Here is a 60,948-nt window from a genome sequence, read left to right on the forward strand (position 1 = left end):
ATTTACATGATTCGTACAAGGTCACCAAGAGGAGTAGTTGAATAGACAAAGCTGCTATGAGTGGGCACAGTAAGTGCACCACTATGGGAATGATAAGAATCTTATTCTATATACAGGATGTGTAATATATTTATATATTCATTCAAAATCCATGCAGCCTACAGTACACATTTCTGTTCTCTTTATTCAATTTCAGCAAATCTACTGCAAACACAGTAAACTCACACCATGTGTTTAAACACCATTACACAGAACTACTGTGTACCGTAAACAGGATGCCTAATCCCCCGCTGACCTCTCACCTCTGACCTTTGACCTTTGACCTTTCTCCCCTGTCACAGCTGTGGACGACCCTTCAGTAGACTCAGCCATGGGGAGGGATCGACAGACAGGATACACAGGACAGGTATGCATCAGTGGTTATTATGAGTCTCATCAAAGATCGTATAGTTACTAAGATGAATCATAAAGGGGTTTTTCAATGGAACGAAATAGCAGCACTTCCTGCCTCCTAAAGGGGCGTGTTCAGTGACGAAATAATCGGTTTAGAAAGGTGTAGAATTATTTCTCCCATATAAATACCTCCGTTTGCCTCCTAAATGGGAGTGTCAGTTGCGTCACAATGAAACCAGAATTTACCCTCATATGAATCGTCTCGCTTTATAAACCGTCTCTGGTCTCATTCAGAACGTCCATAGAGAGCACATTTAAGTATCACATAGAAAACATGCACAAGCTATAGGAACATACGCAAGAGGTCACCCAATATTATTTGACTGGCTTTTATGTGATTTACATTGTGTGTTCCATAGCAAAGAAGGATGTAAACATAAGGAGGGCAGGACAACACGCATATCAGTGCATAACCATGTGTGTGTGTGTCTGTCTGTCTGTGTGTGTGTGTGTGTGTGTGTGTGTGTGTGTCTGTGTCTGTGTCTGTGTCTGTGTCTGTGTCTGTGTCTGTGTCTGTGTGTGTTATGAACATGTACACACATCCCCTATGGGGATGAATAAAGTACTTATCTATCTATCTATCTATGTGTGTGTTCAGATGATCCAGTGGTGGCGTTGTCTGACTATGAGAGCATGGCGGAGGCCAACCACAGTGACAGCAGTGACCAGGGCCACAGTGAGGAGCCGCCCGACGGGGCCCAGAGAGCCACGGACACCCCCGACAGCTGCAGGAGCCACCGCTCCCAGAGCCTCATCCTGCACCCTCTCATCCCCGCAGAGGTACACACATGTGTACACACACACATATGCATGCACACACTTACTTACACACACACACACACACACGCATGGATGCATGTACAGTATAAACACACATGTGCACTCACATACGCACACACATGCTCACACACATACTCACGCATAAACACACACATGCTATAATTCAAATAGATTAGACTCAACTATCGTCAATGCACAAGTAAAATATGATTACAACTGTGTTTGTGTGTGTGTGTGTGTGTGTGTGTGTGTGTGCGTGTGTGCGTGTGTGCGTGTGTGCGTGTGTGCGTGCGTGCGTGCGTGCGTGCGTGCGTGCGTGCGTGCGTGCGTGCGTGCGTGCGTGTGTGTGTGTGTGTGTGTCCGTGTGTGTGTGTGTCACAGGACAAGCCCATCTTGGCTCCGGAGCCTCTGGTGATGGAGGGCCTGGAGTCGCTGATGAGTCAGATCAACAACTGGAACTTCCCCATCTTCAGCACGGTGGAGAAGACCCAGGGCAGGAGCGGCCGCATCCTCAGTCAGGTGAGACGGAGGCGGGGACACCCCCTTCTACCCCACTAACCCCGCTAACCCCTCCTTACGCCTGTAAGTCAGCAGACAGCCATCAGGGGCTACCCAAGACCAGGGGAGTGAGCTCCTGAGTGAGACTCAAACCCAACCACGAGGGCCTCTCAGTGCCTGGAGAGCTACTGTACAGTACATCCATGCCCTGTCTGTCTGCCAAACTGTCTTTCTGTCTGTCTGTTGATCTGTCTGTGTCTGCCCAACTGTATGTCTGTCTGCCCAACTTGTCTGTCGGTCCATCTGTCTGCCCAGCTGTCTGTCTGACCTGCTGTGTTTGTCTTCCTGCCCCCAGATCTCCTATAGGCTGTTTGAGGACACGGGGCTCTTTGAGATCTTCAAGATTCCGGTGCCAGAGTTCATGAATTACTTCCATGCCCTGGAGAGTGGCTACAGAGACATCCCCTGTGAGTGATCCAGAGGGGCGGCTAATGTGTGTCTGTGAACGCATTAGAGGGGATTGAAGGAAAGACATTTAGTGCAGTTCAGATTGTAGCCACTAGAGAGTGCCACGCTACTGATCCAGGCAGAAGTTGTTATTTATATATTTTTTTCTTCCCCTGGATATCCTGAAGGGCAACTGCTGTTTGACCAGCTGTTGTCAATTCTACTTTTTGTTTAGTTTTTTTTAACCATTGCTCAGTTTATTATTAGTCTCCGTTTTAGCCTAAACATGAAACTCACATTAATGCTGCTGTGTTAATAACTCCGTGTTAATTTCCGTTCTAACAAACAATGCATGTGGAGCAAATGGAACTACTTTGTGGAAAATACTTAGCAGTCTTTCTAGGAATCGCATTTCATGTAATTCTTTTCTACTCGGAGCTGACAGCCAGGCATCTAGCAAGCAGATTTTCAAAGACTGCAAAAGACTGAATTCATGAAATTAGACTGTGTCCACAGGATTGCTCCCTCAAATGAAATCAATCCCACTCCTCCCGGGAAAGTGCTGTTTTTGGAAGTGTAGAGGGGTCATCAGACTCTGCCAGGGTTCTGAGGGTTCAGGGCAGACTCTGAATGTTCCATACTCCCGATAGCATCCCGAAAACTGCTTTGGACGGGGGCGATTTGTAATTGTTTGCATTTGATCTATTACAATTTCAGCTCTTTTTTGCAGTAAAATACAATATTTCATCAAAAAAGGTTGTCCCAATGGGAACAAGGCAGTTTGATAAACTATAGGGTGTTAGCACTTCTCTGGAAGGTTTGATGTATCTGCAGTGTTTGTGCAATTCTTACAAATTTGCTGAACTAGTTGTTCACTCTCTAACATGCTCATTTTAATGGTTTGGGATATTTTTTGCTGACCTGGTTTTGGGAGTAAAGGGGTTTGTGGGAAAAAAAAAACCTAAAACAGTGTCATGTCGCCCTCTGGTGGCCACATGAGTAACCACAGCATCCCCACTCTCATCTCTGATAGACCACAACCGGATCCATGCCACAGACGTGCTGCATGCTGTGTGGTACCTCACCACGCAGCCCGTGCCTGGCCTGCCCAGCCTCCTCCCTGACCACAGCTCTGCCAGCGACTCTGGTACGTGTACGCCAGCCTGCCCCCTGGGAGTGATTAGGGATATTACACTCCAGTTTGAACATAAGACATGTTTTCAAAAAGTAAAAAGAAAATTATATTTATATTTATATGTTTCCCTCTCCGTATCTTAAACCCCACATCTTTTAGTCAACATCATGCCATCATATATGACTTTGCTTGTTGTGCATATACCAAACATATTCTTGTGCATCCCTAACCTTGCCTGACTTAAAGAATGCACATGCAGTTGGTCTGAGGTTCTGGAAAGTTGTCAGCTTTCTTCACCCCCCCCCCCCCCCCCCACACACACCTCCCTCTTAGGGCCACACATTCTACACATACTGAAGCACCTCAGACTGGTTTTAGCAACTCAATTTAGATGTCCAGCTGTCTTTACTTAAGGGAGATTAGCCTGTCTGCGCTGGAATCTGCTGCATATATCATTAGCGGCATTACAGCGCCACATAGCTCAGCCGTGCTGTAGACACTGTCCTCATCTGGTGACTGACCTCCCGATGCCGATGGTAACCGATGATCTGGTGTCTTGTTTCCTAAGACTCGGACAGCGGCATCACCCACAGCCACATGGGCTACTTGCTGTCGAAGACCTACCCGGCCTCGGAGGAGGGCTACGGGTGCCTCTCGGGCCTCATCCCCGCGCTGGAGCTGATGGCGCTGTACGTGGCGGCGGCCATGCATGACTACGACCACCCCGGCAGGACCAACGCCTTCCTGGTGGCCACCAGTGCCCCCCAGGTGAGAGGGCAGCTCAGCTCAGGAGGAGGTCACACTCCAGGGAAGGGAGAGGAGAGCCATCAGAGACGGACATTCCTGCTTCCAGAGAGTAAAAGTTCTGCCATATATCACTAATTATCTGGGCCGCGTTTCCCAGATTTGGTGTTCACTCCTAAAGTAAAGCTTAAAGTAAAGCTTAAAGTAAAGCTTAAAGCCCAATTCACACCAAAGATTCCCGACACGACGAGACTGAGTTGCAGCGGTGTGAATTAGAAGTTGCACGTAGTTGCAAGCAGTCGCAAGCCGTCGCAGAGCATTAAACACGTTGAGTCGCAGTCGCAAGGTTTTAGAACGTCGCGGCTCGTCTCATCGGGAATCTTTGGTCTGAACCCAAGTTCTTAGCACTTGAGAGCTTCTTAACGAATCTGGGAAATTCGGTCCTGATCTACCTGGCAGCTAATTAGGATGAGCAACTTGGCAGGAGTCACGACTTTTACTTTCTGAACCCGCGATGTCCGCCCCTGAGAGCCATGGACTAGCATACGCCAGATATTTATGAATAAAATACACACACACACACACACACACACACACACATGTGCAGAGGTGGAAAAGTCCAGCTGCAGAAAGTAAAAGTCCTACCAAATTCTGGAACTCCCGAGAACTCCCTCCCCCAACCTCTTTTTGGCTGTCCTTCTCTTCCTTTCTTCAAAGCACATGTCAAGACCTTTTTGCTCAATGATCACTTCTCCCCCACACCCAACATATAGCCCTGTACACTTAGCTTCTCCTTGTTGTGTTGTTGTATTTTCTTGTTTTTTCTTTGTTTGTACTGTATTGTCCCTCCTATGTAAAGCGACCTTGGGTTTGAGAAAGGCGCTATATAAATGTAACTTATTATTACCACGTATCTATGGCAACCATTCACTTAAACCAGCTGATGCTAATTAGCAACTCTTCAGATAGAGCAGCTAATTGGTGAGATCACCGATGTTAAGTGCACAGGTAGATCCAATACATGGATGGACTTGTACTTTCTGAAGCTGGATTTTCCCACCTCTGCAAGTGTGGCAGTGTCCAGAGTCATTCAGCACCAGAGATGTGTAGAGGTCATGACCTCAGCCAGGATGCTCATGGTGAATCAAGTGTTCAGAGCCACCAGAGACTCTCATGAGTGTGTGTTGCAGAGACTTGCAGTGTGTGTACTATTGCGGTCTTCTCCACTGTTTATTCATTTTGTGCATCTCCCCCTCCACCGGTCAGGCTGTACTGTACAATGACCGCTCTGTTTTGGAGAACCATCACGCTGCAGCCGCCTGGAACCTCTTCCTGTCCCAATCTGAGTACAACTTCCTGGGGAACCTCAACCATGTGGATTTCAAGCGCTTTCGCTTCCTGGTCATCGAGGCCATCCTCGCCACTGATCTGAAGAAGCACTTTGACTTCCTGGCTGAGTTCAATGCCAAGGTACAGTAAGCCACAACCAACCACATCCCAGACCAACAAACTACTCTGAAAAGACAATAGCCAGCACAAATGCTCAGTAGCATAAATACAGGAGCCCAGAGTTAAATGATCGGCAAAGACAAAGCTAATTTAGTGTTGAGGCAAAGTTTGCTAATTGAACACCTTGGACAAGACAGCTTAACCTCATTGATGAGTATCTACAGTTCATCAACAATGCAATTACTGTTAAAATGGAATGTTACTGTAACACCAAATCGTTCAAATTTAACTGTTCAAAGAAAACATGTTTACCATGAACGTTCGCCACTGTTCCCCAAATTTGAACGCACCTCTGGTTTATGGCTGTTCTTCCACAGTGAATTGCATCATATTCATATTCACATCATAGTGAATACCTTGAACTCCCGCCTTAGAAAGCTTTCAAAGTGATTCTGGGTCACAGTCTGTGGGTTCAGTAGAGAGACGTTAATCTGTGGTAGGCGCCTGGTCTTCCTTTCTGCCAACATGAGGTTCCCCTCAGCTTTTACAACTTTAGGGCAATAATGTGCTCTAATTGCCCTGTTCTAGCATTAGACTAAAGAGTGTTTATTCAAGGATTAGCTTGAGCAGCTTCACATTCTCCGTCTCTTTTCCCACTACCCTCTCTCTGTCTGTCTCTCTTCCCCCCTCCCCTCTCTCTCCCCCCCCTCTCTCTCTCTCTATCTATCTTTTCTCTCTCTCTCTCTCTCTTTCTATCTCTCTCTCTCTGCTGGAGCACTGTACCCTGTTTGCCTTTTCTTTCCTGGAACCATGTAAGCTTTCATTGAAATGTGAGAAGGACACATGATTGGTGATTAATGAGAGAAAATTAGGCTTTCTAGGGTCCTAGCGTTTCTTTCATATTCACTAAACAATTAGCATTTTCTCGGAAAGCTCCTCTGTCCTGAATCATTCCACTGTTCATTCATTATGTTGCATTCAGGTCAATGTTTTGTGGCGATTGTATCATGAGAGTTTCAGGTTTTGCTGTTGATTTGGCCACCGATTGTGAGCGTGTGACGTGTGTTTCATTAATACCTTGGACAATGGCGTTGCGTTTTAGGCAATCACAAATTCACGTGACGCAAGTGGGAATGTGGGTCACGCTTAATCTGGAAAAGCTGCTGGATAGAAACATTGGAACCAAGATTAGCTTCTCTGTCACATTCTCCCCCCATGAATGTGTTGACAAGCAGTATTTATCAGATGACTTGCAAATATTTCGAGGTCCTGCAAACCAAATACTGTATCTGCAACTCTTCTAAGATGCAATAGATGGGCTGCTATTTAAAGAAAAGCTTTTATTGTGTAGCACAATAGCAGCATGGAACACACACACACACACACACACACACACACACACACACACACACACATTATGTCACTGCCTCTAGTTCTTGATTAAACATTCATTGCTAATTAAAACTGAAATAGACAACAAACACTATGTCAATGTCAATGTCAATTTATTTGTATGGCACATTCAAAAAACAACAACAGTTGACCAGAGTGCTGTAAAAGTGGTATGGCAGGAGTGTTAGAGAGGAGAGTGAAGAAATGCTTCCTAACGGCAACATGCCCACATCATCTTAGTTCACACCTCTGGAATGAGCATCTGTGGGATGTGCTTAGATGAAAAAGGCGATGAACTCGACAAGTAACAAACACATTTCTAATTGATTGTGATTCAACAGGTGGGCCATGATGTAGGCACAGGTATCAATTGGTCCAATGAGAATGACAGACTCCTGGTTTGCCAAATGTGCATCAAGTTAGCTGACATCAATGGGCCTCTCAAGTGTAAGGACCTTCATCTGCAGTGGACGCAAGGAATCGTCAACGAGTTCTACGAACAGGTAAAACACTGTTAAAGGAATAATCTGTAGTCATGACCTCTTGCACTATCGTTATAAGCCATTTCATTGGACGCCCATGCAAAAACATTCTAGCTCAAAACCCCCGCAGTTAACATTTTGACTTTTGCTCCCAAGCAAAAGTTTGAACTCATTATCATCCATAAATAGACGGTAGGTTGCTTTCACTCCTGATTATTCCTTTAAGCCCACTCTGTCTGTGTCTGTTTCGTTCCTCCTATGAGCCAGCGTATATTGTGCTAAGTGAGTTGCCATCACAGCAGCCTCTGCACAGTGAGAGCATAAAGGCTCCCTATGGTGCTCGGTATAGTACCACTTTGACAGATCGTTTTTGACACCTCTAACTGCCACATTGTGTGTGTGTGTGTGTGTATCTATGCGGTGCAGGATTCTCAAGGTATAACAGTTAAGTCATTTTTATCCCCCTTGATTTTGAAGCACTGAGAAAAATAAAAGAGAACAGAAGGCTGAACCAATCATTGCAAGACAGCTATTTCTCTCTCTCTCTCTCTCTCTCTCTCTCTCTCTCTCTATCTATCTCTCTCTCCTTTTCTCCTTTTCTGCTGGAGCAGAGGAGAGTATTTCCCCTCACCTCTTCAGACACTCGTTTGGCAGGCTTTGACATTTGTTGTTTCCTCCTCCTTGTCGCTGTGAAGCAGCAGCAGCAGCAGCAGCAGCAGCAGCAGCAGTTTGATTGTCATGGCTGTGCACCCTGCACGCAATTACACAGAGCGAGATAACAGCTTGAATGTCACCGCGATAGAACAGGCCCCAAATGAACATTCTGTATGTTTCATCACTGAAATCATCTCCTACAGATAAGGGGTGCCCATTATCCTCCTTTTGTCAACATACACATTATACAGTACGCTCACTCCTGGACATTATGCACATTATATACTCACTCCTGGTCTCAATATGCACATTTATACGGTATTCTCACTGCTGGTCTTTGTGAAAAGCTGGAGTTATTTTTCATTTCAGACGATAGGGACATATGGGTGCAAATGTCATACATTTTTAATGCATCAAAAATAATGTGATATATGATAGTGTTGAATGGATGTTTGTGGAAAATAAGAGGCATGTGCTAAATAGCTAAATAATAGCTTACTACTGGCTCAGATTCACAATGGTAGCATCCACTTTGTCTTAAGCCAATACATGTGTAATGTTAAGAGCTGTTTAAGATGGATTGATTCGATGATATATCATTGAGTAAGCTAGGGGTAGTTTTGTCAAACAGTATTTCATTTCAGTTACAAAATTAAATGTATGCATATGTACTGCAGTGATAGCTGTATTAAATATGCAGCTTACTGATTAATCCACATGAACTTCAAATGAATGGATGCAGAGTGTTTGAGAAAAGAAAGAGACCTGCTGTACAGGCCAAGGAATGCTGGAACAAGGTCAACAGCACTCTTCAACCCCCTTCACACTTTGTGCTGTGGTCAATTCCTGCCGGGTTGTTGTACCAGTAAGCACATCATGGCTTTCACTGTGAGACCGTCAGAGTTGAAGTTGTACTGCTCTTTTGAATCGGAATGCCACACCATTGCCACAGCAGTAGGCCAAGCTGACTTCACTACACATGTGTCTGAAGCAGAGTTACAAGTTCCCTCTCCTCTACCGCCTCACGGAGACAGCTATTGGTGTTGGAATGTTCCAGAGCTCAATCGCAGTGTTTGAGTCGCTAGCCAGGTCTCTGAGACCCAGCAGAAGCACAGCTCCATAGCGCTGAGGACGAGAGTGAATGCGATGCTTGAAGGGACGCCAGGCAACCAATTCGACGAATCAGTGACCGCCACACACTGATTGCACCGCTCGCCTGATTGCCCGACGACCTTGAAATCACCACCGGCTCCTCCAAGCCTCACGCATCTCCGACATTCTCAGAGAACATGCACTGCTGTGGTTGCTCAACGTATAACACGTATACTGTATGAATAATGCATGCCGTGACAGAGAACAGAGGATCAGGTCTAATTTGATCTGATCTGAGGGTGAGGAGGGGGGAGGGGGGAGAGGAAGCGTGCTAGAAAAGCACTACCACTGTGGAGGGCTGCTTTAGTAGAAATCCCGCTGTGTTTTGGGACGGTAGTTGATTCTGTGGCAGTCACAACTATATTGACAAGGTGGAGCGCACCTTGTTTTGTTACAGTATGTCCGTGGCAGTCACAGCTCTACTGACAGGATGGAGCGCAACTTGAAGAGTCTGTGCTTTGGGATGCTATCAAAGAACCTTCATTACTGACAAGATAGAGCAACATAATGCATCTCTATGGAAGCAAAATTCAAACAGTTCCTGTCTGCTTAATGAGGCGTGTCGCAAAGACGTCATAGTGGAATATCGATCCCTGTCAGATTGGCAAGCAGTTCAGTTCAAATGTAACGTCACTTTCTAGGTCTGCTTAAAGGTGGATTTCGCCCCCCTCCCCTTTGCGAAAATAGAACGCGGAAATGGTGGAACGGTTGCGCTTCTCGCTCCGCTTTAACCCTCTCTGATGCTATGTCTGCGGTAGTCACTCACAGCTCGACTGACAGGAAGTAGCGCACCTTGAGGAGTCTGTCCTTGACACACGTCATTGTGAGGCTCTAGAGGGAGAAAATGCCATAGTCTTGTAGTCTGAGAGAGACGTGTGATAAGAAGAAAACACACACACACACACACACACACATGCCCTTCATAGTCATCTGCTGCAATCATGTTCTGAACCCCCCACTCCTTTGCTTAATATTCAATTCAGGCAGTGAACAAGAAAAAGGAGAAAAAAAATCTCATCTAGCATCAGCCACGGCACTTCAGAAGCTTCTTTTCAATCATTTTCTTTGTGTGTGCCCCCACCATGCACCATATGATGGTGCGCCAGTGACAACTCCAGCTGTTGCCATAGTGACCAAGGGGACCTTGCTGAAGTTGTGGTCCGTGTACGTCCAGGCCCTGACGTCACTAGCGCCGCACACTGCCCTGGTTCCTATACTGCCCGCCGGGATTTTAAAATAGCCTTCGCCGTGGCATCCGATCCACTATACTGTGTGTCCTGATGCTCACCTTACACACTTCTGTGTGATCTACACCAAAACTGATACATGTTTTCACCCCAAAAGCGACCACACATCTTCAGGGATTAAAGTTCTCAGGCACTGTGCTGGAGTAAGATAAGTCTACTGTATGTAACCACATCGAGATATCAGAATCAGAAGAATCGGTTTTATTGGCCAAGTTTACTTACATATACAAGGAGTTTGACTTCAGTAGATGTTAAAACTCTCTGTCCATTTAACAAGTAGACAGGTACAGTACTAGTGCAATAGACATAGTAACATTCAAACAATAGTAATATAGACACAGACTGTACTGTACAGTATAGACAACAATTACATGTACTGTAGACACATAGACATATTACACTCAAATTCACAATATCCAAAATACAATATACAAATAGACATTTCAAGTCTATGTACTGTACAGTAATTTCCCGCATATAAGCCGCAGGACAGTGTTTTATGCAAGTTAAAAAAAAAAAAAAACATATTAACACCATATTAACTGCCCCCGTGCATTAACCTCATAGCTGAGGAAATCTTGCAAAATCAATGTATAAGCCGCGGCTAATAGTCAGGAAATTACGGTAACCACAGACATGTTGCTTCACTGTTAGCATTGTGTTCCTCCCCCATAGGGTGATGAAGAGTCCAGCCTGGGTCTCCCCATCAGCCCCTTCATGGACCGCTCCGCCCCCCAGCTGGCCAAGCTGCAGGAGTCCTTCATCACGCACATCGTGGGGCCGCTCTGCAGCTCGTACGACTCCGCCGCCCTCATACCAGGCCGCTGGGTGGCGCCCCCAGGAGGCGGGGGGAAGGAGTGCGGGGACGGCGGGCCAGAGGCCGAGGTTCCGGCCGAGGAGGAGGAGGAGGAGGACACGGCGGAGGAGGAGGAGGAAGAGGAAGACGCTTCGACCACCAGCTCCGAGGCCTCACGTAAGAGCACTGTCCACTTCTGAAGCGATATTTGCATATGAGACTGCAAGCTGTATTTATTCATATCAAGCCATATTCTCTAAATGCAACTAATGAGCACCTCCACACACATAAACACACACACACATACACAGCTTTCTTTAGCCCTGAAAATAATTCAAAGTGATCTATGTTTTTGGTTTCTTAGTCCATTTTAGTTGCTCCTCCTGTACCTGGTAGAGATGCGCGGATGGCGGTAACAGCCGCGGACTCCGCGGTTAAACCGCGGATCGGGCGGATGACCTTACGAAAAATAATATTTTAATTAGATTCGGGCGGGTGGCGGTTGAACCGATCAAATGAAAAAAATATATATAAGCTACATTGTTAAATACTGTTACTTACATCCGATAAAAACATGCACACTTTTCTCATCAGGCAGTAATTTGGTCTAGTCGTGTCTATGCAGTGCATGCTGCTTTGTTTACTATCAGAGATGGCAACGCCGCCAGTGAATGTGCGTGACAAACTCAGAGGTAACAACAAGTTTAAATTAAGTTGCCTATGGTAGCCTATTTTTTCGTCTGCAGTGTGCAATAAGAAAGAAGAAGTTTATAACTTGTATGTAAGGAAGGCCTGCTGATATGGATTGCACTGTCTGCCTGGAAAAGACGTGCACTCGTGCAATCAAAATTAACGGGAGTCTTCAGAACAGGCTCGTCCTAGTCGTCACCCTGACAAGCTGCATAGAGTTAATTGGCCTGTAATGCGAATGGCTTGTTGTTATTCTATTCGGTCTTTCTTTCTTTTTGTATAAAGAATAAAGTGTAATTGCCATTAATAAGACTAAATAGCTGCAGCTTTCTAGAACAAGAGCTTTCTCGAGTCGCATCAGCGTCTTGGATCACCCATAGACCTTTAAACAAATAGCGGATGGCGGGCGGGTGCGGTTCTGAAAAAAACATAAAAAACGTAGGTGCGGATGGATGGCGGACGGATGATGAGTTGTATGATGCGGTTTCGGATAGAATAATAGTCCATCCGCGCATCTCTAGTACCTGGTGTGATTTCACGGATTTGGATTGTAATGCTGTTTACAGTCTGCACTTGTAGACTTTAGCTCAAACTAGTGCACACTCGCAGTCTGCACTTGTAGACTTTAGGTCAAATTAGTGTGCACTCGCAGTCTGTACTTGTAGACTTCAGGTCAAATTAGTGCATGCCACCGTGCAGTCCCTCTCTATGTGAAGTAAATTCTTGACCTCGCGTGGCCTGTACGTGTACGAGACGTCATTCCTAAAGTTTCTTTGTTTGTGACCTTGAAGTGGCCTGTCTGAGAGGCCGCTCCTGACCTTGTGGTGTCCCTGGTGTCTTTGTGTTGTTAGAGAGCCCGGGCCCTAAGAAGAAGAAGAAGAAGAAGAAGCAGTGCCGAAAAGTGTTCTGTCAGATCACCCACCACCTGCTGGAGAACCACGAGATGTGGAAGAAGGTGATCGCTGAGGAGGAGCAGAAGAAGGAGGAGGAGGAGCACGCCAACGATGTGCCGCTCCTCAACAACCCCGCTGAGCCAATCACCGAGGAGGAGGAGGAGCTCGGGAGCAAGGAGGAGCCCGCCGAGGGGGAAGAGGGCCTCACCAGCCCGGAGGAGGAGGAGGAGGAGGAGGAGGAGGAGGCCGCCGACTCGCTACAGCCAGAGGAGGAGACTGCCGTCGTGGAGGAAGAGGAGGAGGAGGTGCGGTCCGAGGCACCGGAGGAGTGAACGGCTCGGGCGAGGCTGCCTCTGTTGGACATGTCTGTTCAACTTCCACAGATACGATGTGATAGAGACTCCAGCACATCACTAAACGAAAGAAGACAAAACACTGTAGAGAGGGGAGACGCATGTGCCTGAATGAGAAAAAAAGAATCGAGGGAGAGAGAGAAAGAGAGAGAGAGAGAGAGAGTCTCTCGTCAAAGGCTTTTGGGGGAGCTGTCTTTTGCCAGGGAGACAGACACACTCTCTTCCTCTACTTTTTTTCTCTCCGCCTTTTATCACCAAGGTCAGGCTTCTCGAGACTCTGAGAATCCGAGTCTGAGTTGGACGTCATCAGACCTCGTCTCCCTCTCCCTCCGCCAGTGCTCTCTCTCCTGACCAGAAACTGCTGACTAGTCCCCCCCCCCCCCTTCCCTCTCCCCCCTCCCCCGAACTCCCCAAATCAACACTTCACAGACTTATGCAATTTTTGTAAAAGGGTAAATTATTTTGAAAAGCTGCAGCCGAGTGGCCTCCAGGCTGTGGGAGAGAGTGGTGAGGACGGCCAGAGCAGGTCGGAGTGGGTCGGAGTGGGGCAGAGGGAGCCTTCCGTTTGGTTCTATGATGGGAGCATGTCCAGTGTGCCCTGAAACCAAATGGGATGACGTAAAGGGAAAACAAAAATGAAAACGCTTGCGCATTTAGACAGCTACTATATGGACACAGAATTCATTTGATGTTATTTCATGAGTGTGGCTTTTCAGGTTCCTCAGTGCGCCGTCTAGATCCATGACCCTCCTGCGCAGCACTGTGAAGAACGTAGACGAGCACATACTGATCTTTCACTTTCACTGTCCATCTACCACAAGTCGTTCCCCACATTTTACCGTTAACATTTAACATTTAGTATCAAATCTGTGTGAAATCTATTTTACATATAGATCCCAAAAACGATTCTTGTGCGTTTACCTATCTATTATTTTTTTATCAGACCTTTTATTTTAAGGAGCAACGTTTCTAAGCAGTAGCTTGTCATCCTGTTAGTATCTCCTGCAACATTCCTTCTGAAATATTGCATCGTAAGCTCCTGCGTCTACAGTTTGTCCACTTGTCAGGGCTGGGAAAGTAGAGAATGCTGAACCCATAATCGGCATGGGACAGTGCACCAGACAGTCGTGGGATACAACCAGTCGTGTGGTGATACGGCCAACAGCCAAACCAGTGCATTTGTTAAGACCCCCGCCCCACCACCCCACCCCACCACCTCACCATTTCAAATCGCTGCTTTTGAGTCCATGTTCAGTGACGATTACAGCATTCTGGGCCCCTGTAATAGGCTATAAATAAGCGGGTGGTGCGGAGCGGAGCGAGCCTTCCAAAAGCCTTAGCACACTCTCTGTGGCTGTGCGGCTGCTGCTGCTGCTGCTGCTGCTGCAGTCAAACAGCCATCTCTTTGATCAAGCACCCTTATGATGTGAATATTTTAGCGCCGTGGCTCCAGTAATGCATGTCACTCATGCTGAGGCTTACGCAAGAGGAGCAGGCTGGCCTCATTCTGCAACATCCACAGAGATCACTGATGAAGTCAGAGAGGGAGAGGTGGGAGAGAGTTTACACAGAGGGGAGAAGGAAGAGAGAGGGAAGGAGAGAGAGAGAGAAAGAAAGAGGGAGAGAGAGGGAGGGCGAAGGAAGGGGAGAGCGGAAGAGAAGGAGAGGGAAAGACCTCTGCATTCTTTTTTTGTGCTGCTCTTTTTCCATGCAGACGTGTTTTTTCATGAGCAAATGACACTTCTTTACCCTCTAACGAAAGATGAAAAGGCTCAGTGTTTGTCAGAGAAACAGGTGCCAAAAATATTTCTCAGTAGATTATTCTGGCTCTAAACTTAAGCTCCTCAAATGGGATAAAAATGAGTCGTGTAGTTTCAGGTGGAATGAAAACGTTAGGAAGACGACTTTGATTCTGTCATCTTCTGACAGCCTACTCGGAGGAGATCAGATCCCACTGAAACTCTCAGAAACAGAGTGTGGATATGCACCAGAGACACATGTCATATTTAAAACATGAATGAACCGCACGTGATGACAGACCCCTATATCTGGGCCTGCAGGAGAGGGAGGCCTTGATGGGCAGCTGGAGGGACCGTGGCGACGGGGGCGTTTGTCCTCTGAGAGCCCTGTGTTGGTTCCCTGTGTAGCCCCGCGCTGACGGAGCGGCTTGGCAGGGGAGAAAGCGTGGCCCCTCGGGAGATTTCCATTTCCATGCAAAAGGCTTATTTTCTTATGACTCACCAGAGCTCTCTTCTTGCCCTCTTTGGGATGCGTTCTTGGTGCAGTATTCCGAGGTACAGGCTTGCGCGTTCATCCTTACAGACACACACACACTCACACACTCTCACACACACAACCATCCACATTGATGCACACTCATACACAGACACATACACACGTGTACATCGATGCGTGCACACACTCGCATAAACACACACACACACACACACACACACACACACACACACACACACACACACACACACACACACACACACACACATGCCCACATTAAAATTAGTTGATTATGAGGATAGCTTACAAGATTTTATTATATTATATTATATTATATTTTAACTATTTAAGTTTATTATTATTATTATTTTGTTCAACGATTCCCGGAACACAGAAAGACCAGGGCACATGAAACTTGGTGGGCATGTAGCCCGAGTCGGCTGATCCAGAACAGCATCTTCTGGTGCCCAGGGGGCCACAGCCGAGTAGGCTGATCCAGAACAGCATCTTTTGGTGCCCAGGGGGCCACAGCCGAGTAGGCTGATCCAGAACAGCATCTTTTGGTGCCCAGGGGGCCTCTCCTCCTCTCGCTGGCTGCCATGAAAACCAGGAGAGTAAAAGCTCCTCTCGTGGAATAAGTCCCCAAATTCACAATTTGTTTGTGACGTGTTGGACTCAGCCCAGCTCATAGCTACTCATTTGTGGTGTAGCGCCACCCACTGACATATAGAATATATGCCAAAATCAGGCTTTTTAATCAACAATATCTTAGGATGAGAAGGTGGGAAAGGCACAACATTGGTCACATACGACAACCTCTGGACGCAAGCAAAGTTTGTCGCTTATGACAACTCCTGGATGCAAGAAAAGTTTTGCGAAATTCTGCACATACTGCAGGAGGCAATGCTATTGAAGCATTTCTCTATTTCTCAAGAAATGCTTAAGCTACAGTTTGGAAATATGGTATGCTTACACTTGACCACATTTCCTCCCATCTTCTCAAGTTCCATTTGGCTCGCTCAACAAAATGTCTCAGCCAAAAACTGTTGTGCCAATATTTTAAGTGAAGGTTCGGTATTTGACATTCATCCTTACAGACACAATTGCAATTGACATACTGTATTATCTTAAGACATGCATGGGCCAATATTTTGTGATGTGAAGGTTCAAAGTTTATGAAATTAGATTAGACATGCTGAATCACTGCCAAATTGTTTGCATGCACGCCACATTTTGTGCGGTTGCGTCCATAGGCGCCGCTGCAACTTACATATCTGACATATCTGCTTGGACATAGGGACCTATGGTCACTGCTTCTATATGTGGGCATGTACATTTACACACACATACACACAGGAAAACATATGCACACACATGCACGCAAAAAAATCATACACACATGTTTATGTGTTTGTACAAAGAAACACATAGCAAACACACACACAGACAAACACACAAGCAAAATGGCAGTGCACGTTTGTGTACACAAACACAGACAAACACACAGACAAACACACACACACACACACACACACACACACACACACACTACCTGTACAACATAGTGATGTGTAATATGACCATCTCAGAGATGGCGGAAGTATACTTGTGCAATGCGGATACAAATGAATATTTGGGAGCTGCCAAAGTAAACTTTGTTGTTGCAGACTTGTCTTAGTGAAGCATTACGCAAGTTTGTATACACACTCACAGACACATACACACAGGTACACACATGCACACAAGTATGTGTACACACACACACACACACACACACACACACATATTGGCACACCATTGTCAATATCTAGATATACTGCAAATCAGTGTGCTAATATTGCCATTGTGCCAATTTCTCATTGCTAGAAGTATACAACGCAAATACAGGCATACTGTACGTGTATGTGTCATGTATGTACATGTCTTAGTGATGTAGCGCGCACAAGTTGATGACCTTGTAGAGAATGACAAAACATAATGTTTTCGCCCGCACACACACACACTCACACACACACTCACACTCACTCACTCACACACACATACAGACACACACACACACTCTCACTCACTCACTCTTAATATATATTTGTCCTTGGATCCATTGTAAAAGGACCAAGCAAGGAACATTCCGTCCCCTCATGCAGCGCCCAGCCTCCCTCCCTCCCTCCTCCCTCCTCCTCCTCGTCCTCCTCCTCCTCCTCGGTGTGTGTTATTAACACACTAACGCACAATGTTCTGGAGGGGAAAAGACACAGCTCTGGTTTTAACATGCCACTGTCCAACACAGTGGGTCATCCCGGGGTGGGGTGGGGTGGGGGGGTTGGGGGAGTTTACTGGGTCTCGGGACCCACGCTTTCGCATAATTTATGGCACACAGAAATCGGTCAACGCGTTGACTCTTTGACTGGTCTCAGTCAGTCAGTGCGTGGTCAGTGGAGGTCTGCACTGACAGCAGGTAGAGAGACGAGACAGAACACGCGTGCTCAGCTGTTCAGGACGCTCAGAGAGATCTGGGAGCCCTCGCGAGGCACGGAATGGGAAGTTTCACTGATGGGCTTTGAATGGGAAAAGTCTGACAACAGACAGCGCTTGTCTGATCGAATCCTCCTCATCCTTGTTAGCGGAGGACTTTGAAACTTTTTTGATGAGAGAACTTTGCGTACTTTTTCAAGGACAAGATGCACAGATTTATACATTCCGCCCATGAAATCTTTAGAAGGCGTGCGTGCGGAAACCATCAAGGCTTACACTGTGTTCCCATTGGCTCTCCCTGACCCTGGCGTTGGCTGTGTTTGCCCAGAGATGACAGGAAGCACCGGGCTCTTCTCCGCTGCACCCTCCGCGCTGACAGGGCATTGGCTGACGGTGGTACTAAGGGGTTTGAATCATTTAGTGCCTCACCATCTTCATTCAGAAACATGAATGATTCAGCCTCGGTCGCACAACATTACATAAGATCTGTTACATCCACACGTCTTGGAGCTTCACATGCAAACCGAAAGCTGTTGTGACAAGTGGGCCTGCATCACTGTGTCCCATGACGAATGCTGTCGTTTCACGTTTGAGCCCGCGTCAAGAGAAAAGAAGGTGACATCCCATTTAATACGAGTCAGTCCGAAAACGTACTCTTCACCTTACTCACGATGAACTATTCATATGTTTTGATTCAGAGATGGTCTTGTCTGTGGACAATAGGATGCATGCATATATATTTTATCCAGTATAACTGTACTTTTGAACAATTATAGGATACACAGTGGGAGCTGCTCTCATTGTGGGATGGTGAAATGTTCTGTCCACGGCCAGTTCACAGATGACGGCTCTGAATTTCAGCTGTCATGATGCAAGGAGTTCTCCTGCCCCAGCAACAGGACACGGCAGCATTCACTCACTCATTCACTCCCTGACTTGGAATGTGTAATATCCAGACAAACTACACTTTTCTGTCAGAGACACCCTTGCTGTTTAGCGTGTGTGTGTGTGTGTGTGTGTGTGCGTGCGTGTGTGCGTGCGTGTGTGTGTGTGTAGGGATGTATAAGTATAAGTGAAAGCAACGGGGCTATCTAAGTGAGTTTTCTGCTACGGAAGTCCCTGCACATTACCGTATGAGATCTGTCAGCCTTCTCCAGTGCTTCCCAAATTAAGCCTCAGGCATTCCCCACAGGTCTGTGTCCTTTCCTACACACTGTAACTGTATGTACATATACGCTAGTAGGATATGTAAAACATCTGATCGTTTCACACGCGTACAAGACGGAGAGTTAATAATGTATAGTGACGGAGTGGAAGGTGGCGGTGATCGTGTCCACTTGACTTGCGTCCTCTCCCGCGTCCACAGAATGCTGTCCCTCTACCTCTCTCAGGGTGGTCCACTAAAGCATCTATTCCACATCATCTCCTCCCACATCCACCTGCCTGCATTTATTTGTCGTGGTGTGTAGAGAGACAAGGCGCCATGTTTGGAAAGCAATCACCTGATATTTTAGTATTTTAGTTTAGTAAACTACACTTGCATCTCCCGCGCCGATTTAAATTAATTTTAAATTTGGGATATTATGAAGATTTCTCTTTTTTTATTTTTTATTTTTTCCGGAGGAGCCACCCATGGATTGTTTTTGTTGTTATTTTTTTGCCCAGCTAAATTCATCTTCTTATCTTGTCTGTGTGTTGTGCCACCGGTCTCCTCCACTGGGTTAGACAGCTGTGCTGTCTTGTACCTCGCCATGGTCATTGGAATGTTCACTAAATCGCTGAGAGAAACCAAACAAGCTTTACAATACTGACAGAAAATGAGACTTGTATTTTGTAATTGATACATTATGTAGCTGGCACTTCACTAAATGATTCTGTTCCTCCCACCAGTATATTGCACTTATGACATGTAGCAATACTTCTAAAAGGGGGGATATGCACATCAAAACATTTTGGTAGGTGAAAATGATTCCTTTCTTTGCTGGTTAATGCTTCATTTTGTACAATATATATTTACTGTACAGTCGGGGGGAAAATGAAAATAACAACAAAAAAGTCTTTTAGATATACATTATTTATTTTTACTGTTTTGTAATTTAGACACTATACTGTAGTTCCTATATTGCCAGAATTACTGGAAGTGCCTCTTGGTCAAATGTATTATACAGTAAATATGTATGGAAATCATTAGAACTGTTCACAAGCTAAATTGTGTGGATGTTGTAATGTGAATACATGGGATTACACAATATACTTTCTGTGGTACGTGGTCTCGTTGAGTTTTTCTTTCACACACTCCTACATGAGAAGCACCCCCCTTTCTTCTTCCCCTATACTGTAGGTCACCTGGGACTACACTCAACCATAGATCCTTAAGGCGGAGCAAGATACTTCGTCGAAGTTCATGTCTATGGGCGCAAAACGGGGATCACTTCCTCTGCATAAAGGGGTGTGTCATGCCCATAGACTTCAATGGAACAGCTCTGCATAAAGGGGGATTTTGCCCCCCCCCCCTCCCTTTTGCGATTCGGGTTCCAGGAAGTGGCTTCTCATGAAGTATCTTGCTCCGCCCTTAATGATCTTTGACTCAACTAACACTTCAATTCTGCACTCAGGTAGAAGTATTAATTACACTGACCGCTAGATTTATCATAACTTTTGAACACATAGGTACATTTGTTCAAATAAAGTTTCGTCAAATCACCCAAAATTCACTGTATTTCATGCATGTAGACAAATATGGCAAAACTTTTTTCTTTTTCTTTTTTTTTATTTGAAATAAATGGGATTTTGATCATTTGTGGATATGTATTCGATTTTCAGAGACTGCACTCAACTGTATCAAAATGACCCTATTATTTTACACCATTTTATAGAGCTAGTCCTTCTAAATAAAATAGTGTATATTTCATTGGTGGAATATAATATATTTGAGAGTGTGAGGTGGTCATTCAGCACTGGAAATGCACCGTTTGGTCCAGGCACCAAAAGGATAAAGTTCTGCTCTGTTGCAAGAGTATAGCTACGGTCTCCTCTGCAGTGTAGTTTATATGTTATTCCTTGTTGCTGTAAGTTGCTTTGGGTGAATGCTAAAATGCTAGCAAGGTAACTGAAAAATATATAAGTATAAGTGTGAGAAGCACAACTAAAAGCAGTGAGAGGTTGTGTGAGATGCTTTATTAGTAAAGTGCGGAGAGAGACCATCATCAGCTTTTGAAGTGTCTGGGCCTGTGAGATCAATATGGATGCTACAGCTAATGCTCTAGACTCAGACTTATGTAATTGTCTTCAAAGGGAATCATTTAGCAGTGGACATACATAGCTCAGTGCAGTGTACACATTGCATGCTGTTGCCTGTTTGTATTGTGTCCATATATCTGTAAAGCTTTCTTATAGGCAAAATGCTTGTCATTCTACCCATGTTAACGGTACTGTCTGAAACTCTTTTTGGGTCACACTGTATTACTTTCCTCATTGCTCATTTTAAGGAATGATTTCAGATATGTTACAAATGACACTAACATTAACATTCCACAGTGTGAGGTTATTCATTATACTCATTTAAAGGATCCAGGAATAGTCGACCCGAAGACAGCTCGCAAGACTCGTGATATTACCTTGTCAGTAGACAAAGTATAGCTCTTTGGAGATGAAGGTACATTATACATGTTTACCTTAATATAACCTTTACGAAGTCAATTTGATGGTAAACAAACGTATAATATGGGAATTGTCCACTTACCTTAGCCATACAGCACAGCTGTAGTGAGCTCCTAACAAGAGCACCAGCCATCCAACTTTAAGAATAGTGGCCCAAACACTTGTCGCAAGAATCGTGAAATATTTACAGATATACTGTAAATCCTCAAATTATGGCCGGGGTCCTATATTTACAAATATTTACAGAACACAGGCCTGTATTTGGGGTAGGCTTGTATTCAAGGCAGGCCTTTATTTCTTCTTAGGCTTCTGTTGTAGAATAGTAGTATTCTTAGAAATATAGTAAAAGGCTACTCTTAAAGTGGGCCAACACTGTTCAACACTTCCTGTAACCATTCAGAAATCAATTTTGTAGACTAATCAGGAACAACATTTATTGTGAGACATGCATTTCGTTTGGAGCGGCATACGGCTATCAAAAGCAGAAGATTTTCGGTTTGGTTTGGGATTTAACATACTTTTGGACTGTTTGATTGTTTTGCTAAATATTGGGGCTGATGGTGTGGGACAATGACTTGTTGTTGCCTGCAAGCTCTTTTATTTCATTGAGTTAAATCAAACCAATGTCTTGCTTGTCTAATGCTCGTGGACTGATAGCACTGGAAGGAAATGATTACCCCTCGACCACGTCCTCGGCTATTATCCGAGGCCTGGTCACAATTTGAGGATTTACGCTAGCTCTTTGGAGATCTTTGGAGAGTTTTTGACTGCTGACTTCACCTCACCTCCACAACAAAAGCATTTTCATGTACAGGGGGAACAAGCCACGAGAAGTATTCACAACGGCAGAAATATAAATACATCACAACTCTAGGGCGAGCTCTACAGTCACCACAAAATACCTGAAACTGCATATTATACAAGTAAAGGTAGGATTTCAGACGTGTGTTACAAATTACACTAAAATGAACACTCCATATGGTTAGTTTTTCTTATTACTCATTTAAAGGAATGATTTCAGATCTGTGTTTCGAGTGACACTAAAAATAGCATTCCATAAGCCCTCCTGGGAGTGCACCTTGTCTTCATCAGCGTTCACAAACACAGTATAGGGGAATGGCGCGTACCGTCCATGAGAGCACAACAGTGTTTCCCATAATCTGACTTCATGTTATGTAATGAATTCCATACAACTCCCCCCTTTTTTGTTTCAAAAGGGGAGACTGGGGGTATTTTCAAAAAAGGGTTATTATATAAAAAGATTAAAATCTCCAAAACCGTCCTGAATTCATTAGTCAGGGATTTCTCTAAAACCGTGGCCTGTGGAACAGAAAGCAGGGGGCCGGCAGAATGCAATCCCGTGAAGACGCAGTCTGGCATATGACTGCTCACTCAGCTCTCCTGATGATGGGGCTTTGGCTTTGTTTGTAGGCTCGTCAGGTGCGGTCCTTTTCACGAGACAGGGCCGTGACAGCGGAGATGTGAGTGGCTGAGCATCGGTGGGATGTAAAGGTCTTTGTTTTTTTTCCCCTTCCCCTTCTTGTTTGCCTTGCTCTCCCCCTTCCACACAAACCCACCCCTCTCTGCAGCCTCTTATCTGAAGAGACCACCAACCAAGAGCATCTACGAAGCGTGACTAATCTAGAGAGCTATGCCCTCTCATTAACACACGTGTCCTAATTCCAAACAGTGGGATGGAACATGACCAGAGTCTCTTCCTTCAATACCACAAGAGCAGTAGTTTGTTTAAGTACAGGCCTCCACCGAACCCTAATCTCATATCGGGCAACGCTGATGCAAGTACAACTCAATGGTGCCAAAGTGTGCATTATATAGTGTATTGGTGCCACTGACTAGGACATTAGGTAGGAAGTAGGGCTGCACTGTTATCGCAACTGTAATTGCAATATGTACCAACGCGATTACCCAATCACAAGACAGGTCACAAGAAGTTTGCTTTTTACAACAGTAGAGTAAAATCTAAATATATTTTATATAAGGGAGCTCTACAGTCGTCAAAAACACCTAAACCTGCATAGCGTAGCGTAGTCTACAATTACGAGTCCGCCTCCCTCTAATGAAGGCCGGGACCAAGTCAAGACCAAGTATTCCACTTTCAAAGACTAAGACCAACAACACCAGACTCAAGCATACACACACACTCACACACAGATACACACACACACCGGTCTCTCTCTCTCTCTCTCTCACACACATACACTCACACACACACACACACACACACACACACACAGGCCGGTGAATGTCTCTGTGTTTGTTATTGTAGTGTGTTGGGTCCAGCTCTCCTGCCCTCATTGTTGGGTATGGACTAATTCACTTTGTGTCCCCTCTTGCACAAGCTGTGAGGGCCATTCACAGTTTTTAGTCCTTCGCCACCCACATGGAAGAACAATAGCTAACTGTACGACCAGCCCTGGAGAGATTTAGAAGCTATATTGCACAAAACACAAACCTTTTGTTTCAAATGTTATTGTTTTTCATTCATCCTGTCCACAAAGATGTTTGTCAGATATGAGGAAGGCTGATCGATGGGCTTGTGTGTGTGTGTTGGGGGAAGGGTCTTGTGGTGTTTGAGACATGACAGTAATGACCAGTAATTTTGTATGTTTTGTACACGGCTGACAGCTGACAATTTGTGTCTGTCAAAGAGCATACTCTAAGTGTAACATGCTTGTGAAAAATTATTTGCATATCACACAGCCTTGCGATCTCCATAGCAACAGCTAGAGCACCAAGGGAAATCTCAAAGAAAGGTCTTACCCCATGGAGTGTGCTTCCCTGTCCACCAGGTTACATACTTAATGGATTCATTTCAGAGTTAACAGTCGTGGGGCTAACAGGTTTCATGCAATAATACCTGTAGCCTAAACATTTTCTGTCCTGAAAGAAAATAGGTTGGCCATTCTGCTAAAATAGTCTACAACAAGAGAACCAGAGATGTTTTAAACCCCCTTTAGTATCCCAGTGGAAATTGCAGAGAGACGCTGACTTACTTTATGGGAAATGTTACAGGGAGGTTTGCCTCTGCTGCAGTGGTATGACTGCATGGCGCGCACTACACGTTTGATATCATGTATCAGTCACCTCTTAATTGATAGCTGTCATATCTTAATAGCCTACATGATATATTTTGCAATTAGCCAAGTTCTTTGCCGGATGATTGACCTACCTGACTGAACTGCGATCAGTTCTGTAGCGCTGTCACGTGTTACAGCAAGTGCTACAAGCGCTGTCAGACACTAACTAACCAAGACCTCCAACTGCCTCCTGCGGTTGCTGCGATGTAACCACACAAATTGACGTCAACGAGCGAACTATCCAGTTGAAACCCTGGTGAATTGATTGCCGACGATGCTAAGAATTGTACAGGACTATCGTAACACAGCCCACCTTCAAGACGATGAACACATAGGCTACCCCTCATCTTTAATGCAAAGTTTGAATGAAACGCATACGCATCCACAGCGTGCGCTGTAGGTCCTAGAGCGGCAACATACAGATGAATCAGTCTCGGAGCTGGAAAGGAGCTGACTGAAGCGCTCACCGTCCTTAGAACTGGGTAAGTTGCGATTTCTCAAAAAGTAGCCTACGTTTGTTTTAAAGGGTTTTAGAATACATTTGATGCGTACAAGAATACTAACCTGGGCTAATTGTAGCCTATTATATCATGGTCTATTTACGGTCAAGTGTGTGCTAGGTTCATTCTAAAGGATATTTATCGTTTGTATTGTAGAGTAGGTTATGACAAATTCATTTTAAGGAAACACGTGATGTTTACCAAAGTCAGACAGCCTCAGTTAAACACATCTCTGAAACAAATAACATTAGAGAAACGTGTTATCCATAGCCTATAACATTATAGGCTGAAGCCGAAGAGTTAATTGCTCCTTTCACGACAACATTCTGTTTAGGCTATGGAGTGAATCATATGATTCAACGTTGGCAAACGGATCCCCAAAATAGACACAGCATTAACCCAGAAATAGCCTAGATTGCAGTGTGGAAGCAGCATATTTACCACACACCAATGTAAAATTGTAACAAAAAAAATTGTAGGCCTACCTATGCAAGGAAAATCTGTTGAGGAACTGTAGTAATTGGTAGGGATTTGAGCTGAGTTGATGCACACAGAGGCTTTAATATGCATCAGCTAATTACGCAAAGTGCACTGGCCAGAATTGCTTGTGTACAGCTGCTGTCTTCTGTCATCTCAAGTGCCATAGGCTACATCATCCTAACAATTTGCCTCCAGGATGATCCGTTTCTCCTGAAATATTTCTAAATGTAGGTTAGTGAATATAGCCTAGTCATCCCTTAGCTGCTGATGCTTGAATTTGAAGTTGAATAAGCTAATGTGTGTGATTGATCATTTGACCCAAACTCTTGTGTGACATTGTGTTTGTTTGTCTCAAAGGAAACATTTTAAAAAGAGTAATATGAGGAGTTTATTGTCACCTCTGTCTCGTCGGAATTGACTTTACACCACATATAGGCTGTCAAATGATGAGAGTGCGGAAAGGGAAAGAGGGAAAAAAGGAGGAAAAACAACTGTTTATTTCACTCATGGTCTACAGTATGTACAGTACCAAGAGAGAACACAGTGTTTATCCTTGTGGGCCAACTGCAGCTGATAGAATAAATTTGACATCAAAGACATTCATGCTACTTATATTTTAGTTATCTTCCTGCCTAGTCCAATGCAGGTTACCAATCTGAATTTATTGTTCACAAAATCAGTGACTGTATGTCAGCAGACAAAGTAAAGAACAGCACTATGACAGTCAACTATCGTATGTCTTGTTTTTTGTTTCTTGTCAGTGACATACTTTTTTTTACTGGTCCTCAGAAATATCAGCTATTGATTTGCGGCTTATATTTATTATTTGTTTCTTTGATCCATGTAGTTCCAAATATGTGATGCATTGACAACTATTTTTCTAAGTTTTAACCATGGTTTGTTATGCTGACAGTAGCAGTGTTGTGTCACTAGTGATCATCGAGTACTAGATCAAGTAGTTTTGGAGTCTGGCTTCACAGTGGTTCTCAAAAGTGAGGGCAGATGGAATGTTCCTATCCCTTCAGGTGTTGATATCCAAGGTCTAACAGTTTGAGTTAGTTCAGTAATTGAAGAAATTCATGGCTAGTTTTGGTGCATGTCAAGAATGCTCTCTGTTGCAACACCTGTTACCATAGTCACCTTGCATCTAGGCCGTGGTAATATAGATAGAGAATATAGAAGAGAGAGAGTTTAGGCTATAGGTTTTAGATTTTTTGCAAGGATAGACCACTAGAATATGATTTCTGCACAGCCCTTTCCAGCAATCAATAAGCTTTCCTCCTTTATGCATGAGCCAAATCCTGTGAAAGAAATTTCTGAAGAAATCTTCACTTCTGTCCTGTTGCATTTCTTGGTGTGTGCGTGTGTGTGTGTGCGCGTGTGTGTGTGTGTGTGTGTGTGTGTGTGTGTGTGTGTGTGTGTGTGTGTGTGTATGTCTGTGTCTTTGTCTGTGTGTGCGTGTGCGTGTGCGTGTGCGTGTGCGTGTGTGTGTGCGTGTGTGTGTGTGTGTGTGTGTGTGTGTGTATTTCCTAGGTGCACCTCCGTGCCAAAGCATTTCATCAAAGAAGTAGTGTCCAAGGAAAGCGGTATCTCTCTGTGCGGGATGGACACAGCCAAGGGGAGGTGGGCTCCTGAAAGTGTCCCCTCGTCCCCCAGGGCCCGGCCATCTTGCTGTCCCAGCCTGAAGGTACGTCTGTCTGTGCAGGCTCCGCTCTGTGGCTTCCGCTCAGGTACAAACAGGTGGTCCGGATGATCCTCTCGTCTTTGACAGCAGTGGCAGACAATGAGACGGAGATGCTTTTGTGCGTCATTACGACATCTCCTTGACGTGGTCAAGAGTACGCTGTGTGCTCTAGGAACACACAGGGACAGACTCTTTGTGCCAGATTGTATAAAGCATGTCTTTCCTGTGACAGGCAGATAAAGGCTGTCTCGGTAAACTTTTTTTTAAGTAATGCTTTTTCCGGTGCAATTAAGTGTCATACGTCTTGATCATATTTTCTCATTATGTATTCACACGATTTGTTGCTTTGTCTGAAAATCTCTTGAAAGTATCTCGTCTGCTAGTAATGGCTTTATTGCAGAAGAAAAAAAAAACGCCTCTAGAGTATCAGCCTGAGCAGGAATGGAACATGAGTCACAGGAAAACCACATGGCTCGGACTCGGAGAACGCAGATACATATGATTTGTCCAGTCCAGGGCTAAAGACTGGAGCAAGCTTTTCAGGTTTATATATATTCAAGGAAAGGTTCCCTTAAAAGGTTTGAGGAAGAAATACGCATGTATAAAATCCGACGGCTGAGGTTGACTTATTGTAAGCACCAACGATCTCAAGCTCCCTGGTACACCTGTAGCACACTTGCACTGAATGGTGGACATTCTGCAGCAGTATGCATAAATCTGATTAAGACTAAGGAGGGAACATGAAGTGGACAGAAGCCAAGATTGAGTCTCATCAACCGTTTAAAAGGAATATTTGGACATTTTAGTGGGTATACTGTAAAGGCTAAATTATATCACATGAGTAAGGTAATCTACAGTCATGGCATTGAAGCCTGGAAGGAAAAGCCAAGTTTAGGCCAACATGACAGGTTGTCATGAAAAGGTGTTACTGGAGAGAGAATGCACCTGAAGAAGCAGTGGAAATAAAGAAAGGATGGATGGACAGCAAGTAGACTGTACTGCCGGCGCAGCGCAGGCAGAGGTTGCAAGATAAACTGGCTGTGCTTACCCTACAGTCACACAGGCTACTGAAACAGCGACAACTATACCAGCTTGCCGTTGAGAAGGGAGGTGATTCGCGGGTGATTGATGGCAAACGATTTCTACGTCCTAGGTGGCTGACCGATAGCTCGTACATATCCTCAGATATATTTTTTGATTACAAACCCTGGCTTTTTGGATTTTAAAGTTCATATTCCTCACTAAAAGTAGCAAAATATAAGGCAACAAACCCTGAACTTACTTGTTAGTACAGAAATACTGCCTTCGATTAGGAAGGAATGTGGGCCGTGTGTTGCTGGCAGACATGCCTCCAGCTGGACGGTTAGGTTCACTAGTAGGTGATAGCCCACGCAGGTCCAAAGAAGTTGAAGAAGTTGAGTGCTGGACAAGAGCTTGGGGGACTATACAGTCTCTTAAGGAGTGTCCAATGTTTTTCAAACATCAACGGAAGACTGTGGTGATTGTGTGAATGGTCAGTCTGACAGTCACGGTGTCATGTTCCCAAACACGTCTTTGTTGTTGTTGTTGTTGTGGTTGTTGTGGTTGCTGTTGTTGCTGATAAGTATTGTTGAATATCATTAGGATTGTTGCAGGCGTATAATTAATACCTCTCTGTCGTATTATACCTCTTAGGCTCAGTTGGTTTTGGATTAATGGAAGCTTACTTGTATGTGACATTGAGAGATTTGGCAGGAAATCACCATTGAACCTACTGTATTTGCCTGTGTTAACTGTATTTACTGTATGACCCATCAACAGTTTTACTCAATACTGTTTTGTAAGTCTAAGTGATTGTGGCAAACCATTTACAGCAGCAGACAACACGCAGAGTCTGTGGGTGTAACTGAATGGCAGTGTCTCTTATGTTGAATGGTCTCTCATTATGGAATAGGTGAAAGCTTTATTAACAGTGTGCACAGAACATCTGGCTAAAAGCCCACTGCATTCTCTCATACTGTTTGCACCATACAGCAATAACGATGCTGAGGCCAAGTCAAGTGGTCGTCTGTCTGGCCAGTGTATTTCTAAAATTATTGTTTCCTTTTGTGGGCTGCAAAACTTGACTAACACAAATTGGTATCGCCCCTCTGCACAAAACAAATAACTTGGAGGGAAAAGTCAAACCTTGGCCATTTATTATCTTGGTTTATTCAGATTAATGAACAGATTGGGCAGTGGGTAATTTGAGAGGAAACTGGGGTATTTCATATCTTTATTGTGACCATTTGTTGTCCTTAGGGACTACTAAATATTGTGCAGTATTAGTATGCAAGATAGTATTATTCTACAGTGCACTGAAGAGCACCGTCAGCTATATTTCAGTTCAGCTCATGTTCTTGTCTCAGTTCAGTAGCACACAAGTAGTATGGCAAGGTATAAAAGTACTGTAAGTATCATAAAAGATAAAAGGTAGCTAATTTAATTATTTCAATCTGCCCCAGGTTGACACAGAAATAACAGGAGCAGTCAGTCTACTGCAGGCCCTCACAATTAGTGAATTAGTAATCACTATGAATTACAGTTAGTGAACTAGTAATCACTATGAATCACGGTTAGTGAATTAGTAATTACTATGAATCACGGTTATGGAATTAGCAATCCCTATGAATCACAGTTAGTGAATCAGTAATCACTATGATTCACAGTTAGTGAATTAGTAATCAATATAAATCAGAATGAATGAATTAGTAATCTATGAATCACAGTTAGTGAATTAGTAATCTATGAATCACAATTAGCCTACTGAATTAGTGAATACACTTAGTGAATTAGTTATCTATGAATCACAATCAGTGAATTAGTAATCTATGAATCATAATCAGTGAATTAGTAATCTATGAATCACAGCGAAACCCAGCATCTGTTCTCTGAGCCCCATCAGGTCGGAGGATTGAGATTCTGTGACCTCCAACCTCATGACACACACACACACACACACACACACACACACATATAGACTAAATAGAATTTAACAGAATGATAACAATAAATTAAATAAAAACATAACAAGATGTTACTGTAAGGAGAATTATCAATGTAGATAAAGAGAACAGATTATTAATTTAGATATAAGCAGGTGATTTACTTAGATGTAAAGGTAGGTAACAGATTCATCTTTAGACCCTTTTTGAATGTCCAATGTCCATGTCCTGACAGTCCTTTATAAGAACAGAAAATATAACAGTAAGTTACAGTATTTTGATATCAATTTCCAAAAAAGAACAACAAAAACTGGCGTCTCATTCCAGTAATGTGTCAGTGCCCAGGCGGCTTCCGAACTCAGTGCTGATATTGCTTTCCCACTCACCTCCTGTCCTCTTTCCACTGTCCTGTTGAATTAAGGCTGCAGAGTCCAGGTCAGGAGAAGTTGCTTGTGGGAAGAGAACAGGAGGTTCATAGAAACAATGTTTTGTATGTGGGAAGAGAACAGGAGGGTCATAGAAACACCACATGAGTGTTAGAGAACAGGAGATTCCTAGAAACACCACATGAGTGTTAGAAGATGTTTCTTGTCAGGTGATAACTGAGAATCCCCCCCCCCCCCTCTTCTCAGCATAGTCACCATGAAGTTTGCCTACAAAAAGGAGCCAGTCTTTGCCCATATAAGGAGATCCGGGTGTTAATTGAAGCTAACTACCTATGGCAAGTTGCATTGTAAGTTAGCTTTGGGGTAGCAAGGATCAAATCCATCTGTGCCATCTTCACGTGCCGAAGATCATATCCACTCTAAGGCAGAAAATAAAACTGTGTAGAGCTAAACGTCTGCATTTCCGATTTCTTAGTCGCCGCGAGAGTTTAACAGGTGTGATAATTCAAAATCCCCACATTATTTTTTCAAAGAAATAAACTCAAGATACCGGATATCCTTATTTGGGCAAAGATGGCAGCTTTTTTGTAAGCGAACTTCAGAAGTCTATGGCATCTGTGCTGAGAAAAATCAGCTTGACCAGCTTATGATAATCAAGCTGCACGGTCAAGGTATATTTTTGCAGGATTTTTGATGGTTTTGCTGATTTCGCTGATTTGACCGGCTTGATGGTACACCAGCTTAAGGTATGGTTTTTTTGCAGGATTTTTAATGATTTTGCTGATTTGACCAGCATGTGCTGATCATATTATCTGATTTTGCTGGTTCCACGTAGCTGGTTTTGCTGGTCATCCCAGAATGATGGGCTTGAGAAGATGGTCATACTATCATGACCTGGTTGATAGCCAGCTAGACCAGCAAAGACCAACAAGAGCTGGGATGAAACCATCAAAGACCAGCTTAAAACCACTAAAATCAGCTACCAGCATAATCTGGTATCAAGCTGTTTTTTTTCTGCAGGGATGGAGGGCTGGTAGCTGGCAGGGGGAAACCAAACATGGCAATGGAACCGGGAAGGATTACTGCAGACCTCCAGAAAGCCAAAAAGCAACATGACAAAGTAGACGTCAAGAAAGTTGGAGAAAACAAAGTATCAGCGCATGTAGATGGTTATGGTTATGCTATTAGCAGATGCCTTTGTCCAAAGCGACATTCAAATAATAATAATTTAAACAAATACAATAATTACATTTAACAGTGAACAATTTCAAAATGGTGGTCAATCTACAGTAGGGAGAATAGCAATATAAACAATAAACAATCAATTCAAGCAATAATATAATACAAATAAACAATGAACATATAGAAGAATAGCAAATAAACAATAAGTAATTCAGTCAATCATATAATAACAATAACACGGTAAGGCTACATTAAGGAGAATATCGATAATAAAACAATAATGTCAATTCAATCAATGGCCTAATGAAACAAACAAAAAAGATAGTATTAAGCTAATGTAAACTATGTCCACAATTGGCTAATTGACATCCATTTGACATAAACATAGGCCATATCCATTTGACATAAACCCATAAAACACTTTCTCAGTTCATAAACTCTTTCTGCCCTTCTTACACCAAGTAAAGACAGCACCATGCCGTCCTTCCTCAGTCAGGCCTCAGGTCCTTTCACTGCATTCATAATTCAGTCAAACCACTGCAAACCTACAGCAGCCTAGATGGGTCATAGCATAGTGGGGGGCCTAGATGGAGACCTAACAATGATAACAACATCAAATGAGTCTCAGGGAAGCCTTAGCAGGACATACAGTATACTGTACATCCTTCTCCCATTGCAACAGAGCTGCTACTCTGCTACGTCCATTTTTACCCACTGAAACATGAGAGATATGGAGAGAGCAATAGAGCTTTCGCATAGTATGTGGTGCTTGGCAATTACTCTAACACGTTGAAGACGCTCACAAATCCCTTCGCCCAGGCGTTTGCATGTACATGGCTGTTGATGTCAGATGCTGCCAGGTTAGATACTAGATCACATAGCCAAACTGACATGACATACCCAACTGGTCATACCTAGCATTTTGGGACACGCAGCAGAAGTTTCTTCACCACATTGTGTGTGTGTGTGTGTGTGTTTGTGTGTGTGTGTGTGTGTGTGTGTGTGTGTGTGTGTGTGTGTGTGTGTGTGTGTGTGTGTGTGTGTGTGTGTGTGTGTGTGTGTGTGTGTGTGTGTGTGTGTGTGTGTGTGTGTGTGTGTGTGTGTGTGATACCACCATATTCCTGTGGAGAGAGGTGGAGAATGTGGGGGATGTTCTGCATTAGTAAACGGCAGCGGCCATCAAGCACTTTCATGTTCAAAGTCATCTGACTGGCCTGGAGGATTGAGACCCAGGAGGACACTGAACCGTCTCTCTCTCTCTCTCTCTCTCTCTCTCTCTCTCTCTCTCCTTCTTTCTCTCTTTCTCTCCTTCTCTCTCCCTCTATCGCTCATCCAGAAAGTCACTGCCTGCCAACTTTTGTGTAAACTCTTTCCTTTTAGAATTTTTGGATTTGTATATGTATGCGTGTGTGTGTGCGTGTCTGTGTGTGTGTTAGAGAGAGAGAAAACAGAGAGAGAGAGAGAGACTTGAGAATTGAACATTGAATTTGAGAGAGAGTGTGTGCCTGTGTGTATGTGTATCAAAACGGTACCTAGGGCAAAGTCTTGGGTAGCTTGATGCATGGAAACCCTTTTAGTCACAGAGTGAATCGAAAGCTAAACTAGAAGAATGAGGAAAGTGGGACAGGAGCAGTTTGCAGTTGAGGGAAATGTCTTGAAGGTACCATCAGACCATATGGCGGCATGGCACATATGGGGCGAATCCACCTGTGTTAGAGCAATAGAGGAGTCATGTGAGTCTCAAGGACTGACCTTGTGAATGTTTTGAAGTGGTGATAGTTTATTGCAGGGGACAAAATTCATGCAGGGGATCTCATTCATGAAATATTTTTTTTTTTTAAAGTATATTTTTTGGGCTTTTTTATGCCTTTAATGTGACAGGACAGTGTAGAGTGACAGGAAGCGAGTGGGAGAGAGAGTAGGGGTGGGATCCGGAAAGGACCACGGGGCGGGAATCGAACCCGGGTCGCCGGCGTGCGGTGCAGGTGCCCCAGCCAGTCGCGCCACGACTGGGGCCTATGAAATATTTTACATTTTTGTCATTGTTTGATTGAGTATATTCTTTTGTCTCTCTGTTTTCCCATCATCATTATACAAAACTGAGAATAGTCTTCTAAAAGTCTTTTTTTTGTCCCTCTGAAAATGAATATGTACGCAGTCTTTTACCTTTGCCTGTTTAGCTATTTTTATTGTTTAACTTTTTTTTTGTGATGTTTTTTTTTTGCTTGAAATCAAATGTTTATGTTGATTTCAAGCAGCATGTTCAAGATTCACCACATATAGCTGTTTGGCCCGAGTCCAGGTGTAAAGCTCTATACAGCACTGACACTTCAAATATATAATGTCACGGAAAAGCTTTCCCAGCAGCCATGTTGATTATCATGCAGCAAATGTTTGCCTCTGCATTAAGTATGTTGACATAGTCGTGCCGTGCTGAGAGTGGGTTTATGCTGACAGTCGAGTTTAGCTTTTGATGACATGAACATGTTGTGGAATCATGAAAAATGCGGCTCTACTTTACTCTAATTTTTAATGAGAATAAAGAATGAACCTTGGCCCAGTTAAAGCTCAGCATATTTACTCCAAGATGATTGGGGGCGCTGTGACCACCCAATACTGTAGGTGCCTCTCATGTAAAGTTTATACGTCCTCCCTCGCTCCTCGGGCCTCGATCCTCACTGATTTACATAAAGAATGATGGGGCGGCAACAACGATAGTCTATCCCTTCGTCTATCTTTCTTTATGTAGATCAGTGAGGATCGAGGCCCGAGGAGCGGGGGAGGACGTATACACTTTACATGAGAGGCACCTAATGATTAAGGCAACTTATGGGGAGCCCGGAGACCACAAACAGCAAATGATTTGCAGAGAAGAGATTTCTGTTAACCTCAAGGTATAGTGCCATTTAAAAAGCAGCACACTCTATGAGGTAGGGAGTGGTTGAAATACATTTTAAAGTGGATTATAAAAGAAATGTGTTTGGTCTCAGGTAAGCACAGCAAGCCAAGTATACATTTATTTTCATGCACAGTCTCTGGACTTTGACCATGAATAAACACGTCTTTTACATGTTGGGACTGCCCAGAGAAAGGACCAACATTGAGTTCAGAAAGGGTTTGTTTGTTTGTTTGCCCCCTCCCTTGCTGGATTAAACAGCAGTAAACAAGCTGCTTAGAGTAGACTAAGGCTAATTCAAAAATCGTGGATTTATGAGTCGGTCTTACTGGCCCAAGTGCAATCTCCATTTTGCTTGAGGACAACACATAACTGAGTAGCCTATTATTAAGCAATGCAAAGTTGGCGCAAAGTGTTATGCACTAAAGCTCCTGGTCAAGTTCATTCTAAGGTGAATTGAAGGAAATTCAGAGATTGCTACTCTGTACAGGCTATTCAGGAGATATCTAGGAGGAAATCAGTGTTCAGGTCAGTGTGCTTTATTGGCATGACTGTGCAGTGTACAGTTTTGGCAACGCATTACAAATAGTAAAATAAGTAATATCAGTAGTGGTAGTGTTAATAATAGTAATGACTTGATTATTATGATGATGATGATGATGATGAAGATAAATAATGAAAGGGAAAAATGAAACGAAGCTAAAGTATAAAAAAGAAATAATATCCCAAAGAATTAAATAAAAGGATGACAGGCAAATACAAACAACTTTTTTTCTTTTTTTTCTGAAGAGTCGGGTGGCCTCACTGGTTTGAGGTTGAATCTCTTCTTTTGAGGCAAGCTGATACATATTTTGCCGCTACTAGTGCAGTTTATCCTGAAATGTATTTTAGTTTTCCCTGTTCGTTCTGTGAAGAAATAAGGAAAAAAGCATGACTTGCTTTTGTATTGAATTCATATTCACACTATCAGAGGTCTGTATCATGACTCAACTCAGTGAGTATGCAGCTCTGTTTCAACAGAAATGGGCAGTATGAGCATGATGAGTATGGATATAGTTTGTGTTCTTTATCAAGCTGTTGCTGGAGGGGTTTACTGTTATGAATGGAAAACCATGCTAGAGTTGAAGGGCCTCTTCCAGTGTTGGGAATGTTCTCGTTATCATGCCACATCATGTCACAAAAACACCTGCTGATCTTTAGCAGTCTCTTGTGTGTCCTGCATGGAAAATTCATTCAACCTTTATTTATTCTCGGAGAGTCATTGAGGGTAGCCCTCATTTTCAATGAAGCCGAGATTACAGAAACAATGCATGGAACAAGAGATGTTCAAATAAGATAATAATAAGAAAATATACATTAATGAATGCATGAGTTGCCCCTGGTGTTGACTTGTCTTGCTGGTCAGCTGGACTAACCATCATCTTTGCCTTGCCTTGGCCTGTGGCTCCTTAAGGGGCTACTCGAATCAGTCGGCAGCTGGAGCCTGGAGAGGTCTCTCCTCAGCAGTCGGCTAGATACTGCGGGGGGTAATGGTGTTGGTGGTGGTGTGTGTGTGTGTGTGTGTGTGTGTGTGTGTGTGTGTGTGTGTGTGTGTGTGTGTGTGTGTGTGCGTGCGTGTGTGTGTGTGGGCGGGGTGTAATTATGCGCTTGACATTCACGAATCCCCAGTGTCAGGAGACTCATCACAACACCTCCAGGCCAAAACAACACAGCCTCCGGTTTAGACTGCTCTGCTTCCGCGCCTGCTCTCCATCTCCCCATGTGTGATGATCAACATGGAATAGAGCCGTTCGCTGTGTCCTATGCTTAGGATCGCTATGATCAGCGGATCCAATGCCATTGCATAACATTGAATCACAATGAATTCATAGCTCCAAAGATAATATCCACACTGCCAAAAGGCTTGGCGGGGGGTGGGGAGGGGGGGAAGGGGTGGGTTGGTACAGTTTGGGAATAGTTTGTCTATGTAAGACAGCTGGCATTGTTTTTATTTTGCATCCCATTATAAATGTAGCATATCACATATCACATCATAGCAGGCCAGGCTGTGTGTGCACCGAGTATTGATCTGCAGGGTAACTGACGGGCTGAGACTCCAGAGTTCCAGGGGCATACCTCCATAAAAGTCTCTGGGCTCCATCGCCTGCGGCTAGATCGGCTGGGGGGGGGAGGGGGGATGGAGTGAGGTGGAGAGGGGAGGTGTAGGGTGGGGAGAGGTGGAAAGAGGAGGGGAGGGGGTTGTGTTGTGTGGGGTGGTGTGGTGTGGAGAGAGGAGGGGAGGGAGTTGTGTTGGGTGGGGTGGGGTGGTGTGGAGAGAGGAGGGGAGGGGGTCGTGTTGGGTGGGGTGGTGTGGAGAGAGGAGGGGAGGGGGTCGTGTTGGGTGGGGTGGTGTGGAGAGAGGAGGGGAGGGGGTCGTGTTGGGTGGGGTGGTGTGGTGTGGTGTGGAGAGAGGAGGGGAGGGGGTCGTGTTGGGTGGGGTGGTGTGGGGAGAGGAAGACTGATCTGGACGGATGGCTCTCACTCATCGGTGCTGTGTAAGCCCGATTAGCAGCAGAGCAGGGAGCCCCTGGACTGGCAGCAAGCGGAAGTGGCACGCCAACCGTGGGAAATGACAAGAGTGTCCGCAGCGTTCCGCTGACCCACTTAAACGCCGCTGGGCCACCAAGGCTGGCACCAGTGGCAGACAAGGCTGGCATTCTTCTGCCCAAGCAGGGAAGCATCCAGACAAATGAACAGGAGCAGGAACTGGGCGCTGGTCGTATTCGTCTACACTGGGAAACAAGACGTAGTACTCAGTTTGGAATGACCTGTGACAGGCTAATAAATCATAGCATTGGTCTTTTATTCAAGGGTTTCTATAAGGAAGTAGCTCTAGATTTATTATTTCAACAGGAAATTGGATTCATGGCGTTGACCATGTTGACCATGAACAATGCATGCATGTTTACATGAAGTGTATGTGTACTTCATCATAAATTTGTAGTTGTGTGGGATTGGGAGTGATTTTAAAGAGACCCTATGCAACTTTTTCATAGTCATACAATCGCTCAGAAATCGTTGTTTTGCTTGACTGACCAGTTTCATCGAAAACAGTAATATTTCCTCCCGCCCCCAGTGTCCCTATCCGCTATTGCAACCTTGCAGTTTCTGCAGGAGACGATCGCTCCTTGTTTACATCTGGAAGTCTGAGACGTGTAAGGAACAAGAAGAACCACGCTTGCAATTTCTATATTTATATATAGCCTATATATGTATAAATATACACGCTAAAGCTGTCGGGGAAGCTCTGCAGAGAAATATGCAAGCATAAAACGAGCGAAAACGAAAAACGAAACCGAAACCAGAGATGAAATCGCCAATCCTGCATAGTTCCTCTTTAAGGTCACCACGCCACATTTCTGAGAGATGGAGTAGATCAATGTCAAACAAAATTTACAATATGTTTTGCTCAAAAGAGACCTTTATTTTGAAAAATGTGATCCTATTTATTTGAAACGAAAGGACTTGACAAAGCGGGCTAGAAGTGTGTCTGACATCATCCAGTCTCTAACAAAGCCAGCGTCAGCTTGAGCCTGATCTGAAATTGATGCTTTGAAAATAACCATGGTGACACAGCAAACGTGAGGGAGAATGAAAGAGAATACGAATCTAGGCCACCCAACCTGTTCAGGAGTCTGGCAGTCACTGTGTGCTCTCTCTCTCACACTCACACTCACACTCACACTCACACTAACACACACACACACACACACACACACACACACACACACACACAGATGCAGATCCTACTGTGCACATTCAAAGACATGAACAGAACACAGTGCAGGTGCACCCACTGACACCTCCGCTCTGTGGTTGTGAGAAAGTGTTAAATAAGCAGCCTCTCCATCACACTCAAAGTGAAATGGATGTTGACGTGGAACAGGTATTAATGATGCAAAAGTGTCGCACTGATTCCTTGGAGTGAGCTAAAAGGTTCAGCTCCCTGCGATACAGCTTTGTGTGTCTGTGTGTGTGTGTGTCTTGGCAAACTGGCACACCTAACATTAAAAGTGATGCTGGGCGTCGAAAAGTGCAGCTCCAAGAGTGATGGAAATTATTTTAATAACAGAGCAGGCGCTGAATCACGCTGCTAATCCATTTGTCTGGCATGCATTGAAGACAAGAGCAGTGCTTTACCCGGGCCCCCCCTCACAGGTGACAGCTCTGAATAAGACCTGCGGCTTGACTTTCATTTAGCCAGCCTTGTCCTTACAAACAGTCATATCCTGTGACTTTTCTGGGGTCTATTTGTCATGATTTAGATCTGATTAGATATTGAGTTTTACATAACACTATAAGAACAATATAGGAGTTTTGTAGAACAATCCTTGTTTTGTCAGTTTTGTACTTTAGCGCTCATGTTGATTATTTGTTAATTAGTGTTAGTGTAATATTGTCTGAAAGGGTCATGCTCGTACCAACATTACCTAGTACAACACTTACAATGTTACCTAGAGCATCACCAACAACGTTACCTAGTGCAACGCCAGCAACGTTACCTAGTGCAATATCAACAACGTTCCCTAGTGCAGTATCAACAACGTTACCTATTGCAACGCTAACAACGTTATTTAGTGCAACTCCAACAATGTTACCTGGTGCAGTATCAACAACATTACTTAGTGCAACGCCAGCAACGTTACCTAGTGCAATATTAACAACATTACTTAGTGGAACACCAACAATGTTAGTGCAGTATCAACAATGTTACCTAGTGCAACTCCAGCAACGTTACCTAGTGCAATATCAACAACGTTCCCTAGTGCTGTATCAATAACGTTACTTAGTGCAGTATCAACAACGTTATTGCAACACTAACAACGTTATTTAGTGCAACTCCAACAATGTTACCTATGCAGTATCAACAACACTACTTAGTGCAACTCCAACAACGTTACCTAGTGCAATATCAACAACGTATGCAGTATCAACAACACTACTTAGTGCAACTCCAACAACGTTACCTAGTGCAATATCAACAACGTTACATAGTGCAAGGCATTCAAGGCACGCATGAGCAATGTCAGACTCCATAGTCAGTATTGTAAGACAGTGTGGCAGCAAAATAAGTTTGAAGATATTTTAAGGTAATACAAACTAAACTACATTGTGTTCCTTTACTGTATGGCAAGGCCTGGTATCCATAAAGGGAAAAAGTATTTTTAATATCCATCTGAACACTTACATTTGTTTTAAGCTCATTCAGAGGTACCCAAGTCTTGTCTTTAATACTCATGACAGCAAAGCTGTACAGGTGGCATGAAAAAAGCATCCTCTGCAAACTGGAAAGATTTCCTTTTGACGTGCCTGCTTTTTTTTAATATAAAATCCAATTAAATATAGCAACGCTAAGCTCCATCATCGAGTGCCTTTGTGCAGCTTCTCTCTATTACACACGCTCCATCTCTCTTCTCGCTATCCTTCTCTCTCTCTCTCTCTCTCTCTCTCTCTCCATTCCCTCATCTCTCATGTCCCTCTCCTGTGTGCTACTCTCTTGGCCGCTGCGCTGACAGCGATGCCCATCTCCTTGCGCGGGTTATTTTTGTTCCCCTCAGACCCAGCCGGCCACCACAGACAGAGAGAGGCTGATGATCACCTGTTTCCAATTACCAGGCCCAAGTCACCGGCCATTTGCTACAGGGACGTGTCAGCAACAGCAGCGCAGGATTGTCTGGCCCCTAAGCCCCTCTGTGCCAATACCACATCCAGTAGAGCAGAGGAGATGAGAGGAGAGGAGAGGAGAGGAGAGGAGAGGGGAGGAAGAGAGGGAGAGAGGGGAGAGGAGAGGGGAGGGCTGGAGAGGAGAAGAGATGGGAGGAGAGGAGAAGAGAGAGATAGGACAGGAGGCTACATATTTAACCAGCCTGCCATCCATGACTCTCCATTTATTCCTTCCTTCCTTCATTCATTCATTCATTCATTCTTTCTTTCTTTCTTTCCTTCATTAATCACCTTCATTCATGAAACCTGTCTGCCTTTCTGTGGGTGTTTCTCAATTAATTTGAATTCATTTAAGCAATAAGCCCCAAGCTTACATTGATTTTAAAACAGCTCATGAGGGTTGGTGTTGTGCTAGGCACAACGCAAAGTTTTATACATGTATCTAGAACTATAGCTATACCTTAGTATTCCAATACCAAATACACTTCTTTTACATACTGCAACACACCATCTGATTAATTTCTTATGACATTTTCTCTGTGTCCACTCTCAGAAGTTGGTGGAGTTGCAGCCATCTAGTAGTGGACGCTCAGGATGACCATTTGAGTGCATATTGGTCTGGTTCTGTCCATTTGACCGGGACCCCTCTTTGTCTCCACAGATATTCCTCATGGCCTTGTCCTTTGCATACTTTGCCAAGGCGTTATCTGGAAGCTATATGAAGAGCACAATTACTCAGTTGGAAAGAAGATTTGACATTCCCAGTTATTTGATCGGCGTCATCGATGGCAGCTTTGAGATAGGTGAGTGTGCCTGTTCCGTGCACACACCACAGTGACGCAGTAGAGTCTGAGACAGGACCAGACTCATGGGTTACTAAAGGAAATCCATCTCTTACAATGAAGCAGTTCCCATAGCTAAGAAACACTGGGATGTGCCAAGGGTACAGTTACAAAGTTCTCTCTTTTGCCATTGTTCTTCTGTCATGATCAAATCCTGCCCTGCAGTTGGATGGGTACCACAGACACTGTCACATGGATCAGCTCCCCCAGAGCTTAGGGTACCCCCTGGCTCTGCAGTTTTTTGTTGTGGGATTTTGTTGTTGTTATTTATTCATGCATTTCATGATATTTATTTATTTATTTTTAAGTACCATGAAATGGTCCTTATAGCTGATGTTAAAGCTATTTAATGTTTAGGCAGCTGTATTGAAGTCTTCATGTCTTTGCACATATCAGGGTAAATTGGGGGGCAGAATATTCCTTCATATCATAAAGGGTATGTCTCTGGGTGGACTTTAAAAAAAAAAGAGTGTGGGCTGTCCTTCAACACCTAAAGGGGATTTAGGCAAACACACGTCACCAAGGCACTTTCATCAGAAGCGTTACATGTCTTAGGGAATTGGAGCGTCTCATATGACTGCACTAAGGAGAGGGCGGTGAGTGAAACAGGGTGTCAGAGATGTAGGCAGAAAGGGACATTGAGGCATTCTAGGAAAACCTAAATACCGATTGGCTTGAAGTGACAAAACATCCTTCATCGGTATTAGCAGACAAAACCACACACACACACACACACACACATAGATGCTGTTGAGTAGTTTTATGTATTTATTTAAATGCTGGATCCTTTCCCTCTATCCTTTACGTGTCTTTTGCAGGTAACCTGCTAGTGATTGCCTTTGTGAGTTACTTTGGGGCCAAGCTTCACCGCCCAAAGATCATCTCTACTGGCTGTCTCCTTATGTCACTGGGAACGTTCCTGATTGCTATGCCTCATTTTATCATTGGCCGGTAAGAATGGGCTTAATCAAAGATCCTTCATTACTGACAAGATAGAGCAACATAATGCATCTCTATGGAAGCAAAATTCGAACAGTTCCTGTCTGCTTAAGGAAAGACGTCATAGTGGGATATCGATCGGCAAGCAGTTCAGTTCAAATGTAACGGCACTTTCTAGGTCTGTCGGATTTCGCCCCCCCCTCCCCTTTGCGATAACAGAACGCGGAAATGGTTGAACGTTTGCGCCTCTCGCTCCGCTTTAACCCTCTCTGGCTTAATGTCACATTATTAAATTAGCAGCTTCTCCTCCAGGCACTAGACACAGAAATAAGTCCTGACATGCTTGCCACCCCCCCCCCCCCTTCAATATATCCCATTATAATTATTCCATAAACTGAACCACATGTTTTCATAATGTTTCTAAAAGTGTATATTATGTATGAATGTATTTAGTTTCAGATTCTTGATCTGATCATGCTGTTCTTTGTAGTCATTTGTAAGCCACAGAACACACTATGAACACAGGCATGAAAACACTATGTACATGTAAGTGTTTGGTTTGAAGCTGGTCATGACCCATATCAGTAAAGCCACAGACTATAGCAGTGCTAATCCACAATGTGGCCTTAGGGTCCAAGTTTGTTGGACTGAGAGTCAAAACAAACCCAGATGAATGCCTCCCAAATGTCTTTTAAACAGACAGGTCTTGTATTTAACCCCCACTTTTGGTCTTTGTCCACTGTTTTTCCTCATGTGGACGCAATTGGGAATACCCATTCAGCATGACGGAAGCACCCAATTGATTTTAAGCCAACAACATGCTTCAGCAGTGTCATATTCTCCATTCTCCTTATTTCATTTCTTTGGACCTTTGTTTAGCCCCTAATAGGACATGCAAAAAACCCCACAAAACATTATAATCAGCATGTGAACGTTTCTGGTGTGCACATGAAAGTTACTGGTGAGCACACAGGACTATCTGTACACCAACAAAAAATGTTGTCCTAAATTCCTGTTGCGCACATAAAAAGTTTTAGATGCACACCGGAAACTTGACAAATATATTTTTTTGCCACATATCTCAGGGACTCAGATAACAGAATGTCATTGTGTTTGTCTAAATAGGTTGAGTGTGCATCATATGGTAGCACCAATACTGTACACTCCAACCCAGTAGTAATATATACTGCATGTGTTTTGTACACAGCTACAAGTTTCAGACATCCGTAAGACCAGCCATGAATACCTCAAGTTACCGCTCAGGATACTGTCCAGCAAGCACACCTGAGCCCATTCACACAGGCAGCAGTCCCTCAGTACTGCCCTCTGTTGGTAAGAGAACGCTACTTACACAGCCACATCTTTTCCCCCTTGGAATGACATTGCCATCGGTTACTGTACTTTCCACCTGAACAATATATTTGTGGTGCAGAAGTGTAAGAAAACCTTCCATCTTCACATCAGCAAAAATACTATCTCGGAGGCCTGCACCATGAACCTCTCAGTCGCACGAATGAATTTCAGAACTAAATCGCAGGTTCTGCAGTATTTTGCACAGAACAGCACTCAGTTGATTTTTGCTGATTTGCTGTTAAGAAGACATTATCATCATAGTTGTTGTAAAAAAAATCCACAGTGGTGCTATTTCAGACACTGCCCCTGCTGATACTAGTAGTATGTTATTTTGTCCACCATACCTCCAGGCTGTGAGAGGGAGTCCAGCCTCTCCATGTGGGTGTACGTCCTCCTGGGGAACGTACTGCGGGGCATCGGCGAGACCCCCGTGCAACCACTGGGCATCTCCTACATCGACGACTACGCCCACGCTGACAACACAGCCCTCTATATCGGTACAGTGAAGGGAACAATCCCATTACTTTGAGCTTTTTCTTATTATTATTATTATTATTATTATTATTATTATTATTATGCCATTTGGCCAAGGTTCAAGGCTTAACTTGCGGTCATTTCAGGTTGTGTGCAGACTATAGAGCTCCCCAGTCCCGCCCACAGCCTAGTCCGGAAGTAAAAATCCAATACAATTTCTCCATTGACAATTGGAGAATAAGCCATAACATCGTAACCGTCCATGGTAGACTTAAAACCAGCTACGATGTGACTAAGCGATTATACCTGCTCATATAGATGTCAAAAGTTAATGGGGGCATCAACCTTGTTTTGAGAAAACAATGCTTTATTCACGATTTAACGAGAGAGTACTACACTACCCGACACCCTAACGTGTAAAACTGGTGAAAGCAGAGCCTTTGATTGGTAGAGATCGCCGTTGCCATGGCAATGCCAAACAAACTGTACTCAGCTTTTCCCGCGCCTATCGTCCAGCTTCGTCTCGCTGGAACTTCAAAACTTAAAATGGCTGCAGGGCTGATCAGGACCGATGTGTGGTCTTCCGAAAAATAACGGTTTTCTCATCTTGAAGGTTGAATTTACTCAATGGAAACGGTAGGAAGTAATCATCTTCTTTTCTCAGATTAATATGGAACCATGTTAAACTATCTTTAGGCTGCAAATGTTGGAAATGTGTGTACGTTTGCAAAGCATCCTGGGATTTGAGTTCTCTATCTCGGAATTTAAGATATGTACACAGTCTTGTACCTTTCGCTTTTTTTACATTTTCTGTTCATTTTTTCACTCGAAATTATAAGTTATATGCTTATGAGTCACATCGTAGCTGGTTAGCCTAAGGCATGGTCTAAAACTCTTTATATCCGAATTTTTCCAGAAGTCAATGGGAGAAATGAATGAGAATTTTACTTCCGGACTAGCACCTCTCTCGGAGGAGGGGCGGGACTGGGGAGCTCTATAGCCATCATTGGTCCAGTGTTTGGATACCTGCTGGGATCTCTCTGTGCTAAAATATATGTGGATGTGGGATTTGTTGACATGGGTGAGTTACAGAGCATGGGCAACCATGGCTGGTTTTGTAGAGCATGTTCTTTCAGAAGTCTTGTCTCTATCATTGGCTGTACATAATCTATTAATATTGGCATTAATGAGTTGTACTGTATGTGAGTGCGATTGCGTGCGTGCATACATGCTCAACGCTGTTTACACACACACTTGTGTGCAGAATCTTAAAGAGCATACCATACAATACACAAGCTCAAGGACGTCCTCCCTTATTCCTATCACCAAATCCACCCCCATCCTCCCACACACACACACACACACACACGCACACACTCACACACACACACACACACACACACACACACACATACACATCCACCCTGTTCACTCCCATCCTCCCCCCACAGACAGCATCACCATCACCCCAAGCGATGCGCGTTGGGTGGGTGCCTGGTGGCTGGGCTACCTGATCGCGGGGGTCATCACCCTGGCCTCGGCCGTGCCCTTCTGGTTCCTGCCCCGGGCGCTGCCGCCCCCGTCGGACCAGCACGATGACGACAGCCCCCTGGAGCAGGCCAGCTTCCTGAAGGATGTCCCCATCATCAAGCACAAGTACATGCCAGACGAGCTCGCCAACTTCCACGATATGGCCAAAGGTACGGCAGCTGCACGTGTCTGGTCGACTCACACGGTCCTGCACATTCCTTAACCGTAATGATAATCACCGGATTTGTTATGGTGTAATAATGATAGTTTTATAATCATCCATCTGCGCTTGTGCCAATGGACCAGAATAATGTCTGCTTTTTTTGTCTTTTATTTTTTTTAGAATTCCTCCCTACTTTGAAGAGCCTGCTTAGTAACCCTGTGTATTTGACGTATCTTTGTGTGACCGTCATCCAGTTCAACTCGCTGATTGGCATGGTCACGTACAAGCCCAAATACATCGAGCAGCATTACGGACAGTCGGCCTCCAAAGCCAACTTGCTGATGGGTAGGTGCCGTGGCTCTAGCGTGACCACGTTTCGCTCTCTGGCCTCGAGTTGCCACTCTGGCCTCGGGAGACGTCCATTAGCCTGTCAAAGTGAAATTGTTTTAATGCCGACTTGCATTTTTCTTTCCCCTTCTCTCATCGGTCGTCAAGGGGCTCCGGAAAAGTGAGTCGGCTGCAATTAGAGTGTGACACATGAAAAAGAATAGGGAAATGAGATGAATTAATGGCACAGGCCTGATAAAAGGTTTCATATTAAAACGAGCTGTTGACGTTGAGATGCGCTGATGAGCAATCCCTCCCCCTTTCTAGAGTGGTGTGTGTGTGTGTGTGTGTTTGGCACAGGCGTATCTATTTTGGATCCTCTGTCCTTTCAACCATCAAAAGAAATCCTCATGCCCCTTGACGTGACCACTTCAGATGAAAAATGGATGATGTTACTTTGATATGAACAGGAGAATTCCCTCTTTGATCCCACCCTGCAGCACGGACGGCCGCGTTGCCAGCGTGCAGTCCAAGCTCTGCCTGTGTTTTTGGTGGAGGCTGATCCTCCCCCTGTTCAGCATGTTAACATGCAGCCTCTGCGTCCGTGTGCTGTGTGCCGCAGGCATCATCAACATCCCCGCCGTGGCCCTGGGAATGTTCCTGGGGGGCGTCATCATGAAGAAGTTCAAGTTCGGCATCCTGGCCGCCGCCAAGTTCGCCTTCGGGACCTCGTTGCTGGGCTACTTCCTCTCGCTGTTCTTCTTCGCCATGGGCTGTGAGAACGCCAAGGTGGCGGGCATAACGCTGTCATACTCAGGGTAGGTCATGCACACGGTGGTAGCGCAGTGTCTAAAGAGCTGGACTAGCGTGCAGCAGCCAGACCAGTGGTGTACAGTACCCTTAACCCCAATGCACTTATCCCCGAGGTGCTCTGGGGCGACTGGCCCTTGTAATATAATTAACATATTGGAGTCGCTTGGCTTAGCTAAATGAATAACTAGATAAGTATGAGTTACCAGATTTGAACTGTGAGCTGTCAGGTTATATACATCAAATTCACATATCATAATTCTGTTTCTGCCATGATAGGGGGCCTTCAGATATATACGTTGACCTGAAGGACACATAAATAACAAGTCTTTTGTGTATATTTTATGCTGTTTTCTTTACACCATTGGTACCCACACAAAGTGAGGATGTCTTGTCTTACAACGAGAGGTTTCTGTTCAACAACTGCAACTCGGCGTGCATGTGCTCCGGAAAGGACTGGGACCCCGTGTGTGGAGTAGACGGCATCACGTATGTCAGCCCCTGTCTGGCCGGCTGCACAGCCTCCAACGGATCTGGGAAGGAGACGGTCAGATTTCCTTCTTCTTCTAGTAGATCGTGCAACACTGTTTATTAAATAAACTGACGCTTCAGTAGATCACAATCCTGACTCACCATAACATCAGCGTTATAGCATGGCATGTTATCGCATAGTGTGTACAAGTGTTATATCATGGCAAGGACACAAGTGTTATATCATGGCGAGGACACAAGTGTTATATCATGGCGTATACACAAGTGACACAAGTGTTGTAGCATGGTGTATACACAAGTGTTATATCATGGCGAGGACACAAGTGTTATATCATGTAGCGTGGACACAAATGTTTTATCATGGCGTGTACAAGTGTTATACATGGCGTGGACACACGTCTTGTAGCATGGCATGGACATAGCATGGCGTGGACATAGCGTGGCATATACACAGGTGTTATAGCATGGAATGTGTAGAAATATAAGTGTCATAGCATGCTTTGTCCCTTTGGTTGTGTTGGTCTATCCTATTTAAGCATTATCGCACGAGTGGGAGTGGTGTTGTTGGCCAATATCGCCACGGCTGTGGTTCGCCGCAGGCACGAAGCCGAAGGCTGAGTGCCGGAGGTAACTACAGCTGTGGCGATATTGGCCAACAACACCACGACCACGAGTGCGCTAATGCTTTTATACAACAGTTCCATTGCCAACAAAAAAAACATACCCGAGTGCATTTTTAGGAAGGATAATTATTATTTGCCATCGTTTTATTTAGCCCAGTTCCTCCGCTATGCGAAGTAGGCCTAGCTCAGAACGCTTGTGGTTGCTATGCAACTGCTAAGTCAAAGAACATGGAATGCCGTCTCTAGTTAAATCAAAGCGAAGAATCAACGTCGCGGAGTGATTATTAGCTGTGAAGAGTCACCAGTGGTGATATCGGTTAATATCACCACTGATAGAACGCGTCTCGTCCAATCAGATATTGCTAAATCGTTCGACCGGACCTAACTGTTGTATAATTGGCAATATCTCTCAGTATCCTGATGCAGTATCTCTTTGTCTACAGGTGTTTGAACACTGCAGATGCATCGGCACCGCCGGACCGGGTGCCCAGAACGGCAACCTGACAGCCATTTTGGGCCACTGCCCCCACCGTAGCAGCTGTGACAGCATCTTCCCCTACTTCCTAGGCCTGTCCGTCATCACTTCCTTCATCATTTCCCTGGGGGGAACCCCTGGCTATGTGCTGCTCATCAGGTGAGTCTGCGCGGAGACGACTGGACATGTCACCAAGGTCCATTTGTTTCCCTTTCTGACCGCTCCCATGATCATGCGATCAAGTGAATCCTATGCGTTCCCTCCCTCCCTTTAATGAGTAGAAAAGTAGAACATGCACCTTAGCGACCATGGTATGCTTGTCCCACTTTTCTCCAGCGATGATTACATAAGAGTTATGCAATGCTTATGCAATGCTTAAATAATGCTTATGGTTATTACGGTCTGTCTGTGCTCTGCTCCCGGTAGGTGCATTAAGCCGCAGCTGAAGTCTCTGGCGTTGGGGATCTACACGCTCGCCACTCGGACCCTCGGTAAGTCTCGTCAACCAGTCAATCGGTGATTGGCACCTCGAGCCATTCAAAGTGTGCCATTTCATCAGGCTTTAGAAGCATTACCTCATGCTTCGAATTGACTCTGCCCAAAGCTACACTAAATTTAACCACCGAGGTATGTACAATGCCCGTTGTAGTGGCATTGTTGCATGCCTCCATCCATGCATGCAGAATTGCATACAATCATGCATAAATAAATGCAGGGAATACACTCATGCATACATATATCATCATTGTCACTTGAGTGCATCTCCTGGCTTGGGCAGCCTCCATTCTCCCCTGTGAAGTCTCTAATGCAATGGGTTGAAATGGGGGACTTCTCCTTACCTTTGCATGTGTTGTCTTTTGACCTGTGCAGCTGGAATACCTGCCCCCATCTATTTTGGCGCCATTATTGACACCACCTGCCTGAAGTGGGGACAGAAACGATGTGGGGGCCGTGGAGCATGCCGAATATACAACACCACAGCCTACAGGTACACATGCCGAATATACAACACAATAGCCTACAGGTACACATGCCGAATATACAACACAATAGCCTACAGGTACACATGCCGAATATAAAACACAATAGCCTACAGGTACACATGCCGAATATACAACACAATAGCCTACAGGTACACATGCCGAACATACAACACAATAGCCTACAGGTACACATGCCGAATATACAACACAATAGCCTACAGGTACACATGCCGAATATGCAACACAATAGCCTACAGGTACACGTGACGAATATACAACATGACAGCCTAAAGGTACACATGCCGAATATACAACACAATAGCCTACAGGTACACTTAACACCTGTCACCGTGTGAGGGCCATCCGTTTCTCTCTCTATCTCTCTATTTCTCTCCTGAGAAAGCGTGATAGAGGCAAAAAAGAAGAGAGAGATGGAGAGCGCTAAGAAAGACAACAGGTTCATGGAGAGACTGAACAAGCTAGAGCTGGGACTGATAAGAGCTGTCCTTTTCCATCCATGTTTGTTTTGCTCTGGCATTCTAGGAACATGTGTCATGGTGTGACTGATGATAAGAGGAAAGGTTTTGCTCAGGATATTACAACACCTGAGTGTGGCTGCTGGCGCAGCATGTCAGTTATGGACATTATTTACAATAAGATTTGTAACTACTGCACTTTCAAGTCCAGGCAGTTACAGTATGTTACCAGTTCCAGCACAGTCAAAGGCTGATAAAATATGAAAATGATTCAAATAAATGTATTGTTTCACTTTTAATGCCAAAGAATGATCATGTTTTATCACATTCTAATACATTCAAAGGAGGTTCTCAAACTCCCATGACCTTTACAAGCCCCCAGACCAATCAGCATATGCTCAGCAAATCTATACATCTACACGTTTCCTATTCCACCAATGTTTTTTTTTTCTTTTTTTTTAATGAGCTTGAAAATATGGTTGTGTAGAATAACCAAGAAAGAATAACCAAGATAAGGAGGAAGCATATGCAAGAACAACATCATACTAGTGCTGAATATCATCATGGATGGATTCAGTTTCCTGTGCTGTTCTTTTGACTCGTGCATTCACAAGACATGCCAGTAGTCCCAGGCACACAGCGGCACCATTCGTTATGAAGTTGTTCGCTGGCTACACCAATATTGTGCAATGCAATCTTAATCTTTGGGTTAAATATTTATGAAAGCCTTGTGGTTTGAATTAATAAAGAACTTCCTGGAAAATCATAGCTCTGTTTGAATTCTATATGAAGCCATGACCTATGTTAGCATCTCCCATGGCATGGGCCGCAAAGGTGAAAGGCTGGATCATATGAAGTTTATACATTGTTGTTAATCTTGCATATTATATTCATGTTCTTAGAATGCTTATCATCGTAATTATATAGTTGCACATAATCATCCCAAAACATATGTTCGTTACTGTGTTTTTAAAGTTTTTTTGAAGAGACATCTTGCTCTAATTAGTGTAATGTGAGGGTATTCGCTTTCCTCTGTCTCGGCTGCATTAGGCTGCATGTTGTTATCCTCACACTAGCAATCTCATAGCAAACCATCCAACCGAACAATGAAACAATGATCTTGGCTCTGGGTCTCAGGCATAAGTCAATTCGTCCTCTCCTCTCTCACTCTCTTTGTCTCTCTCTGATGTTCTTTCTGTTTCAGGATAGTGTATCTGGGCCTGACGCTGATGTTCTTTCTGTTTCAGGATAGTGTATCTGGGCCTGACGCTGATGTTCTTTCTGTTTCAGGATAGTGTATCTGGGCCTGACGCTGGGTTTGCGGACCGTCTCCTTCTTCCTGTGCATCCTGGGCTTCGTGCTGCTGAGGCGGCACGTGCGTCGCGAGGAGCAGCAGGCAGCGCTGACCAATGGCGGCGCAGAGACCGAGTGCCTCAGGAAGGAGGAGAACCACACGCCGCACTGCGAGCAGCTCCTGCGGACACTGGACTGCAACCCTGACCGGGAGACGCGGCTGTGATGGTCAGAGGCGCCGCCACTCCTCTATGGACTCTGGAGTGCAACCTCGACCAGGAGACACGGCTGTGATGGTCAACACAGCCGCAACTCTATTATATAAATCTTTCTTTTTTTGTATGTTTGTTTGTTTGTTTGTTTGTTTTTTTGTTTCCTGGAAAAAAGCCACCCAGTGGCCATTCTGTACACACACAGAGCAAACATTTTATATATTTGTACCAGACCCATGTAGATTTATGTGAAATAAACAAACAGATGTGTTTTTAAATTCTTGAATGTATATGCTGTGTTTTTCAATGGAATTACTGCCTATTTTTTTAGCAAACAATTAATAATGTTATTTGTTTGTTTTTGTTTTTATTGAGTATTTTGTAAATGTGTTTTGTGTAGACGCTGATGTTTTTTATATTTGGAAGACTGTGTACAGGGTATAGTGTTTACTAAACTTATTAAAGATGCTATGTTTTTTTCCTTGGGTATGTTTCTGTAAAAGATACAATTCATGCAATAGTCTGCCAAATATCTCTTTACCATGTAGGTCATAGGCTGTGACTGCTTTTCCAGTGTTTCAAAGCCTTAAATGGGGTATCAACAGGACATGGGTAAACTGGGTGAGTCATAGATACTCTCTAATGTAAACACACAAACAACATCATCTGAAGATGGAGACACAAAATGATATAATTACAGTGTATGTCTTCTCATTCAGCCAACACCATATGCTTAGCTCAAGAATATTAGCGTGGTGTGAGAGGTCCATAACTTCTAATGTTGAGGTGGGAAGTTTGGGTCTGTTTACATAATTGGAAGCATTTCCTACAGTATATTATGATGATGCCTACTGTTGTGTTCCCATTTAGCCCTTCAGCAAACACTGGAAAAGCTTGGAACATCATAAGTAACACTATTTATGAAGACAACCTTTGAAGTATTGCTACATGTATGTGTGTGTGTGTGTGTGTGTGTGTGTGTGTGTGTGTGTGTGTGTGTGTGTGTGTGTGTGTGTGTGTGTGTGTGTGTGTGTGTGTGTGTGTGCGCGTGTGTGTGCATGTGTGTGTGCATGTGTGTGTGTGTGTGTGTGTGTGTGTGTGTGTGTGTGTGATGGAGAGAGATTGAGAAAGATGTGCAATGAGATGTAATCAACATGCACATACAGCTCAGGAGTTCAGTTCATGTTCCTGTATGAACACTATACTGTTAGTTATTATGGGAGGCTTCTGCTTCATCTCAGCTCCAAAAAGAAACTAAATATCTTGACATTACTATCTTGTCGGGATTTGCGAAACCTCTGTCTGCATACACATATCATACACTGCAACATGAGTGAGGTTCATAATACAAGAAATAATAGCTTTACAGGGCATTTTAATGTGTGTTGTTTCTTCTCTCTGTTCCTCGTTGTTTTAATTTTCTCTGTGTTTTGCAGATGTATACTTCTGTAAAAGACTACAGGATTGTCTTTGTGTTGTTCATGCACAGCGTATGAAAACTCCATTGTTTTTTTCTTAGCCCATTGCAGTGATTTGTTGTATTCATTTACTTGATTTTACAGTATGTTGAACCACCGTTGTGCCTAGTTGAAATTCCATTTTTTTTTTAATACAATACAGTCTTGCAAAAGGAGTTACTCTGTTCTTGCCATTCTTTTCTTCCCTACAGTATAACATCATCACATTGCTGTAGACTGACCTGACCGAACAGGACAGGACTATCAGGTTCTGAATTGGGGCCATATGCCAGTTGTTTACAACTTGATGCAAACAGGCATTGCCGTTTGCACCATTAAACAAACATTTTCTGTTTTAATTACACTTTAGTACAGTCATTGATTTGAAAGCATTATTCACTTGGTGAAGCATAATGACAGTTATTCTGATAATGGCCAAGGAGCTGCACCAGAATAAGAATAAAGCATCGAAATGGCTCGTAGAGAGGAGTTATGTCCTAGTTGCAGGTTATACTGTAGGTGATATAGTATATGACAACACACAGGAGGGTCAAGAATATCCCAAAATGGGGTCTGATAGAAATGGCACCTGGAATGGGATGTGGTCTAAATTCAAGTGTTTTCCATGCAAACAGTTACTGTACTGTTAAGAATAACTTGCCAACATTTGTGGTTCACTAGGGTTTCTGGCCTATTGATCTTTTTTGTCTTCGGATCCATTTTTAAGATTCTCCTGTAAGAGAAGGAAAATAATTTTAACATTTGCTCTGTCTCTTTTTCTTCTGTCTGTCTGTTTGTCTGTTTGTCTCTGTGTGTGAGTGTGCATGTATGTGTGTGTGTGTGTCTGTGTGTCTGTGCGTGTGTGTGTGTGTGTGTGTGTGTATGTATATACTTCATGCGTTAATTTAAATCTGAAATCACTGCACCTGCAGCATCTGATGTTCCTTCAGCAGTCGATCATACTCTCTAGTGAGTCCCTGAGCTTGTTTCTTCACTGCCTCCACTTCAGTCCGAGACCTCCGCAATGCTGAGGGGAAAACATTTAAATCATTCAGATGTTTCTGATGAAACTAGTCGTCCACTGACTCGTTTCTGCATATCATAGCCAGGCCAGCACTAGCTGTATTCGATCACGTCTTTGCACATCATAGCCAGGCCAGCAGTAGCTGTATTTGATTGTGCACCACCCTGAGTCAGACAGACACTCACCGTCATCAGCGACTCTGAGGTCTTTTGTTGCGCTCTGCACTTCCTGTCTCATCAGCTGGGTTCTCTTGGACTTCGCACTGTCCTCTTCCTGCAGGGTCTGTTGGAAAAAAAAGGGGGGGGGCAGGTTATCCATGACTTTGGGGGAGAAAAAACCCTCTTGTGCTCAGGTGCATTGGAGAAGACCAGAGACTTTCTGTTTGTCAGTGCACCGGCCCGGTGGCACAAACTTGCAAGTGTGGTTTTTCCGCTCACAGTCGCTAGGGGGAAGTGAGACAGCCGTCATTCAACCTGGAATAAGTCAAATGACCATTCCAATGACTACTAAGCTGATCAGTTAAGGTACATTAGGCTTAAAAAAAACATGCATAGTACAGTAGTAATGCAAAGGCAATGGCACCGACTCAGTATTCCACAGGGCCAAACTTACATCTTTCAGTTTCTGGTTTTCCTCCATGTATTTCGTGGCAGCCTGGTTGGCACCTTCTGCCTGGGCTTGCAGTGCAGCTGCAGTGTCCTCAGCTAGCGCCACCTGGTGGATCAGGGTGATGATGCGCCGCATGATGCTAGAGTAACACCAAACATCAGGACCATTTATCAGAGATTGTCATGGAAACGGTGTGTTGTGACTAGCTGAATAACTGACAAATTGCATTTTGTATTTCTGAGGCGTACATGTCAATGATACAGACTGTATGAAGCAGTGGTGTGTGAGTATCTGAGTTACTCACAGCCAGTGAAAGAGGGAGAATCCAGAGATGTACAGATTCCTCTGGGCCCTAAAGAGCATCATGTGCACATGGTCTGAGAAGTTGGGTTGCAGCTGGGAATCGGTTAACGCCTCCTCGGCTGAATACTTCCTGACTTCTCTGAAGGCATCTGAAAGGGTGATGATCAAGGTAAAGGGGTCAAGATAAATATCATCACCAGACAAATTACTGTGAGCACACCAGGGTTATTATTTTACAACAGTGGTATGCTACTTACCAAGAAAAAGAACTATAAGGATCAATATCATGGCAAAAAAGAATCTGTTCCAGTAAGATGACATCATGCTCCATATGTTCCACTTAAATATCTTCTGCCATCTATATGAGAAGTGATAAACAGAAGATCTTTAGGCCTATTGGTATTTGTTCAGTCATTGCAAAAGATACTGTAGGCTATGGTTTAAACCGATATTTCACCAATGTAGACAAAAATGTTGCAGCGCAAAACACTACAAGCAATGAATGAACAATTAAAAATATTATCAATGAATAAACATTGACAGACAGGACCTGTGGGCTGACAGGAGGGGGATGCAGAGGATGAGAATGAACGCTATCTCCGCGTAGAGGAAAAGAGCCACCGCTGTCCATTGTAGTGTCATTCTCTTAAACACTCTGAGCCAGAACCACTGGCAAAAAAATTGCAACATGTTATTAAGGTTAAGGCTACATTCATGGATACATGGTGAGAATGTAACTTTCACGTCCAAGCTACGCATTAGACAGTAGCCACCTGTTTGAACCGTTTCGCTGTCCATGGTTATTTATAAACCTAGCCTTCCATGCAATCATTTTGTGTTTTAATGGCATAGGCCTATTCATCAAAGAAAATTGAATACCAACGTAGCATAGGCCTATCCTATATCTGAACGAAATCAAAATAAACGTATGTCTTTCTTTAGGCCTACTCTATGTTTGAGTTTAGGCTACCTCAAATGTAGGCAAAAACTTTCGTGCAGTCAAGTAGGCCTAGCCTAGGCTAATCAAGAAATCGTAGGTTACGATTAAGGTTTCCTTCGTGTATGACTTGGTGTCTAGACCTAGGTCAATACCAGCTAGTAAAGTTAAATAAACGTCACATAATAGCCTAAACATCTAAAGTCTTACCAGAATTAATTCGCCGATATGAAGACAGTAGGCGACAACTCCATTCAAGTCACACCCCCTCTAGATCTGGCCACTGACGACATGTGGCAGGCATAAACACAAACATTAGTCTATAATCCCATAGTCTGAGTAACCCAGTAGTTTTGAATATTATTGGTAAATTTTTTCAGCATTTCAAAGAACTGAATGTAAAAAGAAAAAGAAAAAGAAAAAAAGAAAAAATCATAGAGCCTTGTGCTGTGACGCGATTGTAGCCTAAACAGCCTACAGAGATTAAAGCGTTAATAACATTTTGGGTGAATGACTGTCCGACAAGCATTCTTACCTATAGCCTGTCGGTAACGTCCTTAGAGTTTACATTTATTAAGCTGTGGTTCTGTAATGGCCTCTACAATTTTCGCTTCCACTAAATATAGCAACAACATCCCAGGCTTCTTTAAATAGCCAACTTGTGAGATGTAGGTCACTCCACTCGGTCATCAGAACAGTTGCCATGTTTATTCAAATTAATTATTTATTTGATGCAAAGGCACAATCAACATACGTGATGGCATATTTGTGTGCTCACATACGAAAGAACGACTATGATTATATTATGTCCACATAATTTGAGTGTAGGGGCGAGTTCAATAATGTTCTGAGCTAATCCCGGCCTCAGCACAGAGACAGATTGGCAGATTGGTTGTAATTTTGGCAGCAGTTGAGAACAGTGAACTGTAGGCCTATTTAAGTCCTTCCTATATTGTGTAAAAGTCAAATAAAATCTATGCCACTTTAATATACAGTAGGCCTAAATAAAACATTTAGCAGCAGCTTAGCAGCGTTAAAAAGAAGGGCTTTTGCAGGGTTTTTTTTTTATTTTTTTAATTAGAACTCAAACTCCAAGATAACTGTGCAACAAAATAAACGAATAATATATGAATAAAAATGAATTTAGAAATACCCTTTATTTATGGTCATGTCTCTTTGTCAAGGGAGCCGCTACAAGACTGAAGAGCGCCGCAGGTTGCCCACCCCTGGCCTACCCAATGCATTTTTTCACCTCTCTCTGGAAAGCAAAGCTCCAGACAAAAATTATGGTTAGTCAGACAGCAGGCTGACTGCCACCAACTGGAATGATCAACATATTCATTGATTGATTGAAACCTTTATTTTGATTCTTGGAAAATATACATTGACGTGTCGATGCAGCCGAGATACAAAACATATAAAATAAAATAAAATGAAATAACAATACTAACCTAGTTCAACCAATGCAAAACATATAATACACACACATACATACACATAAAATAACAAACAAACATGTATATAATAATAATAATAATAATAATAATAATAATGTACTACATAAATACACATTAAAATACCAAGGGAAACAATTACAGAGTGGGGTAGGGAGATTTGCAATCAAAAGAATCAAAGAAAGCTAGCTTCCCCAGCTCAGTACGGACAATAGGAACTGTGAGTTGAGGGTAACTGCAAGAGCGAGTGTGATAAAGACCCGATTGCCAGTTTAACAGAGAGGATATGATGGGAGTTTACCTATGGCTTTATAGATAAACAGAACCCCGTGTCTGAAGCGCCCCTCAGAGATGTCCACCCAATTTTGTCATACAGGATGCAATGGTGGGTGTCATAGGCAGCACCAGTTGCAAACTTGATTGCAGAATGGTATACTGTGTCAAGACTTGTAAGAGCAGAGATGGGGGCATCCGTACACAGTTTATCACCATAATCTAACACAGGCATAAAAACAGCTTCAACTATCATTTTCCTGCAGGGAGAAGGCAAAATACTGCCACCTTGTGGGGAGAAAATAAGACTTTTGAACAGGCTTTCCATTTTCATAGCCTGTTTCAGCCTACCCAAAATAACACTTGTATTATCCAAAAGAATATTTCAATTAGAGTTTAATTCCCTGAAAATACAAAACAATGTGTTTTTATGAGTATGGAGTTCTTTATGGAAGAAAGCAGGCCTCTCCATGGAGTCCGCCATGTTGCGTCATCATCTTGGAACTCAAAAGGACAATGTAAAACACAGGGTTTAGAGCGGACCTTTCACTTTTTATGCAGTGATGTACTTGAGGCTGGTCTTGGTGAAGTTCAGCTTCACTAGCCATAAAGAATTAATTTGCGAAGTCATACACACACAAAAACAGTATAATAGTTGTATTGAAATGTTAATTTCTTTAAACATAGTTGAAATTATACCATGATATAGATTTCAGGCCACACAGCTGAGCCCCAAAATGCCTATGTTTCTGGTTTTGGTCTTGACTTGGTCTCATCCCACTTTGGTCTTGGTGTGGACTTGGTGTTGCCCTGCTTTGGTATTGCACTATACATCTCCCAAATGGATGGAAATGGTGCATTTCCACTTAAGGCAACACACAAAATTCTGTCTTCTATGTGAACATGTGAAAGGCAGTATACTACAAAGTTACACATCATTGTGTTTGGAAGGGTTTGATTGCAAGGCTTTGCAAAGGCTATAACTATATGACAGCTAGTTCAAAACATTTGCATGGACTGACACAAGCATTGAAATAAGGTCAATTTGTTTTAAGGGATAGGACTATTCAACAGGAAATGCTTTAATGATGTGCACAAGGCATGATATGGAGTTTGAACAGTTTAAACAGAGTTTAAATTCTGAGCTCAGAAATGCAGAAATGCGGTAATAAGAGGTGCATTCAACTGAATAAGTAGGCTACAACAGACAGCACATATTGACAAATGTAATTCCCTTCAAAGGGAAGTACAGTATCATGAGGGAGATAAGAAAAGAAGAAAAAATCCAATCATAGAAAGGACCTTCCACTATAATGTAGGCTATTAATTCCACTTCAGCTGGGTGGAACCATTTTATTTCCTCTAGTCACACAGGAAAATGCTCTATAATTACAGTATTTCCCAATTACTTAAACACAATTTTGCAAACTAGGCTGGTTTTCATCAAAACACTGAACACAACTCACACCCAAACTGCAAAATACCTCATATAAAAATGAAGCACTGCAGCCAAAACATGTATGATCAAAATTACACTTTTGCACCAAATGGCACAGTGGCACACTTCATTTATATTACCAATTTTTTGTCTAACCAACCACACTGTTTGGCATAATGAAACGCACTCTCATTTTTAGTATGCTTTGCCAATTGCCATATAAATAGTTAAAATTGCAGTGTTATTTTGAATGGCAGTGGCAAACATTGTCAGACTGTGTCTTATGCAGAGAAAACCATATCCAGTGCATTTAAAAAGTGCCATTTTGAATTGCAAACTGTGTGTAAAGCAGAATATGTTTAGACTTTTGTGTGTAATTGCGCTGTTTAATTTTAGTGTGATAACAACTGGAAAAAAACTGTAAGCAACCTCACCACAAGGGCACACTTGCAGCACATAAAAAATAGACCAAACTCTCTTAAATGATACCTGCTGACCACATGTGGGCCACAGTTCTGTTAAAATCGACAAACACAGCAAGACTTTCCTTGTCCGGGTGATCTTCCCCTACACCCTAGTCCAGCACTTGTCAAAGTCAAAATGGAAGAACACAGGTCCAGTGCAAGACACAATCAATCTGGCCTCTTTTGTGCTATGTGTCAATGTCTTGTGTGTGGAGCACTTTGGGTTGCACTCTCTGTGCATACAAAAATGTGTTATAGGCCTACTTACTTACTTCTAGGCCTACTACTTATATAATGCTGCTCGCATCTTTCGTTTTGTGTCTCATTTGTTATTCTGTACATTTGTTTGTTTATGTCTTTGTTTCACAGGTTCGCTGGTGACTACATCGCTCCATCTGGCATCTTTTGTCTTGTCAAGGTGTGTGGAGCGCTTTGGGTTGCATACAAAATTGTGCTATAATTCACTCATTCATGGGGCAGCCGTGGCCTATACTGGTTAGGCTTGTGACCGGAGGGTTGCCGGTTCGATCCCTGACCAGTCCACAGCTGAAGTGCCCTTGAGCAAGGCACCTAACCCCCTCACTGCTCCCCGAGCGCCGCTGGTTGGGCAGGCAGCTCACTGCTCCAGGTTAATGTGTGATTCACCTCACTGTGTGTTCACTGTGTGTGTGTTCACTAATTCGGTTAAATTGGGTTAAATGCAGAGAAACAAATTTCCCTCCCAAATATATTCTATTCTATTCTAATTCTATTCTACTCCTCAACAGGCTTAATCCCTCTCTGGTGACAAGCAACATATATAACATTAGCTTTGCTTATATTGATAATGTTTATTGTTTATGTTGCTATTTATTCTCTTTAGTCAACACTATAGTCTGATCAACTTAGCTAAAAACTGAACAGGCTAGTTAAAATTTGTGAATTGTGTGTTTGATTTATTTATCTCTGAATGGGAGCTGCAGAGAAAGATGGAGGTGGAGAGGCAAAAAGAGGTTAAGAGGTGGCAAAAGGCAGCACGGCTGCTGGAGATGAGGAGAAAAAGAGAGAAACAGATGGAGAAAGAGCTGCAAACCCTGAAACAGGCAGTTCTGCAAGAGTGGGCAAAGACCACCAGTCAACAGACTAACCCAGGAAGAAATTGAGGAGATGCAGAGGCGCCGAGAAGAGGTAAGAGGCCATGGTTGAGGTGTGGACCCACATGGACAGTGAGGACATGCGTGCACTGTAAAATGCTACTTGATTCAACACATGCAACCATGGTTGCCAAAGCATTTATCACAACACAGTGCATTTTGACATACATTGACATATCAATGAATTTTCATATGTGAAAATGCTGTAAGAGAACATATTGCCAGATATATGCCAGATAAATACCAGATGTCAAACTTTTATCACAACCTTTTTACCAGCCCCATGAGTTTCCAGAACTTTTTATAACAACAGTCGACATTTGACCAAGGGACAATCGTTTAAATACCTTAGCAATGATATCTAAAATTTGAGTAACCAGCGTATAGACATTCAACACTTTATCACGAGACAAAAAGTGGACAAAGTCATCCTCTCTATA

At 43.7% G+C, this 60,948-nt stretch overlaps 3 protein-coding genes across 4 annotated transcripts in view; 2 read left to right on the forward strand and 1 right to left on the reverse strand.

Moving 5' to 3' along the window:
• LOC134093435 (cGMP-inhibited 3',5'-cyclic phosphodiesterase 3A-like) overlaps window positions 1-13,144 on the forward strand; it is a 77,206-nt gene extending 64,062 nt beyond the window's left edge. The window contains exons 6-14 of the mRNA XM_062546487.1: window positions 1,052-1,233; window positions 1,615-1,752; window positions 2,087-2,198; window positions 3,212-3,325; window positions 3,882-4,081; window positions 5,324-5,527; window positions 7,240-7,401; window positions 11,109-11,378; window positions 12,773-13,144. Coding sequence (XP_062402471.1) covers window positions 1,052-1,233; window positions 1,615-1,752; window positions 2,087-2,198; window positions 3,212-3,325; window positions 3,882-4,081; window positions 5,324-5,527; window positions 7,240-7,401; window positions 11,109-11,378; window positions 12,773-13,144 — 1,754 coding nt within the window. The remainder of the gene's footprint in view (window positions 1-1,051; window positions 1,234-1,614; window positions 1,753-2,086; window positions 2,199-3,211; window positions 3,326-3,881; window positions 4,082-5,323; window positions 5,528-7,239; window positions 7,402-11,108; window positions 11,379-12,772) is intronic.
• A 14,080-nt stretch (window positions 13,145-27,224) lies between these two features.
• Window positions 27,225-51,475, forward strand: LOC134094560 (solute carrier organic anion transporter family member 1C1-like). Its single transcript, XM_062548145.1, has 12 exons — window positions 27,225-27,297; window positions 41,086-41,227; window positions 43,909-44,055; window positions 45,006-45,113; window positions 45,484-45,732; window positions 45,906-46,070; window positions 46,675-46,870; window positions 47,244-47,409; window positions 48,421-48,611; window positions 48,879-48,943; window positions 49,323-49,440; window positions 51,202-51,475. The coding sequence occupies exons 2-12, from the start codon at window positions 41,095-41,097 to the stop codon at window positions 51,428-51,430; spliced, it is 1,767 nt and encodes a 588-aa protein (XP_062404129.1). The 5' UTR covers window positions 27,225-27,297; window positions 41,086-41,094; the 3' UTR covers window positions 51,431-51,475.
• Window positions 51,476-52,751: 1,276 nt separating this feature from the next.
• On the reverse strand, window positions 52,752-56,380 carry LOC134094561 (B-cell receptor-associated protein 29-like). Of its 2 annotated transcripts, XM_062548147.1 has the most exons (9): window positions 56,282-56,380; window positions 55,957-56,029; window positions 55,360-55,478; window positions 55,067-55,167; window positions 54,811-54,958; window positions 54,510-54,645; window positions 54,083-54,179; window positions 53,800-53,900; window positions 52,755-53,606 (listed from the first exon to the last, which is right to left on the reverse strand). In XM_062548147.1, the coding sequence occupies exons 3-9, from the start codon at window positions 55,449-55,451 to the stop codon at window positions 53,565-53,567; spliced, it is 717 nt and encodes a 238-aa protein (XP_062404131.1). In that variant the 5' UTR covers window positions 55,452-55,478; window positions 55,957-56,029; window positions 56,282-56,380; the 3' UTR covers window positions 52,755-53,564. The 2 variants fall into 2 exon arrangements, with proteins under 2 accessions (XP_062404132.1, XP_062404131.1); XM_062548148.1 differs by lacking the exon at window positions 55,957-56,029 and having other exon boundaries at window positions 52,752-53,606; window positions 56,282-56,377.
• Between the last annotated feature and the right edge of the window lie 4,568 nt (window positions 56,381-60,948).

Source organism: Sardina pilchardus, chromosome 10, assembly GCF_963854185.1.
Source record: "Sardina pilchardus chromosome 10, fSarPil1.1, whole genome shotgun sequence".
In the NCBI taxonomy this organism is placed as follows: Eukaryota; Metazoa; Chordata; class Actinopteri; order Clupeiformes; family Clupeidae; genus Sardina; species Sardina pilchardus.

What these genes read in the sequence shown, in the direction of transcription:
- LOC134094560 (XM_062548145.1), top strand. Translation starts at nt 41,095, where the DNA reads ATGGCCTTGTCCTTTGCATACTTTGCCAAGGCGTTATCTGGAAGCTAT. An exon ending in CAACACAGCCCTCTATATCG is followed by an intron (nt 44,056 to 45,005) that starts GTACAGTGAAGG and finishes CCTCTCTCGGAG; the next exon opens with GAGGGGCGGGACTGGGGAGC. An exon ending in CTTCCACGATATGGCCAAAG is followed by an intron (nt 45,733 to 45,905) that starts GTACGGCAGCTG and finishes TATTTTTTTTAG; the next exon opens with AATTCCTCCCTACTTTGAAG.
- LOC134094561 (XM_062548148.1), bottom strand. Translation starts at nt 55,451, where the DNA reads ATGACACTACAATGGACAGCGGTGGCTCTTTTCCTCTACGCGGAGATA. An exon ending in TTCTCCCTCTTTCACTGGCT is followed by an intron (nt 54,646 to 54,810) that starts GTGAGTAACTCA and finishes GTGTTACTCTAG; the next exon opens with CATCATGCGGCGCATCATCA. An exon ending in AAAACCAGAAACTGAAAGAT is followed by an intron (nt 54,180 to 54,509) that starts GTAAGTTTGGCC and finishes TTTTTCCAACAG; the next exon opens with ACCCTGCAGGAAGAGGACAG.